Here is a 71,900-nt window from a genome sequence, read left to right as displayed (position 1 = left end):
GCCTCAGATCTCTCCGTCCCTTCGACACACTGCGCTGTACTTGCATGCTGAGAGCACATGTACAGTACAGGAGAGGTTATCTGAGCGTCTGGGAGAGCTGGACCTTTTTATTAAAACTGCACTGGATTCCAGCACTGTTGATGAGCGTGCTACAGGGAGGTACTGGTGCTGCACAGCTCAGCGTGCTCCTCTCCCTCCCCATTACCGCTGCACAGATGTGTGTCCTGCCATGCGTGGCAGTGAATTATCTGATTAATTAATTACATCTTTTTTGATTAGGGTGAAATCTAGAATTAGATCCGTGCTCGCTAAATTGGCCAGATATCTGTGGGTTGGTTTCTGTTTGTATGGATTCATTAGCTCATTCTATGAATTATATACCACATTATACATGCTACTTGTCATTAGAGCTCAGTGTTTGTTGCCCCTATGTGAGAAGAAATGAAAGTGAAACATTCATGCAGAATAAATCTCACAGTATTTTCTAAAAACTATTGGATGGTTTGTAAGTGTAACAGGAATTCTGCACCTGTTTGACAGACACTCGAGTCAAATGTTTCCTCAATGGGGGGAAAGAAAATCTCCTGCACGGCAGAAGTGCTGATGTTAGGTATTTCAGCCGCGCTGAGAAGTCTCCTTTTTTTTTTTTTGACTCAGCATGAAAAGGACTCTTTTGTTCAAATGAAACGTCTTTTGTCACCACCAGTGTACTGCCTTATTGTTCTTTTCTTCTTTTTTAATATTAGGTGTTTATATGTATTCTTTCTTTTTTTTTTAATTAATGATGGTAGTCTGAATATCTTTTGGTTCAGGACTGTCAGTCAGGACAAAACAAAACACTTTAGGTTGCATCTTTGGTTTTTGGAAACAGTGATTGACATTTTTCATAATTTTCTTTTATAAACCAGATGAATAATTGATTTAATCTAGAAAATAACCATCAACAGATTAATCAATAATGAAAATAATTAGTTGCAACCTTTCTCCAAAGCATCTGAATAGGAAATTTATATTTTGCCCATTTTTCTTTTTAAATATTCCTCTTTATAATATTCAGTAATGCTTACAAGTGATTCATTAATTGTTTTGTCTGTAAAACGGCAGAAAATAGAGAAAGCAAACGGATTACAATTTCCCAGAAACTGAAGGTGAAATGGCTTTAAAATACTTTTTTTTGTGCCTCCAACAGCTCAAAACCCAAAATATTAAATAAGCAGTCATATAAAACCAACAAAAACCACAAATTCTCAAATTTTAGAAGCTTGGACCAGAGATCTCTTAATAATTGTCTTTTGATAGTTGATTAGTAATTCACACGTTGACTTATTAGGTTGACATTGTTTAAGACCACTTGTAGAGTCTTCTGGATAAATTCACAAACCTTCAGACTTGAGATTAAACGCTCATCTTTAAACTATTTGACTCGCGTTTATTTTGCATTTTTCACGCTGAAATTGTGCCTGAATGTGGTAAAAGCTGCCACAGATTTCTCAAGTTGTTTAGAGGCGCCCTCTTTCTCTCTCTCTCTCCCTCGGGTCGTTGTAAATCTTTCCTGCCACCAACAGTGACCCTGCAGCTCGGACGAGGCAGGATTCAAGAGGGGACGGCGTTAAATCAGCACGGTCAGGATTTATCACATGTATGTGATTGTACATTACAGGACAGGTTCACATCGCTGTCACCGAGCCAAGCTTGTAGTGAGGAGGCAAGGACGAGAAAGGTCGGGAGGAAGAATCATCGTCTAAAATGATGAGCTGTGGTGAATGTTTTTGTTTTTGTGGTGAAATATCTGTTTTTTAATAAACACTTTTCCTTATGAGTCATCTTGTGGAGAGAATATACTACGTAAAGTAATCAGTTACAGCTGTCTAATTAACTAATTGCACCTGTTTATCAGAAATCTCACCATCAACTGAAGCTTCTTGTGTTTGGGTTGTTGAAAATATGACTTCAGCATGAGTAACAGACATCTTTGTAGCTGCTAAATCATTTTTTTAAGACTTTATTCCATCCAGCAGGGAAGTGAAATGGACAAGGAACCTTCATGGACTAATGTTGAGTTTTTTCCAGCAGTGTCTCAAATCTGCAGTTTGTCTCCAACTGAGCTCCAGCACTTGTTATTCTGCTCTTTGTACAGCAAAATGGAGCAAAGCCAGTTTACTTCTCCAAAGTAAAAACATGCTGCACTAACACGAGTGTTGTAAGTTTAGGAAATATTTAGGTGCTGACTAGAATGCAATTGAAGATTATTTTCTTAACTGATCAATCAGCTGCTTATTTTTTTCAATTAATCTGTGTTACAATTGTCAAGTCTTTAAAATGTCAGAAAACAGTGAAAAAAAATACCTTTGCTGAGCCCACCGTGATATCTTCAAATGTTTTATGCTCAACCAACAATCTAAACCTGAAAGATATTCCACCTGTAATCATTTATGAGAACAAAAACAGCAAATCCTCTCTTTTTTCCCCCCTCTCTTTTGTCACTATTTATGCTTGAAAAATGACATTAAATGAAACAATCAATTATTAACATAGTTGCTTATTACTATCTATGAACTTATTGACTAATTATATTTTCAAAAATTAATAAAATTAGTTATTACGGTTTTTGTTTCACATGTGTGAAAAGTTTTTCTGATTTAAAGCAGAACATAGATCGTTGTTGGACATCAAGTGGATCATTTAATATACATTTTACATATGCTAATAAATATTTATATTAGAAAAACACTCTTATTGATTTTAGCTGTCGCTGATAGAAACCACCTGTAACTGGAAAAGACGTGAAGTAGCATGTTTACAGTAACGTCTGGTTAAATGATCTGTTCTCAGCCTGTTTTCTACTAAACATCAGAGTTATTATATGATTTCCACTCCTTCACACATGTTTTACTGATAAATTAAAGTCTATGTGCAACAAGTTAGCTACAGGTTAGAGTTGAACTGTGACAAACAAAAGGAAACACGCTGTGATTGAAACATCTCTCAGGTTACGTATCCAACAGCAGGCAACACATTGCCAATTGTTTCCTCTTCCTCCTCCTCCTCCTCCTCCTCCTGCAGGCCGCCACTCGGGTCCACTTATGGCCCCCAGACTCCCTCCGACATGTGGTCTCTGCTTCAGGACGTTACCATAGCGACTGACCCCCTCAGGCTGGAGGAATGGTCTCTACTCTGCAGTGCTGGAGCAGGGGCTCGGCTCTGGTCAGATGGGGGGGGGGGGGGGGACGAGGCCGTGATACAATCAGCCTCATTAACATCCTGTATGGCCCTCCAGGGTTATGGAGACGGCCGGGTCTGCAGAATGAATGAAGTCAATCTAGTTGATTTGTTCCTTCGCACCGTTCCACAAGAGACACTGCCGACAATTACCCCCATCCACAGGAACAATTATTTATGATCTATTTACAGACGCCTGTTTAATCATTTCACTTCCAGCTAATTCTGACAAAGAGGAAGAACAGAATATGTGATTTTCAGCGAGATTATGATGCATTAAACCTGAAACTTAAGTATCTTTTACCAGGCACTGCTTACATAAAGTCACTCTAAGCTTGTTGGGGTAGGTGAAGAGAAGCTAAGAGTCCATTAGGCACAGCCATCTATAATTCACCTCACTCTTGCTTACTGGGTCACTTCAATGAGGCTTTTTAAAAAAAAATTTTTAGCTGCTACAGTAGGAGACTGTTGTGCTGTTTCAAAGAGCTGACCACGATTACAACGTTTGGAAATGGAATTCATTTTAGATGCAACAAGTATTTATTTCAGTAGAAAAATCGTATTTATTTTTTCATTTTAAGGCCTTTTGTGGCAGCCATCATACACGCATTTGGCTCTTTTTACACATGGCTCAGAGAAGAAGGTGGTTTTTACTGTGGATTCCCCGTTCAACATGATGTCTGAATGGACCTTAACTGCCTCACCAGCCATACTGTATCTAATGCTGTTTGGCAGATAGTTCAGTGTATCACTCATGCCCTATTTGGCTTGTGTCTGCCTGTTGTCCTGTATGCATCTCGGAGCGTGTGTGCATTTGTTGTCCATGGGCAACTGTTCAGTAAATAGGGCAATTAAGTGTGAAAAGCAGAAAGGAGCTAGCATGTTCCTATCTCTTTGGTGGGGGAGATAATTTATGCTAATAACATCTCTACTGCTCAAGCTGCCCAAAAATGATAGCGGACCCTTTTGGCTTCAGAAGAATCTTTTCATCCTCTTGGAGGAAAAAAAAAAAAAAAAGTGGTTTCTCAACACCTTGCAAATAAGACAGCTGTGTGGTAGTGAATGAATCTCTCTCTCCCTCTCTCCCTCTCTGCCTTTCATCTCCAGATGATAATCTTTTCTCCTTCACTGTCTTGTATGGCGCATGTTTGTTCTTCATTTAGCCTGTGGAATACTTGAAACCTAGTTTTTTCGCCTCCGTCTCTCCCCCGTGCTCTCTCTCAGCCTCACACCCTGCGCACAATCTATCATCATTTTTTCCTTCAAGAGCCTTCACGTCACAGCATGTGTGAATGTATTACTGTAAATAGTATCCTATGCATGAGTGATGCTTCTTAATAACACTTAAACTCGAGCTCAGTATGCTGTTCATGTGGCATAAATTCCTCTATCATACTGAGGGGCACAGAGGCATTGGGTGGCTGTGGGGAGCAGGGGGCCAAGATGGCAGTCCAATAAATAACCCCGGTGAAAGTAGGAGCAATAAACCATATGAAATCTCTACCAGCTACCCACTATCATGCTCGGTGAGGAGCTCTCATGTCAGCTACTAAGAACAAATGTGTCAGCCACCAAGGGCAGGATAATTTCTTTTGTGCACTGGCAAAAAAAGAATCGAAACGCCTGATCAAAATGTGGGTTGCACTTTTAAACCTAAGTTGGAATAGGCTTTTCTGTAGAAGTGGATTTTCTTCTCCGTGGTTTTATTGTCTCCCAAATGTTATTTTCTAATTTAACAGGAAGTAATTATTTCACACACAATGCAAGACGTTTCACAAAAGATGTTGCAATGTGTTGCTAGTAGAGCACTTTCATTTTCTAATGCTGTAATTAAACCTTAACTACAATAGTCATCATCACACCTTGCTCTGATTTATCGAGAAATAATTGTTCAGATAATCTTAGTCTAAATTAATTGGGTTAATTAATCACCACTGTGTCGTCGCCCTCCCTCCCTCTCTCTCTCTCTCTTTCTCTCAAATAAAGGCATTGTAGGTCTTTTCACATTATGTTCCATCACGAAGGTCAGAGCAGTGGGGTAATAGACTGTCGTTTCCAATTTGTACTTCCACGCAAAGGAAGAGCAAATGCATTAGTGAGATGGTATCAGCCTGTTTAAAATTAAACAACAAATGGACAGATTTGCATGCATGCTGCATGGATTGAGCAGCCCAGCAGAGAGATTATACTCAGGTAGCATGTTGAGTGCAAGCTGCAGTAGCAGTAGCAGCAAATCTGGAAAATAATTACACCCCAGTTACTTTTTTTCTTTTTTTTTGAGGATTCACTTCACCTGTTTGCAGCCAAGGGAACAAACAAATTAATCAAACAGTTTCTGACTCAACAGGACGCTGCGTTTTTTGGGTGTTTTTTTTATGAATAAAAATAAAGAAATCTGCAACCAAACACATTTTCCATCAGGCAACACTGAGACATGCATTTTCCTCTTTATGTGTTTTTCCTACTAGTGCATGTCAGCGAGAGAGGTGAGATCAATTTCCACAGGATTAGGCTGCCTGTGGAAAATGATTGCTTTTTCTAATACTTAGTAACAATTTTTCAATTTCCTGTGGTCTTTGTTACTCTCAACATTTTTTGCAAATGAGCAAAACAGAGGCAAGCGGCATTGCTGCTCCGCGAACTTCACCTTGGGACCAAGCATCATTTGCATATATATTGAGAGCATACGTTTTTGGTTTATAATAGTCACCATTCTGGGGTGGGGGCGGGGAACTGGGGGCGGCTGGCAGGCATTCTGTCACCTGTTATGAGGCCCTTGTCCATGAACATCCCTGGGAGACGAAAGCAGGCGATAATTACGGTGCTGGGACTAAACTGGTGTTGCTCTCTCCCTTCACACATTGTTTTAAATCTGAAGAGAAAGAGTAAAACAAAGACGGCTGCGGGGCACTGCTTTGTTTCCTGAGCTCCCTGAGATTTTCACGAGGCTACAAAATTCACAGAAAATGAAATTAATCTATTGGCACAGCACTGATCCTGCGGTGATTACAGTTTGAGCCTGACACTAATAAATGCACACGTTCCACTCTTTGCACTTTCACAGTGTGCAAGGGCTAACTATATTCAGGCAGAATCAGTGGAGATGCACTGCAGATGGTCACATGACAAATGGCTTTATTGCCCCGTTATGGAGATTTGAATCATAATTGAGTGTCTCTACAGTGATGTGTGCACTTGGTATGACTCACAGTGAGTCTTTTGCTAGAGGACAGATGAGCTCTGTTGCTTCTACTTCAATCTGCTGCTGCTGCATATTCAGATTTCACCTCAAATCTTTTTAAACCAGCCTCAGTATTTCACTTCCCTCTTAATGTTTGCACAAGATTTGTGTCTAAAGAAAGAGATGATCTATCAGGAAAAAACGTGTAATGAATCCTACTCAAAAGAAACCACATTTAATTTCCAGAATTGTGAGATATATCAGTTTTATTATTGCAGCAGGCAGATGTATTGGGTATCTAAAGTTGAATAAAGAGTAATGTGAGCATGCACGTTTGCACACTGATGCATGTGCTGCACGCATCACTGCTTTTGTGTGTGTTGAGCGCTTTTCAAAGGGCATGCTTTTGTGCAGGCACAGATGATGCAGCTGGCAGAAGCATGACTATTGCTGGAAGCATGTCCACGTTGGCACACTTACAGAAAGCCCTGGCTCCTGGGTCACACTTTATATAGGCTACATAAAGGCAGCCTGCCCGTCTGCTGTCTGGCCCATCGATAACGGCTGTGATGCACAGACTGAAAAGTGCAGACACAATCTGAGTCAATATCAATTATTTGTCATAAATACTGAAGTAGTTTTATCAGTTGTGCTGCTCCTCCCTGCATGACGTTTTCATTTACAGTAAGATGATGCAGATGCAGTGTTACACAACATGTCATAAGATGCAGCTTATAAGGATAACATAGAAAATAAGATGAAAGAAGACTAACAGTGTAAAGCCATGCTAGCAGCTGTGTTAGGGTGTACTTAAAGGCTCAATGTTGCTGTGAGCTAAATGCTAACTCATCTTAGTTTAACATATTAGCAGGCTAACAATAAATTAGCACAAAACAAAAACTCAAGATGATGGGAATATTAATTGTTTTGCAGGTGTTTGGTCATAATCCAAAGTACTGGACACATCAGACCTGATAATGGAGCTATATGAAAGATATGTTAAAAGAATGTTCACTTATATAGCCCAATAGGGGGCTTTACAGTCTATACTGCATACTAACATCTTCTATCTTTAGACTTTCAATTAAGAGATCACCAAAGTCATTACAAATTATCCTGAGGGGACATGAATCTGTACAACATTTTCTGACAATCTATCCAGTGGTTGTAAAGATATTTCAGTCAAAAACCATGAATGTGATCCTCATTATGGTGCTATAGGAAAATTCGGGGAATTACCAAAATTATTAGCATTCATCCTCTGGGTACCATGAATGTCTGCACCCAATTTCGTAACAGTCCATGCAATACTTGTTGAAATATTTGAGTCTGAACCAAAAGTGGTCGCCCGGCTGACTGCCACGGCACGGCACAGCTATAAAATATGGCAATTTATAAAAAAACTTTAACACGCATTTGTTGTTTGCATGCTTCAAAAGTTCAGTCATGTTAGCTTATTTTGTTCTTCTGACCTTCTTTCCATTGCTCAAGCCAATACTGAGTATCTTACTCTGGGAAGAAATGGTGTAATTGTGTAAGTTTTAACAGGATCAATCATGTATCCCATGTAAAGATAGCTCCATTTATTCTGTAATTTCCTGATAAATTAACCAGCACAGACACCTGTCAAAACAGCAGACAATCTCTGTGAATCCACCTCCCAACAGGCTCATCTTGATGGGCTAAGTTGGTAATGACAACTCCCCAAGTCTGTCCCCTTAGGCTGAAGGATGAGAGCACCACAGAGTTCTTTTCCCATCCGTCCCTATTAGGATAATGCATCAAATAGACATTTTAATTTGAAGTTCATTTTCTCCTCAAGGCTCTGTAAATGTCTGCAAGCACGCATGCTGGAAGAGATAACCTTTCTTTGCGGTGTTGGCTTGTGTGATCTTTTTATTTTTGTGTCCTAATAAAAATGTTCACTTATCATTTACTACAATTTTGACTTTGTGAAAGAGTGTAAATTCATTGGTGCAAGGTGGATATTCCAGTGGCTCTTCTGAATTTAAGTGGCTTCCCTAAAACAAAACAAAAAGTAAATCCTCATGTTCTGTTTATAGAGCTCCTCCTCCCGCTTGACTAAAAGCAAAACTGCAGATGACTCATTGATTTCCACAAACAAACCAAATTGCCAGGGGTGGTACACACCAGTGTGACTCTGAGGAAACCTCATCACTCAGCAGTTATATTGTTGTGCACCCAGCGACCTCCTTTTTCAACCTAGCTAGTGTGACGATAACGTGCGTGAAATGAGCACCGAGGCCTGCCAGCGGTGCCTGAGCCCTCGCAGGGCCCGACACCTGCCTGCGCTCAGCTGTTCCTGCCACGCTTGACCGCATGTGGCTAATAAACAGACCTGTCCTTATCACTGGAACTCCATTAACGTGGGTCGCAGTCACCTGAATCCCTCGCTGGGGCGACAGCAAATTACAAGGCAAATGTAATGGGTTTTGCTATATTGCCACACACTGAGATAGTGAATTACACCAAAGGCCTGATGTTATTACATGTCCCCAGGACGCCAGCTCTGTGTTTTATGATGACTACAGTGAAAACCAGGTCAGTGCTCAAATTGTCATGGTCTTCGCCTCCGTTGCTCCAGTTCTATCTATCATGTCCATTCAAAGAGGGGACAAAGGCATACGGCAGGTCGTGCACTTCACATGTCAGCCAACCTTTGAGCTCTTCAGACAAGTGGCCTCAGATGTGAAACCGCTCTCCTCATTTTTATCTGTATGAGGTGACAACAAGTTACATCATGAAAGAGATGCAAAAGCAAAGTGATTAATCAGGTCGCCGTGCGGTGAGATCTGATGACGAAAAAGATCAGGCGCCTGATGCATAAAAACTCAGTGGATTCATGACTAAGAGTGTGTTTACACAGAAAGACAAATATGCATACGCTTTCTTTTCTTCCGATTTTAAAGCGGTGTGCATGTATGGATCTGTTTTATAAATGTCAGTTATTGAGGAACTGGATGCACATGTATGAGTCTCATTTCCACTCCTACAGTTAGCCATAAATGGATGAAAACGCCCTTATCCACCTATTTATATATCAGTTTGCCACCTGCTCCACTGGTCTGTACACCTGTCAATGAAACAAACAGGAAATACAAAGTGCTGTTTCACTGATTGTGTTGCACCAGCGAGGTTCTCCAACAGCAGAACAGCTGTCATTACACGTGACCATTATGCACAGCTGTTCGGTTCTTTATAATGTCGGTATCATTAAGTCATCACGTGGACCTGTAAACCATCGTCGGCAGTGATACCTCAGAAATTAGTTTGTACTGCTCATATCTAAACCAACTTTACTGTTTGTGTCACAACTAAGAATAAAATAAGAACAAATAAGAATATTAGGAGCAAAATACAATGTCCTATGTAGATTTTAAAAAATGACAACCAATCTATCAGACAAAAGTAAATAATCAATGTTACTTTATGAATGTGCCTTTGATTGGAATATAAAATATATTGGCATATTTCATCTCCAGCTAATCACATCGCCTCAGATCACTTAGAAAAACATGTATGCCCGGTCTGAAGATTGCTCGCCTTCTCTTTACTGTTTGTAAATACCAGTTTACGTGCAGGAAATGGCGTATGCAGGGTTTATGCGTCTGGCCCCTGATGGCTGGAAGGCAGAGAAACATAATTTATTTCTTTAGGCTTTATTATGGTCAAATAAACCAATAGCATTTTTTGACCTTTTTTGAACCTCTTTGACATGGTCATGTCAGAATTTAAAATGGCAAAATGTTCCATCAGTTACTCAACAATGATTTTAAAATCAATTATTTCTAATGGAATTGGTCTCTTGGTTTTTCTCACTGGGGAGTCACGTCAATCCACACAAAAATTTCATGTCAAGCTCTAGTTTGATGAACATGGTGCATGTTGCACCATAAACTTTTACTCTTCTGTTTGATTAAAAACTACTTAACAAACAACGCATTCTCATAATGAAACGACCACATAGGCTGATTGTGCCTGAATTTATTGTACTTGAATAGGATCGTTTTCTTATATGCCACCTCTATCATCGGTTATCGTAAAAAAAAATTTAAAAAAAGATTTTATAGTGTGACAACGCTGTGATTGATCTAGACACAACACCCCACTTGGTTAGGGTTAGGGAAAGATCACATCTTTGGCTTACAGTTACTTCCTTAAAGGTACACAACCGTTCGTCATGGCAACAGTAAAAACCACGGCAATCACAGTTAGGTTTTCTGAACAACTGTCCCGACTTATATTGATGTCATCTGAACTGCGACATTTCCCTGAATCTAAATACTACAGCTGATAGATGGCATAAACTTAAAAAGTTATATGTCCTTTTTCTGAATGTACTGTCGTTTTGTGAGGACCGGCTGCCGCAAAAGACGAGCGGTTTGAGTGAGGAGTTGAAGACACAATAACATCTCTTGAATGAACTGTGAAAACGTATTGTCCCATTAGCCACCAAGCTAACAAACTTGATGACTGACAGTTAGTAAACTAGTTAGCTCAGAGTACTTAGTGTCACTTCTTAGATAACTTTCTTTTGAATTAAATGATGTACTATCCAGAGAACAAAATGGCTTGGGGAGCTATTATAACTAGGATGTGCCTGGATCCTATGGTAGCAGGTTACTCACCAGCGACAGTAGTAGGACACATGTATGAATTTCACATGCGCGTTTCTAGTGTTTACTGGGTCTTAATCCGGGAAATATTAATGATTGAAGATGTATTAATTACATCTGATCATTTATATACACAGTCTACCAGACCACAAATACATTTCACATGTTCTTAATTTCTTAAATTACATATACATATACAGTGCTAGTTTCAGCTATGACAGACGTTAATACATACAATCTCACTACAGTACATTAAGGCATCAAATTTTCAACGATCACCACCTCCCGATGCACTCTATATCAAGTGACTGTCATTGCTCGTGTGTTCCTCAGCGGATACCTATATTTAGATCCAGTGGCATTTTATACTGTATGTTGACTGTGTTCTGTACTTCAAAAACGCATCTAAGTGCGTCTGATATGTCGAACAGTGACAAGGATCAGTAAGGCGATACAACAAAGAGAGTTTGTGGAATTATATTAATAATTTGTCTGTCTTTAGATCAATAAAATCATTGTTTTGAATTATATTAGGGCATTGTGCAACTGTGGGTCTTTTTAACCATTAGTTTACTCAGTAAGGTGGAAAGAATTTGTGGACTAACTTGTCCCTGAAAGACACGCTAAGGATATTAAGGACTGGTGTTGGACTGCTGCAACTAACGATGGTTTCATGGTTAATCATTTTCTTGTTAATTGATTATTTGGTCTACAAAATGTCAGAAATTGACATTTGTTCTTTAAAAATGACTCAAAACAACTAATTAATTACCAAAATATTTGGTTATTTAATTTCTTGTTGATGGATTAATTGATTAAGAGACTAATTGTTGCAGTCAAGTTGGATCTGAGTTTTTTTTAATCTTGTTCTCAGCACCAGACATTTTACTGTATATTGTTTTTAATTTATGACATTGACATAAAATTTCAAATGAAACCAACAATGTAAAAATAGAAATGAAATGAAAGTATCTTTTATCACTGTCATTTTTTCACTGTGCAGCCGGCAGTTATTAAATGCAGCATCTCTGAGGTTTACGGGAGAAAAGGGGCCATGTAATGGGACCAGTCATAGACAAGGGGTTTGTTTTTGATTATTGAACCCTGTATCCTCTCTCTGGCCATACATCTTCCTCTGCCAAGGCTCCCAGGGGCCTCAGGCCATCCAACGCCACAGGCCAGCTCTGGAGAAGGAGGCAGGGACAATGTTACCTGCAGGTCCCTATCCGGGCTCAGGAGATACCACTGGGGCCTCATTGACAAATTGTCCTTGTCTGGCCGCATGAGAGAGTAGGGATTGTGGTAATTGCATATTTCCCTCTAATTGCATTTGTCACATGTGGGGTCTGCTGCTGTGGAGCTAGGTCTGAGGCCCTTCTCAGTGATGTGTTAAACCAAACAGCTGAACTCTCACCTGCACCACGAGAAAGGGATGTGCAAGAAGAGGCCTGCAACGAGGGCAATAAATTATGCAGTGGCACAAAACATCAGCAGAGCAACCCAGGAGTCGGGCACAGCGGCTGCTGCCAGACGGAAACATGCTGCAGGTCCATTAAAGCCTCCGACGTGGTCATGAAGTGCTTTACTCAGTGCTAAAGGACAATCAAGGGCTTTTACCTGCAGGATTGCATGACATGAAGCTCATAATGCAGCTGCAACAAACAACAAACACAGATTTTTGTGCCATAAAATGTTCATGCTTTTATTAGAATATACTCTCCACTATTGCCTACTAAAATAATTCAAACTTGGCAGAGTGCTGAGTCTTAAAATGAATATAAAGGTTTCATTATGCTTACTGCCAAAATCTATACGAATGTGACTGATAATATTGCAAAGGAAACTGCTTTCTCGTGAGAAAATAATGTTATGATGATCTGGATCTGCTGCTTCACATGTCCCATCCCTGTTTCCCTGCCACAACAAAGTTTGGGGTGATGTGGGAGGGGGGCAACAATAACGAGCGGCTCTCATCTTGGCTCCTGGCGCTTCGTGATATGCGTCCAGGCTGCTGCATTATACAGAGGGGTTGTACAACTACATTTTAATCCACTCGTGTTTCTGGCCTGATAAAAGGATTCTCTCCATCTCTTTCTGTTTAATTCACACCATCATCAATCAAATGTGTCCCTGCCTCAACCCCCCACCTCCCCTCCTGGGTTTTGGGGTCTGCTGCAGATAGGTTGGGGGTCCCCCGAGGGGGTTAGGGACATGACGGACTGGTCACAGATGCCATAGAAATTAAAATGCAAGAGTCTGTGCAAGGTGTTACATTTCTCAGACATGCTCATTTGTAGTAATATCTGAGCAGCATAAGGAGGCTTATCTGTGATTCCAAAGACGACTCTCACCAGATTATGTGAATATGATTAAAAAAGAAACACGCTACTCGGGAGAGTATAGTGGGGCTACAAGTGTGGAAGATTCCCTGCGTGGTAGATGCACTGTTTTTGTCTTCCGCCATTGTCTGCACATGACAGTCGCCACAGGCTACTTAGTAATGAATATGTGCCTGTAGCATGTGTTCAGTGTGGAGCCTATGAATAGAGTAAATATGCACATCTCTGCACAACAGGTCAGCTTCTGAACACAGATAGAAGAGAATATGATCAACCACAGAATGAGATCCTGAAACTACAAAGGAATTATGTATAAACAAGCGCTCGGTCTGTGACTAAAGTGTCACGCGATGATGTCTGATATCCTGGCGAAGCTTTTTGTGTCTAAATAAGGCTACAGTTCTGTGTTCTTCATTGTCTTTCACAGATCCGTAAACCTCTGATGGTAGCTCTTATTATGTGACATGTGAATATACGCTCCTCTGACAGGTAATACAGGCTTAACAAAAATAGCACATTTGTATAAAGAAATTAAATAATCAAATAAATAAACCATTTCATGACATATTTATGAAGGAAAAACATTTCTAGCAAATGTGTTACTTGTTATTGTAACACGGATACCATTAGGTGGTAATGTTATTTTCTGCTCATAGGTCAGTATAGTGTATATACAAAAAAAAACTGAGCAATAATAATACATTTATATAACATGTATCAAAACTAGAGGTTACAAAGTGTTCTACAGGGAATAAAGAAATGAAGAAAAATATATCATATACACATACATGAGAAAAATTAGTTCATATATATATATATAAAAATACATGTATAAGTATTAAATACATACATACAACAAAACACGCATTAATACACATGTGTGGCCCCAGACTCAGAGGCCCGAGGGCTCAGGGGGCCCCAAAGCCAGAGCCTGTGCGTGAAGTCGCTGTTATTAACTTTATACGTCTTGTCAGATCGTCAAAGAGCTTTGTCATTCATGTCAATAACAGAGCCCCAAAAGTACTGTGAAGCCGTGCTTCATGAGGACCCCATAATGTTGTTATCCGCCTGTAATCTGTCTGAATGGGGCCCCTATAACATGCTAATCATATAACACACAGGCTTCAGACCAGTCTATTACTGCGTGGCTATACAGTAGAGTTTTTACGAGGCAGGGTGGGATATTTGAAGTGCTGAGAGTGCTGTTCCTGTTGAAGAATGCTCTTTAAAAGATTATGCATGCCAGATAACCTACATTCATTGATTTATTATTTATTTATATATTCATTTATTTATTTGGTGTATCACTTCACTGTATGCTACTACTGTATGTTTTAGTCTCTTTCGTTTTAACTGGGACAAGTGATCTTCATAATGTGAACATAAAATAATAGTATTAATAATAACATTTATTTGTATACCACCTTTCATACAGGACAGGCAGCTCAAAGTGCTTTACAACAAAGAAATGAGATGCACCAAGCGCTTCACATGAAATTAAGACTTAAAAAACATGTTTAAAAAAGCATTAATGTAGCATAGGATGGAAAATAAAACCAATTGCATAATAATAATAGAAAATTAGATAAAAATGAAGTGAGAATAGCTTGCATAGCATAAGATAAGATGAAGATATAACCCAATGAAGAAGAATAACACCAGTAATAATAATAATAATAATAATAATAATAATAATAATAATAAAGAAAGGTAAAGTTAAACAGTAGAATGGCTAAAATCAAGTAAAATACAACATTTTAAAAGAAAGAGTAGTGCATAAATGCATAAAACTATCTTTATAAGTATAGTTGCTAAAGAAATGAACGTTGGATATTGGCTTCTAGCTGGTCAGTGCATTACGATCAAGGTTGGGTTTCTTAAGTAAAGGTTTTATAACAGCTGTTTTGAAGGTGATTTCTTCATAATCTTCAGGACTTAACTTGAAACACTGTAAAACGCCTGTTTAAAAAAAAATGCTGTACAGGGTCAGTACATGAGGTGGAGGAGCTACATACAGTGGGAGTCTAGTGAAGCTCAGTTAATCTAATACAAGTGAATTTTCTCTTGGTTACATCATTTTTACAGGATTTGCTGAGATCATCTGTGCTCACATCAGCAGCAGTTCTGTCTCTAACTGAGGTAATTTTGTGAAAAAAAGACTATATTGAATAGTTTATAAGGGGCCAACTCAGGATATAGCAAAAATCAGGGATATAATATTTTTAAGCCTATTATCATAATTTTTCAAGAAAGACAAGCTTGCGTAGGCAACAAATGTCCGTTCTATTAGATTAATGGGCATAGAAACTGATCAATAGAGGGCGCTATTAAAGTTTGTGAACTGGAGACAGGTCACAGGTGAGGTCATGATCAGGTCAATCTTTGCATGATCTTGGGTGCTTTTCATTGAGCTAATTTCTGCTTCCTCCCATCCTCCGGCCGTGACCCAGAAACCAATCTCTCTCCGCCATCATCGAGGAACTCTGAATCCCTTAAATGCTCCTTAGAGGATAAGATGAGGTGCCTGGAGGAGCTTAGAGCAAAGAACCAAAGGTGTATCATCTGCAGAAGCTTATTACCTAACGGCAAAACCATTTTTTCACCACCACTTCGATTGAATGTGATTATTATTGATTGGTCAGCTGATCTGACGGGACAGTGCACAGTCTGGCTGTTGGTGTAATACGGCAGATCTGGAAAAATACCCGTGGAAGTACATAGGTCACTGATTTCCTAAAATATTTTCTCCGTCATAGATTATAATATATCACGAATGGGTCCAGAATTTTAAAGTGACTGTTTTTCTTCTCCCATCTGTAAGATTCCTGATAAGCAATTGATATTCGTCTTGTACTGTAGTTCAAGACTGAAGCCGTGCTGTAAGAGCCCACTTGGCCTTTCATGTCACGTAGGGGTTGCCGAGGTTGCTGTCATTATTTTATCTGTATGAAAGTGATACAGCTGCGCTATGTGGCACTTCTGAAAGGACAGAGGATAAAAACAAGCATGATATGATTATTTCATTTTACAGCCTGTTTCTCAGCACAGTAATAAGACAGCAGGTGGCAGGTGTCGGATGGGGAGAAAGTTATCGTCTTGTCCTCCCCGCTGCGGTTCTTTGAACAGTCCAATTTGAACAAAGGATTAAGTGTCCATCATTAATCATAGGCTAATCTTGTAGATTTAAGCAAGTGGTTTCCCAAAAGTCAATACAGCTATAATTTAATCAGAGAGTGTTATCACAGTTTATGGAGCAAAATGGAGAACTCACAGACAAGGTCTTGTACAATTTGCTTTCAGCAGATCACCTCGATGCACAGTCGGCTGAGAGTTGTGCTTTAAAAGTGTCGATGTTGTATTTTTGCGGTGAAATACATCAGCACAAATATGACATTTGATCAAAGGAAACACGTGAATGTTGCAGTGTGAGAGCTGAGGCTCAAACAGGCGTCAGACAGTTTAAAATGATGCATAAAATAAAATAACACTGAACTGGGTGGTGCAACATATTTAAAGACTACTAGCGTTGTGGTGCTTAGGTGGTTTGTATTGTGAAGCCTGAATTGAAGTCATGTTACATAAATGTTGTATTATTAATAAATGTCAGTGAAGCATTCATTGCGTTCACTTCATGCACTGTTACACAAATTGAAGACTTGCTCTGTTTATAGTACAAGTTTCAGTTATTTCTGGTATCATGATCTCAAACTGCACCTTTCCGTTGTATTAGTAAACACATGTAAAACAAAAAATGTGTATAGTTCACTAACATGGCGTCTGCTTTCCCTCTCTCTGTGTGCAACTGCAGCCTTACTTCGTAGTTGTAGTTAGTAGTTTGTGGGACAAAAGTATAAATATTTTATAGAGAGTAAATAATTCAACACCTGTGTATTCCTCTGTGGTTCACTACCAGCTCTGATCCAGTCACTTCAAGACATCTTTTGTGGATGGAGAGCTCTTCAGCCTAAATGACACTTGGCCAAATAGCACTTAAGTACATGCTCAATATTTTAACAGGGCCGTGCAAGGAAGCTGTGGAGTGGTTGAGCGGTTCCTGTGAAGTAGAACAGGTGGATTGTTTTTGGTGGAGAAGCACAGCGTAAAGCTCTTATTAGTGTCTGTAGAGCTTCTCTACTCAGGCTTAATGAAACAAATAGACTCAGACATTTTCTACTCAAAGTGCTGTGATTTAGTTACACCGGGGATTATATCCAAGTCAATCAATCAATTAAAGTCTAATTGCTTATGGCTGCTGGAGGTTATCCGTGCATTGTTAAAGGCTCAGGCATGCATTATTTCTATATTTTTCCACAAATGTTAGTTTGTTTCTCTGTAATCCTCTCTCCTAGAAATGATGTTAATACACGACTAAATTGCAGCAGCAGATTTGTTTTGCTCGAGACATAATGCTGGTTGAATTACATTTTCTCTCACATAATGAGAAAATATTGTTAATGAATATATTTGGCACCAATGTGGATACTGAATGTATGAGTGCAATGTTCAGAGACAATGTTGTTCTTTTTTTATTCTCCAGCAGAATGCAGTAAAATATCCACTAAAACTACAGCATTATTAAACTTTTTCTGGTTATGCTTAGTCACCAGCAGCACTTAGTTAAAGGATTTGGGAAAGATGACTTGAAGCAGGAGACTCAAGGTGTTTATTAACATTTTTAAACTAAACAACAATGTTTCATTTTTGCTTTTGTTACCAAACCTAACCACACCCTGGACAGTGTCTTGGTTGCTCGCCATCCACCCCAACCTCCTCCCTGTGACTTCACACTGATGTAGCGCTTCACTCAATCGAGCGAAATACAGGCAGCGATTACAGCTGGGGAAACAATTTAGTTGTTTATTAATGTAATTTGTATGAGAGGGGGTTGCTCTCAGTGCTGTATGATTTCAGTGACACTCAGCTCATTTGTTGCCAGTGAAGATGTAAATCAGGTCACAAATATATGTTTTTTAATCTTAAAAAAGGGCTAAATATGTTTCCCAAAGCAGCTGGATTGTGTAGGTTTAAGCCAATGTTCCTTAAAAAGGAGTACAGAGTGTATTTGTTAGGAACTATCAGCACAGGATGGTGAATGTCACATTGATTTAAACTAAACTACAGCACCTGTGTTCATTGTAGTGAAGTAAAAGGTGAGTCTAATTTTTCTATTACTTTTTGAACAACAGTGCTCTACGGCCCACAAGATATTATATCAGGCTTTGGATACACAGACAACACTTGTTAGTAGAATCAATTTATTGTTGGTGTTGATATTTTGTGGGATTTGTTAGCAATAATAAAAATATAGACTTTCACCACTCTCATCCCTATAGAAGTAAAATAAGCCTGATGGGTGAGAATATTTTTATAAAAAGGTTTAGTTTACGTCAGCAGTTCTTTTTCTACTCCTTTAAAACAGTTTGGTAAATTTGATTACCAGAATGTTGGTAATCAAATTTACCAAACTGTTTTCTGAACTAACCCCGACTAAGCGTTGAAATGGCCGTTAAAGAAGCTCTGATTAACGCTCTGTTGATGAGAAAATTAACTTATATACACTTCATTATAAACCCGGCAGACCTCAAGGACCCAGACTTTTATGAAGCTGGGACCAGATGTCATCCAGCCACAGCCCCAATTAATCTCCGGGCCTTGTAACACGCCCCTAGAAACAAAAAAAAGAAAAAAAGAAAAACCTGATTGGGTGTGGAGGGCAGAGACAGTGAGTAGAAAGCGAGGGTGAGAGATGCTATCCGGGGAGCAGCCGGCCCTGGCGAGCCTGCAGAGGGTGAGATAAGAGGGGGGCGGCTGCGGCAGAGCCTGGGTCTCAGAGAGGAGGCTGAGGTTATTCATTGCTCCGCTGTGAAAGCTTGAGAAGATTACCCGGAGCCTGGCTGGCAGTGATACAAGGGGGACAGGCAGAGGGGGCCCCCCTCTCACCCCTTTGTTCCCCATCCATCTGCTTGAATCTCACAATGGCTCATCAGGACCAAGTAGGGTGGAGGGGTGGAGCAGCGGAGGCTTGCAGAATGGGAGGAAGTGAGCGGGCGGGGTGGGGCTGAAGGGGGAGGGAGACAACCTGCAAGACATTGGGAGGTAATGCGAGGCAGCGTAGGGAGAGTGAACTAAAAAGAGGGAGAGATAGTGCAGTACAGGGAATGAATCCTGGAGCACGGTGCTTGTTGAGATTGAATGAATGGTGCCGCAGCTGACAAGCTCTGACAGACTACATTGGGAAAGGCCAGGGAGGCGGGTGTTCACATTGTTATTTTCTGGGAGGTAATGGGCTGGCAGCTCCTCTTCACTCTGAATAATCAGTACTTTGGTTAGACTCAGACACCACTTCAAACCATGATAAATACACCACTCCAAACCCTTGCGACCAAGAGGATAGCATTTGTCTCTAAATGCCTTGACCACCATATTTATCTTGTTGAGGAATGATCAGATGATGAAGGGTGCTTTCTTCCATTACGCAGGTAATTATAGGTGTTTTTACACAGAGAAAACATCAGCGGCAGCTTACCTTCAGAGCAGGGGGCCTTACTGTAGTCACATCGCGCGGGTGGTGAGCGATAGCATTAATAGTGAAATAGATCCAGTTTATTTTCCGACAGCCAAGGAAATGTTTATGTAAAAATGTTTTATACATGTTATTGCACTCACAACTCTTTGGTCCTTTAACATATTTATGTATTCAGAGTGATAATAATTTACTATAAGCTGTGAGTGTAATTGATGATTCACTGCATACATTTCAGAGTACAGGACTGCTGGAGGCCTTTCTCTGGGAAAGGAGGGCAGATACTTCTTATTCAATGTGCAGCAGGTTCTATTAATGGCAGTTCATCATAATGCAAGTTTCTGTAGTCTCTTTCACACGTAGCTCCTGGTAAATTACTGGGATCTTCACTATTCACACATGCAGCTACATTGAGGAACATTTCCGTCTAGCGCTTTTTCACACATGCCATGCAATGGATGGAATATACAGGGCAGGGGGCAGTTCAACAGATGGTGGTCATGCAACACTTATGGATGCCAACCGCCATAAAATTTAACAGAAGAAGATGAAGTATGGATGTATATGTATGAGGCAGGAACATGGCAGGCGAGGGGCTGTTTTTGTGTAGTGCAAATGTTGTTTGCAGACACAAGATCTTGTATTGCTTGTTAGTTACAAAAGAATTGGCAAGGTAACTGTAAACAAGTCGCACATTCAAATACCACCACGTCATCAGGTGAGTTTTGTGATTGGTTCTCTCGCTCCATGTGAAAGCGTCTTTCGTCAGATATACATAACCCTTTACATGCTTGTCCCTGCAATGTTACTGCTTTCATTCACACAGCCTTACCAGCATTTACCTGAAATGTTACAAGGTCTTGAGGTAGGAAATTGGTGGTATAGATTTCCCTAAATATGGATCCCTGCAGCCATTCACACATGACCCCATGCCAGAAATGTTCAGGAACATTTCAGGGATAGACTGCGAGTGTGAAAGGGCCATTTGACTCCACCTCATCTCTTACTCCTTTGTCACCTTCATATCCATAGTATAATGTGTTTCTGCTGAATGCTGCAGAGTAGAAGCCTGTGGATAATGTTTGGCAGATCCTAACAGAAAAGGATCTTTGTTGTGTACCAGGTTAGATTTTCTCAGCGCGTTGTCTCCATAACCTCTTCTTGCAAAAACTGTGACACTTGGGTCAACCCATCTTCTGACTGTCCTCAGTGTAAGTAGTTCACATGTGACTGTATGAATAGCTAGAGGCTATTACACTGCTGAATATGAATAGCAGACCAATTACTCTGGCCCAGATGGAGCAGTGTGCTCCTCAGAGAACACCCTATCCTTGCACATGCACACACTCACACGCACATACACACACATACACACACACACAGGAGTCTGGAGACCCTGCACTCTCTTGGTGATGAACGTCGAAGGGACATGAAGAGGGCTAATGAGCATCCCACATATGAAATTTTCAAATTGATATCATTCTTTGACATTTTGGATCAATTGATGCTTATTCACTATATTTGACATTTGTGTCCTAGCAACGATAATCTGCTGCTTCCAATAATGTTTTGATTGTCAGCTAATTGCTCGGCGGTGACAGATAACACACAGCAAAATTGTCACTTTAATACATCCAAACCTCAGAGGAGACAGATGCACTGTTAAAGCATTTCAGCTGACCAAAACTGAGTGGATAGATGTTGCAGTCAAATCCCACTAGGTCCCAGAGGAGCTTTTACTGGGACGTTCCCAAAAGAATCCTATCTCAAACCAAGCCGGTGTAGCTGGCGCTCACACACACAGTGGACATATGGCCAATCTCCCATCGTCTGCTGTGCTATTTACGGCTCAGTAGCCTGTCATTTGTTTTGCCTCTCAGAAACCAGTATGACACCTGTTTGAATTCTCAATAAAAGGCTTTTTTATGTCTGGGAGAAGGCTGTTGTCACTTAATCTTTCTCCCTACATCACTAATGATCGCTGCTGTGGTTTTCTCATGAAATAGACAGGAGTGTTTCTGTTTATGCTGATGAGTATTTGGGCTCACAATGATTGTCAAGTCAGCCATCAAAGGACACAAAATCAAAGAGTTGCTGGGGTGTTCATGTGTATCTGGAAATTAATTAAATCACTACTCAATTTTCTCCTTACACAGTGATACCACAGCAAAAGTCAGATTATTTTTAGTGCCTCTAAAGCCTTTCAGCACATATTGCATTTTTACTGTTTTTATTTGATATGTAAACTTTTCAATTGTGGAAATGCATTGATTTCTAGTCAAGAAATGTATCATTAGGTTAGAAATGTGTAATATACGACTCTTTATTGAATGTGCTATATCCACCCTGACTGTAAAAGGCTGTTGACCCCACCTCTCGCCCAGTATTTGATGGGATAAGCTCCAGCCCCCCTGCGACTCTGCATATGATAAGCAGGTACTGTATATATAATGGATGGATGGGTAGATGCAAATTTGATGCGGTCTGATTAGCACAGGCATGGATTTCTCATAAAAAAGGCTTTATAAAAAAAGGCTGTATAATAAGTTTCATTTATAACAAGAAAAATAGAAATGATGCCAACAATGATATATTATCACCTTTTAAGTTGATATGGTGAAATTGTTGCAACATTTGCTTCTTTACACATCCAGCAGAGATTTATTATCATTAGCTTTTATTCAGTACCAAATGTTTGGACATAAAAACATTCACTTAAATGAGAAAGTTAGACCTGCGAACCTCGACGAACATCCTTATGCCAAAACATTTGTAGCTCCAGTACATGTGTGCAGCCAAAAACAGCCATAACACAGAGTATATTTTGAATAGCCAACTAATTTGAAATTAGGATTTGAACTGAGTGTCTACCTGAAATTAAAAAACTGAACCATTTACCGTTTAATATATACTATAATATAAATTCTGGCAGGAAAAGTTTTAATGAATAAAATCCTGACCGTAAGCATAACCTTGACGGAAAAAATGTATTTCTTACTCAGCATGCAGCTGAAAATAAATTGACCCATTTACAGTATCTTAATATAAAGTTTGGCAGTAAAAGGTTTAATGAATGAATAAATCAAACAATTAAATAAAATAGGCAAACTAATAGCAACACAATCAGTGAAACAGGTTTTTCTCAGCTTGGAAAAAATAACAATAATCTGTTGCACCATTTTGACGCCCTCCACCCTCTCCTAATGTAAACCTGACACTATATTGGGGTATTAGTTTGTCAGTTTTACTTAGTTAACACTAACACAGAGTTCAGGTGTTAGTTGCAGATTTGACTTTTCTAAGCAAGTCGTCACTATATCTCACCACGTGACACACACCGTCTCTGGCAGCCATCATGGCCTTTCTGTTCACAAGAGAAATCACTCATTTTATGGTTCGTTCTATTTGTACTCACAAGATGGAATTTCCAAGTTCCCAGTTTGAAATTTCAACTGGAACGCTCTCTATGGCCGTATTTCCTACTCGGAAGATTGGAAGAACCTCACCAGCCCTGACCTCAAAATCCAAGGTGGTATCCCCATGCATGAAAAGTTTGAAAGTTGTAATAATATCCTGTTTATTAACACGTTTGTCTTATTTGTGTCTTGTTAAATCAGTAGTAGCACTGTCCAACTCCTATCTGTGGACATGTTGCTGTGGTGTTTGTATGCGCAAAATACAGCAAAATGTGCTTTTATCAACTGGTGTCGCTATCAGTGGCTATAACCTGGCTAGAAATGTTTTTCTGACTTCTTGAACTGGAACGCTTCAAGCTCTGGTGTCATTCCCAGCTTCGACTTCCAACTTCCGAAGGTATATGGATTTAGGATATGGATAATGGATAAAGCATTAGTGCTGAGGCTGGCGTGATACTGGGTTTTGTTTTTGGTCAACAAGCTGAATATAGTGATTTCACAGTGTGCATTACCGTAAAAAAACAAAACAAGGACACCCAGCATGACTATAGAAAGGTTTGCAAAAAAGCTTTCCTCCTCCTGTCTCCGTCAGATCCATTTCTCTCTGAGCCTCGTCAGCCCTCTTGGGAATGGTACCGTCATCCCAGCTCGCTGATTGAAACAGCTGGAACTCTTCTTCAACATCATCCACTGTTGCCTCCTAAGGCAAGAGAAAAGTGAACCTGTCCATGAAATACCTCAGAGAGCAGAGTGTGGAATCTATTTCACCTATTCATGTTTGCGGCATGTTGCAGCGGTTCATAGGGTATCTTGGAGACCATGTCATCTGCTGCTGCTGTGAAGTAGTTCCTCACATCACTGAAGAAAACCTCCTAGCTGAAGGTTACTCTGGCTCTCAATGAATACATGTGTTGTAGCCGATGGATAACTCCTCCTCAGTAAGCTTGTATTGTCTCTTTCTGTAAGGAGCAGCCTTACATCCTCCCATAACCTCATCCATCATTTTGACAATGTGTTCAGCTTTGCAGAAGGCGGGCAGAATTTTTTTTAAGCTGCAGCTCTAATGTCAGAAGTAAAGTTTGGATGCAAGGTTCCTTCGTTTGAAGAGTTTGGCTTGCGGTTTGAAACGGGAATGGCCCATTTCAAAAAGAGAGCATAAAGCTTTGATTGTGCAACTTGTAAACCTTCTCTGGTTTTGTCATCTCTTTCTTGTCTTCCTTCCTTTTTGCTCTGCCTTCTCTTGAGAGAGTTTCTCCTTCTGTTTTTAAGGAACCCCTTTGGCTGAAAGATAAATGAATTCAGGTCAAACACTTTTGGGTTGGAGGACGAGGGCCTGGTTTGTTCAGCTGATTTTAATTGTGTAGGAGCCTGTTTCCATCTGCTAACTTGCTGCTGCATTGTGTTGTGGGATTGGGGTTTATGGTCTTAAAAAAGCTGGAGGATAACTTCTTGGTCTTCAGGTCAGCTAGTTTGCTGGAGCAGGTGTGAGGGCTTGGGGGGCAGCTGAGAGCTTGGTCTTCAAAGTGAGACCAGCTGAGGATGTAGGCTGGAGTTCAGCTACTTTAGCAGAGCTAAGGGGCACCAGCTTTGTTTTCTTCTCTGCTGCCTCTTCCAGAAAAAACAGAGGCAGAGATTCCCACTACTGCTGCAGCCGAATGGCTCATAAGATCACTGATGCGCTCAATCGTCCCTGCTCGTGAATATTTTTTATATAGGTGGGTGACGGCCAAGGTAACGGTGCTATGGTTGGTCAAACTCTTCTTTTTCCTTTGCTTCTCATCAGCGTATCACCGCTGCCTCTTGCTGTTAGACTTGAGTCACACAACTGGTCAAACTCACAAGGTGTCACCAGATTTTTGCGTACTTTAGAGTGACAAATCATAACAGTGTACTTTGTATCAAATGCATACCTGCTACCCATGTTGGCAGGTCTGGGAATTGTGTCCAGTGAGAATGAATCAAAGCAGTAAAATTGTGGGCCTGAAAAACCAAAACAATGAGTTGAGAGATGCTGAAACTGTAGAGATGATGCGAAATGCAGAGTAACATGATGATTCTCTGTGGGTTTGTCATTAGCGACCCATTTCACATAGTTATTTGATCCTTTGTTAATATGAAAATATTGATTTTAGCAGCTTTAAAGCCAGAGTGAGGGACTTCTGGCAGGGAGAGTAAAGGGGGGTCGACTGTGATTGCCTGAAACAGGCATGCCACATCCTGAATGACCCATAAACACAGAAGTGTTTTGATGGTCTACCGTCCCAAAAATGAATTTCTCTGACAGCCCATTGGAATTTGTCCTGGTATGCCAGTATACCACTGGCTGTAACCTACTGTTGTGGCTGTAAAACTGTGGATAAATTGTTTTGAGCATCACACAACCCCTGAGAAATGACTTGTTCCAGTATCTGAATTTGATCCATTCAGTCCAATAACATCTGGAAAGTCAGGAAGAGCCACATGAATACGAGCCAAACAGCCAGCTTGGGGATGTCACACCTGATTTTAAAACTCTATACACTATGACATACAGAGAAGTATCTGATAGGCTTAATCTGCTTTGTGTGAACTCATTTGGAAAGGGCTCAAATGCAACAAATGTTTAGAAATTATGTTTTTATGTTACTGCTGCCTCCCAAAAAAAATGTAATTGCAGCTATATGGCAGTAAACCAGTATCACTCCTGCAGATTTGGCTTGCAGAAACGGCCTTACAGAGAACAGAATTACACCACATTTTAATCAGTAAAATACAATTCAACAACTGGGGCCCGAAACTCTCCTTAAAACTACTATAAACCAGTGAGAGCTGTCCTGACAATTAAATGTTTTGAAATAAATTTTTTGATCACCCAAAGTATGTGACAAACTTACATTAACTTGCTTTCTATAAAATAATCAATGTACTTCTTTCTGTGCTTATGGTGCTGGTGTAGTACTGATATAATGCAGCACAGGAAACATAAACAGGATATTTGAATTGTAATTTAGGAAAAAAAAGTTTTTTGTCTTTTTTGTCAATGAAAATAAGGAGAGATTTTGGTAAAGGTTTAATTTTTTTAACTACATTTTAGCCTCATAATCATCTCGTGGAAATCTCATGGAAAACAAGGTTTTTAATTAACATATTTCTTTATAGTTTTTGCTAATAAAATTGACATTAGCGGTTAGGGTTGTGTAATATTTCAACCGTGACACTTGCTGAGTTTGGGTCTCTTCAAACCTGAAATGTATCGATCTAGTGTGATGAGCTCACGGGCAGAGGCCAAAGAAATGAATCATCCTTAACCTTACACTAACGCGCTTGATCAATAACAGAAACACATTCTTCACAGTTTCATTTCTGTGTTTGTAATGATCCCGTTCTTCATTAATTTGATGGCAAGTCTTCGTTCTGAGATCAAAGGTTGTTTCCAGAGCAAAACAGATGTTTGCTCAGAGCTCGGAGGACCATAGGAGGCAAATGCACAGGGCCCAGGGGGTTTGTGTGCCCTGGATGTGGGATCATCTTTTGTAAGTGAAATGCCTTCCTCCTCCACTGGCTATGAATGCAGGAAACAGCCACAGGCATGATGCACCACAATGGAAAGACAGAAAGCACAAATCATACTCAGGAATAAAGATTGATGTTATTAATGAGGGTAAACGAAAGATTAGTTTATAATAAACACAAACAGGTGCATTGGAAATAATATATTTTGGTCATTATTTGTTCTTTCATGTGCAGATCATAAAAATGACAAAACAAGACAAAGAGTGTACGACCACGCGTGGTCACACATGTGTCTCTGAGAGGCTGTAACCGAGTTAAATGAAGTAAGTCAGCATGCTAACATGCTCACAAATAATTAACCTACTTTATTGCACCTTTTGTGCAGGTTTGTGAGATTCAATGTGCTTCACAGATGACTGACAAGCTCACAGTAAAACAGAAGAAAATTTAAACAAACATGAATAACAATTTGACAGTAATGCACACAAAACATTTAAGAAATAACAATAAAATAGATGCAAATAAATCAGGAAATAGACCAAACAGATAAAGGTAAACATAAAATAGATGGAGGGAGAGGGAGAAAAACATTTTAAAGCATGTAAACAATAAATAATTTATAACATACATAAATAATGACAAACAAAATTCTAATTAAAAGCGAGGCTTCAGTGCTGATGTTTTGCAAGTATAATTTTTAACATGTTCAGCATCTGATTTTAACGTGTTATCACACTAATTAGTCCAACTGAGGCTGATGAGAATGTCATTACTTGGACATGAACCAAAGTATTGGACAAATTAAAATTTTAACCTGTTGACAGCACTGGGGGAAAGTTAATTGACCAACGTTATAATAGTTAATCCTGATGAGGGACAGATTTTGTGTTAATCCATTTAGTAGATTTCACCAGATTAACACAAACTTTGACCTGCTGGTGCAAGAGGTCAGGTGATCACCAAAGTCTGCAGGATTCATCTTTTGGGGATCATAAATGTCTTTCATGGAAATCCATCGAGTAGCTTTTGAGATATTTCAATCAGGATCAAAGTGGCAGACCAACCAATATTGCTTTCCCTTGCAAGGCTAAAAAAAATGCTTTAACAGCCAACAAACTATCTTGACCTGATCTTCCTGATTGAGTAGATCCATATTCTACAAAGCCTCCTTTCCTCCTCTCTGCTTCCTCTGCACTTGGACGATCATTTGGCCGCCAACACAGGAGACACACTGGAGCACCACAACCTGTTATGGAGGGTACAGGATGCAGCGTTCAGGTTTAGAGTGTCACCCTCAGGCCACAGAGTGCTGAGTCAGTCGCCAGTGACAAGGTCTCCTCGCCCTGCTTTCACCCTGACAGCTGAATTATTCATTAAAGGAGAGGAAAGCACAGGGGACCCTGCTAATTTCTCAATGGGATTGTTGGCTGTCCTCACAGTCGACTGTCCAATGAAAAGACAAGCTCGGAGGGTCTGTTTGAAATGATCTGTGAGTATTTTATTCAATATATTTATGAAATGGACACCACTCGCTATCCACACATTTAAAAATGGTCTCAGTGACTCATTGACTCATTGGCAGAAGCAGATAGATCTTGTGTTTCCTGAACTGCTGCTGCTGCTTTCAAGGACACTGAATGGCGATGTGTGGGAGTCTGAATCAGACCCTCGCAGATTTATTGAGTGCACTCACACCATCGGATACGTCCGGCAGCAGCGGCTCGAGTTGTTTTAGAGGTTGGGGACTTTGCCAGTTGTCGTCATCAAAGAGAGTGTGTCTATGTTCTTGTCCTTTCGTAATGGTGGCACAAGGCCAGCGAGGCATGCAGAGGTTAACTTAGCATATGACATTCTCCGCGGCCCCGAATCCCCATAATGAACTAAATCATGTTAAAGTGAGAGCGTACAGGGGAGAGAGGGCACATTACTGTTTTTCATCTCAGACTATTCTACTTAAAGAGCGGCAGCGCAGGCATGAGAGAGATCAATAATCTGTGTGAGATAATGAAATAAATCATTAAAGCTTAAAAATCCACAGTGGCTACTACTTAACACCTGATGAGTCCTTTGAAACCAATTAAGAGAAAAAATGTCAAACAGATTTAATACAAGTCGAGCCTAACTTAACCTTTTTTTTTTTTTTAATCACAATGCAGAGAATATGGTAAACAGTAAAGAGTGCAACAAAGCAACAGTACAACACATGCTTCTTTCCATTATCTATGAATTATTTATATGTTTCTTATATATTATGTACATCAAATATGATCAGACTCAATGCAGAAAAGCCCCAAATCTGCTTATGTATCACACATCTATCAGAAAAACTCAATATTTACAAGGTCACTGGTATCTAAAGTCATATTCCCATGAGCTCTTTGGAGGCCGTTACTCTTCACTGTAATGTAAAGCACAGATACATTATGGCTGCTCACCCACTAAAGGAAAGTTTCATCTCAACGTGAAGGTGTAAAAAGTGAAAGAGGTATAAAAACTGGTACCTTGTATTATAACCTTTTTATTTGCAAAGCTGATAAACGCTGTTCTTGCACCCTTGTTGCCCGTTAGTCTCCTTCTTTTATGTCTTTGGCTTGTTTGTTCTTGCTCTTGCATTTTTATGTGTTTACACTATATATTTATTACGCACTGCATGTCTTGTATTTCAATAAATGCTGCAAAACAAGTTTCCCTCAAAGAGACATTAAAGTAAAGAGATGTGAAAGTGAAGTAATAGTATTATTGTCCTCTGAGGTGTGCTCATGGTCGCCATGTTTCACGCTGAGCGATCGACGTGCTAGTTTAAAATCTCACGTTTCGCATATAAGGACATTACATATTTCTGTCATGATCATTCACTTTGTTCTTTTAAACAGCTTTACTCGTTGAATTTGACTGAAATAAGACACTTTTGGTAAAATGTCTGAGCATTTTCAGGAGTATTTCATGCTGAAAGCGTTCCACATGACCATCAAAAGCCTTTTTTTAATGTTCTCGGAGAAGATAAGGTGGTCGTGAACAGCAGCATAGTGCAGACTCAGCAGGAAATATAAATTATCATTACAATATGTTAGCAAAGCTGCATCTTTTTGTCCTTTTTACCTCCGATTCTCTTCACTTCACGTATATCTTTACATCTGGTTATGGGTGAGAGAATAGGACGTAATAGGCTCATTTCATTAGAACATATAGATCTTAGTGTTTCCCCTCAGCTCTCTAATGCTACCTCTGTACTAATTACACACCCACCATCTTTCCACATTTGTTTGTCACCTCTTTGTGCTTTAAATATCAGTTTCATGATTGCAGAGAGAGTGAGAGAGCTGCACCTCTGGGAGTAGAGGTGTCAAACTGAAAAAAACCCCAACCACAAATAACATATTTCCTGCAACCTCCCACTCCTGACACACATGTGCGCACGGATAGATGTCGAACTGTGCACGGGCACAGTCACCCATAGCCACACATCCTCGCAGCAACAGATGGACGGCCTTGAGGCAGAGCCTGAGAGACTTCTGTGAGGGGTAAGAACTGCCAATTGATTGCTAAGATCAGGTGTGCATCTACACAAAGGCACCTCCTGCTCTTTTCAAGTATCAGGGTTATAGTAGCCTCAGGACAAATGGAGACACAAAACAACAGTGGCATCTGTGGCAGGTAATGATCCCTTCACCAAAAATCTGGATAATGACATACCTCGACCATTTGTTGCAGTTAAAATCACTGTTGCTCATTCTGGAGCGCCACGTGTGTCCTCCAGCAACATGTGCCGGAGCTGCGAGAGCGGCTTGGTCGAGTTACAGCCGTAGATCAGCAGTCAGCCAGCGCTGGCATCAGGCCAGTGAGAGTGGGGCCGGATGACACTGTTTCAGCTTTTCTGCTGCTGATCCAACCCGCATCCATAAAAGTGGGCAGCGTTGCCGAAGGTCAAAGGTGAATTAGAGCGCACTGCATCAGCAAATGAGCATAATAAGTGCAGGGGTTGCAGTATTCGAGCAAAACAGGTGAACGCTCGGATGATAATCGCACAAGACGAGAAAGCACGAGGCAAACAACAACACCCCTGTTTGCTAAAAGCACAGCTGACGTGTTAAATACGATCTCCACCTGGCTGTGAGTGATCCCATGTCATGTTTCCCCACAATGCCAGTGTGGCGTGGCTCAGACAAGCACCCCGCTACCCCTGGATTCAAACATCAACCAACAGGGTCCCTCCTTGATCCCCTCTCCTCTCCTCTTGCTTTAGTAAACACGATAATAGCAGTGCTGTGTTCGTGTGGGCTCCATGTTAACACTGTGACTGTCAAAGGCCATCATGCCCCTTCAAAGGATGATGGCTCTCTAAAGTGGGCTCTCTCGGCAGCAGCCATTTTCCACTTGACTGGCCCCACACACGAGAGGGACTGGTAGCCCCTAGCAGCTGGGCTGGACTGGTCACTGGGGGTGGGGAGAAGGAGATGAATGGGCTGGATGTACAGGGAGGGGGGGGGGGGGTGCTAAGCAAGAAGGAAAGGGTTATATGCATCAAGAGGTGTGTCCAGTGTTTTGTTCTAAAATTCACACTGTACTCTCCAAAACACCTCTGATCACGCAGCCCAGGTGTGTTTAACCGTTTACTTTGACCTGTTTGTTGTTTTGAACACTTCATCAAACACCTGACTTCGATCTGCGCTCGCTGGCATTAAGACAAAGACTCATTTTGAGCTGAAACATCTTTCCCTGCTCTGCGAAAAAACCTGGCCAATCTCTCGTACTCCTTGATGAGAAACAGACTGCCAATATCTCATCAGGAAGCAGGAACAAAAGCCCTTTGAGATGTTATGATATGAATGATAATTCAGCCGGTGTCTGTTTGCTCGGCCATATGGGCTGTGTGTCAACACTTCCAGGTCCAGTCAGGTCTCGCTCGGGACAGAGGGAGAGCAAGATGCATTTTCATAAATCATTTCTTGACACCACATCAAGGTTATGTGGTTGGCAGTCTGTAGCCTGTAAATTGCCTTTGCATTGACAATGCAAAGGAGCTCCTCTGGGATTTAAGTAGTTCAGTAGCTATTTATGGCTAGAAAATTAGGATGACCTTTTCCCATACTGTGATAATGGCGCCTTCAATATAAACTATTCCATCGGAGTGAAATGTCTCACCGTATGCTGAGAATGTAAAACATTTGTTTTGAGCATATATGTTTCCAGAGGTGCTAGCTTTTTTTAGCCACCCATGATAAACTGGCTTTATATTACTCACAGTGTAGAGGTAATAATTAGCTCACTACAGCAGGGTAACAAGTTTGCACCCCCGTCCTGCTGTGCAGCTCTGTAATTGGTCCCCTCATGTGGCACAGTCGGGCCCCAGAACAAAGGGTTCCCAGAGGGGGAATCTATGCTGACCCATGCTGAACCCTCCACAACAATGACAGGCAGGAAGCATTTACATATGCTGACAGACTTGTCTCTTCCTAGGGTGGAGTGCTAGGCACTTCATTAAAGAAACATCAATACCTGCTGATAGAAAACGAGGAGTGGGCCTGTGTGCATCACTGTCTGCTCCGAGACACTATAGTGAAATGACATAGGCCTGTCACATCCAATTTCAAATAAATGGACAGCGTTTATTAAATGGGGTGTGCGTGGAAATTGATGGGAGAGAGGCTGTGAGATGCTGTCTGAGTCGTGATTGTCTGCATGCATCAGCAATTGGTTTACCCACAAGCTGTTCACCTGAACGTCAGCTGCCAAAATCAGTCGGCCTGCGGGCTCATCCAAGCAAATTTCCACACTTTCTGAGCGCTGTTTTGTTATTTTTGAACCCCCCCAAAAAAAACAGCTTACCTATAATTTTTTGTGGCTGTGTTTTTGCATTTTGTTCTGTTTAATGTTAACATGCTACTCAGTGAACTACACGCTCGTGCCTCACAGCGAGAAAACCGTGCAAAGTCAGACACAGGTGACATATCTGTCGATTCAGCAGCAGAGCAGCAGCAGGGCAGGTGGGTTCACTCATTCATTGCATCATGGTGCTGTGAATTCATTCTCTTATCCAGTTAAAGGAAGGGTAAACCCTCCTTCCATTTGACACACTGCTCATTTAGCTGAGAGGCACAGTGGCCTGCTGGAGGGAGGGGAGTTGAGGGGGAGTTGTTGTGATGTGGAGAGAGTAGGAGGAGGAGGAGGAGGAGGAGGGGGGATGTATTCTTTGGGAGGTGTTGTCCTGAGCAGATGGACCTCTCAGTGGCGTAGTAAGTGGAGTCTTCACATGGCAGAGGAGACTGCAGGATCTCACAGGACCGGGACTCAGCATCCAGGTGGCCACAGCCCCTCCTGACCAGCTGGAGGAGCGATGGGACCATCTGACACTCGCAGGAAAATGATACACTTTTCTTTGCTGCTTTGTTTTGTCCTGACACAAAAGCCCTGAGCCAATCAAGGAATTTAGCTAATGAAGCTTACCGAGAAAATCCTCTTGATTACAAATAAATATTCAAGGTCATGTTAACAACAGGAGAACAGCATTTACACACAATCTCCAGGTGAACACAGCAGCTTTGCATAGTGAAAGAATCTTTATTTCATCCAAAGAATAATAAATGTGACGCATTGTTTGAGGTGATTAAGATTTCATACAAACACATCCATCAACCCTGCATCAACATCCGACTGCAGTGATTTCTGCACAGCTTACGCACACTACGATGTAGATCCAACAAATCCAAGTGAGAAAGTCCCATCTGTGTTTCTCCTCCACTGATCCTGAACCCTGGAGGGCTACACAGGGCTAATTGTGGCCCCATTTTCCTTCCTTATCTTTTTGTTTTTACTCAGTGTCGGGGTCAGGGAATCCCCCAAGTGACCAGCGGCAGGAGCAACAGCCATCACCCCCCCGCTGAGCATCAGTAATTAGAGCCCTCCTCCTCCCCCTCCTCCCTATGCTCCCCCCTCCGCAGACCCAGGCCGGGGAACCTCTCGCTCTCCCTCTGAAGGGCGCAGGGAGCAGAGAGGAGGAGCAGCTGCTGATGGGAAACCACTCTTAGGTTCCCAGGGATGACCAGCGTCCCTCCGTCCGCCTCGGAGGATGTGCAGCAGCATCTTTAATCTGGATGATGGGGGCTCGGACCAGACACATTACAGGATCACTTTGCTGTGCTGTCTGGTTTCTCATGGCTGTTTATCTTCTCTTATCTTTTCTTTTTGTTTCTTGATAATCAATATTTATCAAGATTAGTTGGTGATTTATTCATCTTTAGGTGGTTTATTGGTTTTGGTTTATTACTTAAAGCTTTTCAGCTGTACTTGAAGGCAGTATTGCAACACTCACACATGCATCACATCGGTAATAAATTACTGTAGGAGGAGGCAAAAATGCTGCCTTTTTGGTCATTTTAATTAAAAATGAAACTGACACAGTTTAAAAGCCAGTTTTCAGGGATGGTTGTAAAATATAAGACGTAATAAATGCACCCATAAATAACAACATTTCTCTGACAGTCTCAACAAGAATTGAACAATTTAAGCTCTAAAAAGTTCATATTTAATGCATGATTTATGCAGTGTTACAGTGTATTCTCCTTCTATATCATATGCAGCTATTTATGTACATAACAGCCCACCGATGCTGCTGAGCTGCAGCTGGTAGCATTTTTATGTAGCTGTCCATGTCTTGTCTGTGTCTCTGTGTCACATTCACAGTGGTAAAACGCATCAACAACCTGTTTTTATTACAGTTTTTTCCATTTTACACATGCATGAATTTAAAGAGAAACATCCCATTTAACAGGTGTATCAACACCAGCATTATATCTTCATCCTGCAGGAGTGAAATCAGTGTTTACTCATTTATTATTTTTATGTACACACTGTAAATGTATTTCATGTGCAAAGGGTTTTGAAAGGATTTGTGGTCACAGGTTGGCTACAGAATGTGGGGCGATAGGTTTTAAAAGTGTTAGTGCGCCATCTAGTGGTCAAACAAGCGGACAGTTTCATGATGGGTGAAATACACTATAACAGGAAACAAAGAGATTAAATATAAAGACCAGTATTGAGTTTCTGATATTACATATTTTATGAGATTATAGGCTTTTTTGGTTATTTTAACATAAATTCCTTTCATCATGTATCGATGATAATGTCCTAATAAAGTGATGTGCAAACAAACAAATCACAAACCTGCAAAGCAATGGGGGGGGAAAAAGATAAGTGTTTATTAATTTAGATATAAACAACTGTAACTCCTCCTGTGGACACTTATAAGTAAAGGCTGGACATAATACATACATGAGTGACATAGTAAAACACTTGTTAATCAAAATAAAATAAAATATGCCTTCATAAAAGTTATTATTGCTAATACTGTACATTAACACTTAAAAATGTTCTTTATCTGCTTATATGTACATTATAGTGTGTTATAAACCATGTATTAAATGTTTACACACTGTTATAAATGCTAAATAGGGAGACTTTAAGTACAGTGTTAACAAGTATGTTTATTTCCTTCCACCTCAAGAGTTTGATGAGAAGATTGAATCCACCAATCTCTTGGTTATGAGCTCATTTAAAGTTAGAGCGACCAGATGGTTAGCTTAGCATTATGGCTGAAATTAAATTTCTTTTTTTTTTCTTTTCTTTTTTTTTTGTAGTCAGACAAAAAGTGAAATATGAAAAAATACTATTTGTGGTTTCATTCTTCTGGCACTATAAGGGGTCATCAAGAAACAAGTTTAAAAAGCAGCTTGGCTAACATATTGTAATGACAGATTTTTATTTCATGCTGAGTCTTCAGCACCTAACGCCCTAAATCAGCAACAAACAACTTTGTGTACGGATTAAACAAACGAAATAAAATGTGTTGATTAGTGAGTGTCACAGGTGCGGCTGGCGCATATTTAAACTTTGGGAAGTTTCCACCTGCTTCTAGTTTTTATACTAAGCTAAACATCTCCTGATTCCAGTTTTGTATTTAACGGACAGGCATGAGAGTGGTGTCGAGTTTCTTATTTAAACCTGCATTAACTGTTTTTTTTTGTCCAATGGTTTTCAGCTGAAACTAACTGTGAACACAATACTGACTTATCACTGTTTAATCTGATATGTTAAACTTATTAAACATGCAAATTCAAACATCCAGCAGTTAGGGAGCAACATTATCATTCATTTAGAGTCGCGTGTCTGTCCACCTGATGAATGTAAGTCCAATATCACTCTCCTTTAGCTCTGTTTTTGGTCTCTACCAACTCCAGAGGGGAATATCTCAGGAGGAAATATATTCAGCCATGACTTTGAAAATCCTTCAGATAACACTAAGCTAGGCTTTCTGTACTCCAACACAACAAACTCCTGCCGGCAATCCTCTGTCGAACGCTGTCACAGCTGAATATTTAACTGATTTAGACAACTGAGCTCTCACAAGATGTCAGAACGAGACTTCTCCTTGAGTGAGACACAATAACAAACAGACCGGATCAAGCAAAAGGTAAAGAAAAGTTTTATTTCTCTGTATAGTTCTTTCCATAATGTTGTCAGACAGGTATAACAATCTGAGCCTGTCAGTGGCAAAAACAACTACTTGTAGTGGACGTACATTAACGGGACATTATCCTATCGGATTAACATTGCAGTTAATTTTGTGGCCTTTACTCAATAATGGACCAATTTCAAAAACTGTTGTCCCCATTAGTCACTTAGACACAATAAAATGCTTGAAAAATATTTAAGTTTCCCTTTAAGAAAAAGATGCATTACAATCATTACAGCCTTCCCACAACATATCTGTTCACATCAGTGTCACGACTCTGTTTGAAAACCACTGTGCAGGAAGATGAAAGGAAATGCACACCTGACAAAACTATCTAATTAGTTTTTTTCCCCACAGGATTTTTTTGGCCCTAATGGCCCATTTCACTGGTTCTAATGTGTTTATTTGGTGGCGGTTTTGTATAGTTCTTAATTGATAGACTTTATTCACAGATGTGTTATAACAGGGCAAACACAGCTATGCAAATGAGCATTGACAATAATAAGTGCAAGTTCTTTCCCACATAAATCAGTCTGTACAGTACAGTAATATTGGGTTTTGGTTTTAGTTAATCCACCAATAGACATGCATAGCCGTAAATAACCATTGAATGCAAAATAAGTTCTGCAAATCATACATCCATCCATCCATCCATCCATCCATCTATCCATCCATCTATCCATGCATTTTCTATCCTGCTTATCCTCTAGAGGGTGGAGGGGGGCTGGAGCCAATCTCAGCCGACACTGGGCGAGAGGCGAGGTACACCCTGGACATTTTGCCAGTCAATCACAGGGCTAAAATACAGTATACAGACAGACGATCATTCAAACCTACTCACATTCACCTGTTAACCAAACCTGCATGTTTTGGGTCTGTGGGAGGAAGCTGAAGTACCCACACTCAAACCAGTAAACTAAATTAAACTAAACTAAAACATGCTTATGAAGTTCATGAGTCCTGCGACCTAAACATCATCAACGATTATTCTTATCAACATCATCGAAGCCAAACATCGTTTCCACACTTGTGAATTATATAATAAATTCACCAGTCGCATAACAGTGGACAGCTTTAAGCAGCACTCTATTTCCATGACTGTGTGTCCAAAAGCAGGTCAAACAAGTGCTGCTACAGATGAACAGGGAAGCAAAAAACAAAGTAACTGTACAAAGATTTTTTTTAAAAACAAAAAAACTGCATCTACTGTATATGTGCGTGTAGGCATACCGCTGTTTTATAAATGTGTGTACTGATAAAAAATCCTTCATTGAATATGATGTGCACATTTTATTTTATTTTCAATAACATTAGCAGCCTTGACAGAAAATGGGTGGCAGGTGCGTACGTAAGTCGGTTTGTCATGTTGTTACTGCGAGTCTGCAGATGGATTAGGAAATGCTTTTCCTCTCCGATTCTGCAGGTCGATGATTTTGGCAAATTCAGTCACCAACACGGCTCCCATATGGTGCTTCAAATGTAGCTACTGCCATGTTGTGACACTTATACATTACTACAAACTACAGATGGCTGAGACATTAACATATATAATAATAATTATAATAAACTTTATTTAGATTGCGCCTTTCAAAACTAGAGTTTCAAGATGCTTCACAAAATGTGAATTGGAGGCTATTCTACAGTGGAGGTTAGCCGTTAGCTCCATTAACCATGTTGAGGTATCTATACAGCAGCTGTCAGCAGCTCAAAGTGCCAAAATCAGGCCCAGCAAGTCCAAACAGTAAAGCTGAACTGTAGATCAGTTAAAAAGACTTAAATGTAATTGAAAACCAGCGTTCATCTCCTATATTCAGGGAATAAACTTTTAAAATATCAAAACTTATAAACAGGGTTTTGCATGTTTGGATCGTGAATCATCAACAAGGATCATGAGGAATGTAGCACACAGTGACTGAAATATGGCAACAATACTTTAGATGAGTAATCCAGAACAACAAAGTGTTGAAAATAACATGATTATATCGTTGAATGTATTAAATTAAAGCAGTAAAAATGTAAATTATGATTAATTGGTGTGCACATTATAAAACAGGCACCAGGAGTGACCTGTTTTTTGGGGCCTTTATTGATTTGTGTTGAACACGACCCCGACCATTATACATTTTTATATTATACATTATATTTTATACATTATACATTGTTGTTATAAAAAAATCTTGGCAACAAAGCAAATAAGGACTATTCCTTTTAAATAAAAAACCTATCCAGCCTCCCTCTCAGTGCTGTCATAAGGGACATTTAGTGTTGCAGAAGTCTCCTGATGTAAAGAGCCGGTAGACGTTAACCAGAGGAAACATGGTGACCGAACCGACCAGTGAGCCTATCTGTGCTGCAGCTCCGCACCAGACCAGGGCACTGTGGCTCCGGTCTCTCAGGATGACACCCACCATCACTTTAACATAAGACAGCGTCCCAGTGAAGAAGAGCCACGAGAGCACCTGAAGAGGGCAAAAGAACAATGTGAATGATAATGTGGAAAATGCTTGAATCTGAAAAACAAACTAATCATTTTCAACTGTTGATACCTCAACACAACACAGATATGTTGCATCATATCTGTTACGAGAACCATCAGCAGAGTTGCTCAATACTCAAGTATTTTGTAAAAGGAGGGGTTGAACTTTGCCACAGGCATTTCTCTGATAAAGCCACAGAGAAATATTTTCTTCGCCACAGTATCTCCCTCGTAAAATGTTTGTGTTTCACTCACAATGATCGCCTCCCCCGCTGCAGTCCCTTGAAGTAAAGGACACGGACTCATAGCTGCCATTGCCATGTTATAGCTGGCAAATCCTGTCCCCAATGCCGTCAGCATGCCAAGAAACACCAGTGACCTGAGAGCAGAAGGGATTTGTTATCAGCAGCAGTTTCCTTATTTCTAGGAATAACATTTGTCCTACAGAAGAGATTGATTGACATTTATAATGTGTCCAAACCCTTTGAACTCTTTCGTCCCCTCATATACCCTCAAAATTAGCATGTTAAAAAGTTCTATACAGTAATAAAAGTACCTGTTTTGGAAGAACATTGCAATGGTGCAAGCTATTGGGTTTGCCACTGATGCCAGAGCAGCAGAGAGGTGATAGGCCAGATTCCCGTAAGGCATGCAGGAGTATGTCTGCACAGAGGGCAGCAGGCCGTTGGTTGCACCATTAACCCACACCACCAGAAAGTAGATGAAAGTCATCTGGTACACTGAGTGTTTTGGGCCTGCCTGCAGAGGTTTGCGCTCGGCAGCCGCCTCACGATGGCATTTCATGTCCTCTCCATCCATCTCTGCTCCGGGGTTGTCCAGGCCGGGGGAGACAGATGCCACAGAGTCTGGCACAAGGTTTTCAGTGGACAGCTCGTATGTCCGAGGAAGTCTGTTCAGTGCAATAAAAGCAGCCAGACTTATGCACATCATGGCCGCTAGGAAGAAGAAAAACACCTCAGTGGAGAAGTTTGGAGGAAGATACTCAGTATGTATTGACCACTTGTTTCCATCCGTGTGGTTTCCTACAGTTTGGGAAGTGTTGACGCATTTGGCAATGCCGACACCTTGAGCCAGGGCGACTATGCCAGGAATGAAACCGCTGAGCCCTTCCCCAATAAAGTAAGTGGTGATGTATACTGCGGGAAGCTGCATCATGAAAGGCAAGAAAGTAACTGAGGAAGTGCAGTCCACCAGCGAGAGGAAGAAGGTGATGATGAAGAAGGCAGTGCTGTGAGGAGCTCCAGCCAAAATTGTAGTCTTGTCCCAGAAGAAGGCGAGCAGGATGCAGGACAGGATGCCGATGGAGAGGATGGTGTATATGACAACATGCTCTTTTAGGCGCCCCGGACATAGTTTGTGCATGAGTGTGACTAGCAGAGGTCCCAGGTTAGCCAGCTGGATGATAACTGTCAGGTAGGAGGGGAGCTCCCAGCCCTCAGGGAGTGTGTTGACGATGAGCGGTAGTTCCACCCACAGGCCGTTCACTGCCACCCAGGAGCCCAGTCCGAAGGCACAGGCCAGCATGTGGATGAGCAGAGCCATACTGAGTCCTGATCAGTCTGAGGCCACCTGAAGAAACTTTGTGTAAGAAGAAGAAGAAGAAGCCGTCTCCCCAAATGGTTTCACCTCCGCTGTGCGTCATACCTTCAGGAACAAAGAGTCATAAGCTTTATTTAGCTGTTACACTGTTACAAAATAAGAAGTTAGATTAAGATTTTAAATGTTATGCTTTGTAAAATATCTCGCAAATAGTTTCACTAAAGGATTCATTCGCCAAATCTACAAAGAATGAGGATAGTTTCTCACTAAGGAGCAGCATGTAGACATGCAAGAGTCACTTTTCAGACTATAAACAAACTTGCATGCAAAAATGTCAGATTAATGTCTTAAAACTGTGACAGATAAAACCAAAACTGTACCTCCATGCTTTGATAACAAAAGAAGGTGCGAAGATATCATTTTTTTTAAATAATTTTGGTAAACGTACAGTTTGAAAGGTTGTTTTTGTAGATTTAGAAGCCAAACCAGTGCACTTCTATTTACAGAGCTTCACTAGCTTGTTGTGCCAAACATCACAACTTCTTGACTTTGAGAAATTTACAATGTAGGTCAAAGTCAAGAGGCTGTGATATGTTAACCTGACACGCCAGATGGTTTGTTGCACAGAACCATCTGAGAAGTCGTCCTTGGAAACAGTTTGGAAAAGGGCAGACACTTTCAAAAAGTACTTGACAGGTGATTGGATGAACCATCTGTCTGTCACCGTCTTACCTTGTGAGGCAGCTGGCAAGCTCGCAAGGTAAATGATATATAGAGTTACATAAAAAATGTATAATGCAGATTTCTCACCAAAGTCCTGGGAAACTCAATTTTATGACAGCGCCATGCATAATATTGAACTGAAAAGTATGAATGCGACTGTGGTAAGATGATGATAAAGGGTTTTGTATCCTTGTAAAGCTTATATTACTAAAGTTACAGTTACGGAGTGGTCTAATAGGGCAGCAGACAGGAAGAGTCTGGATAGAAAGATAGAGAAGGCCAGCTCTGTCCTGAGATGCCCCCTCGACCTGGTGGAGGTGGTGGGAGAAAGGAGAATGATTGCCAAACTGTCGTCTCTGATGAACAAATCCCCCCATCCCATGAGGGACACTCTGACCACACTGGAGAGTTCCTTCAGCGACACCCAAAGTGTGTAAAGGAGTGATATCGCAGGTCCTTCCTTCCTGCAACTGCACAATCAGTACTGCTTCCAGTAAACCTTACACACCCCCGACCTGGACAACTGACAAACTGCACTCACTTTTTAATATAAACTACTGTTGATACCAGAACTTCAGGTGTAATATGTCTTTCAGTTCAACTGTGCAATATATTTTTTCCCTTTAAAATGTGTGCAATAACTAAATCACTCTCAGGTGTATTATCGTTGCACCAATATTCCTCTCAACATACTGTTACCATTTTTTCCTGTTTCTTATTTTTCATGTTGCTTGTTTTACTTATTTATTGTCCTTTACATTTTTTTTTTTGATTTATTACCCTTTCTATTCTTTCTATCCACTTTGCTGCTGTAACGTTTACCATCGTGGGAATAATAAAGGATTATCTTATCTTGTATTATCTTATCTTAGTTACAATACCTGAATAATCAGTCCACAAAAAAAAAAAACACCCTCCAACCAAGACACGAAAATTACTTCATACCAAAGTATCAGTATTTTGATTCAACATTCCTGTTATTTCTCTTGCACCTTCAATCAGCTAATCAATAGCATTGATTGGTCCATCTGTGTGGTTCATCTCTGTTTAATCATGAACCTGAGCAGTTGAATTGAGGTCAGTTGACTCAATGGTGTTTCTATCTTTAAATCACATGAATCAGAGAGTTTGTCATTAAAACTTAATTAACTTAGTTAAGTTACTTTGTCTTACTCTGTGAACTCTCATAACCTTGTGTGTATTAATGTAACAAAGCGAGTCAAGGACAGGTGTCTTACTTCAGAGAAAAAGCCGATGGGAAATCAATCCTCTCCCTGCAGAAACTAACACAGTCGAAACCAATGTTGTTTTTAGTTCACACCCGCCGTACGCTATTCATGTTTCAGGCAGCTGATACAATTTTCACATCCCCTTCACACGTTGTTGAGGAATCCGACAAACCATATGGGCCTCCTCGCTCTGTCTCCTGGCATGCTTGTAGCTTTCACACTGATCTCACGGTGATGGGCAAAACAAGTCAGAAAATGTGTCTCATGCAAATGCTCACATGACTAAAATCAATGTTTGTTCAAGGCGGCGTAACAAAGGCTGGCTAGAAAAGCAGCAGCATGCTTTTTAAACTGTGTAATCAAATGAGGGAAAAAACACTGCAAGGACGTGTAAGTTTTACTACACACATCTCATGTTTCAGGAGAACAGAAAATACAGTGTTTATCAGACACGCTCGGCTGATAACAAGAAAACATGCTTCCTTTCAGGCATGCAAATGTACTTACAAGTTTCTTCAGTCTCTTGAGGCTTTCAATATGACTTGCTGTCATCTTACATAGTAACAGACCTCCTTCGGCTGCTCTTGCATACACACACGGATGGGAGTCACATGGCCTCTGGGCAGGGCAGAGTCCACCCCAGCTGTGGATCAGATCCTCTGGATAACAGAGGGCAGTGTCTAAATCCACAGAGCTCTCCCTTTTAACAGCGGCCACCCTTTTAAGTAGGTCAAGTTGACATTAAGTCACTTGGAGGTGCCCTTGACATTTCGGCATGTACATAAAAGCATTTGTCAAAGTAATAAATGTGCTGTACTGGTTGTTTTTTAACCAAGCCTGAACAAAGATCCCTCTACTGGCCCCGAGGTGCAAGTTACAGCATGCAGTTTATCTATTCAGTGGAAACCTGAAGAATTTCACTGACAACACATTGAACAACAGTGAGTAGGATTGTTTTAGTCTTGTGCAACGAACATTTGCAAGCTGATTCCAGTGCAGTAGTCACTTCTTCTTTTCTGCTCTGTCATAAGACGCTGCCCTCCTTAATGTGGAGCAAAGGCCACAAACACAGCCTCTTCTTCAGTGGGTGAACTGAGTTGAACTCCATGTTACAGTTCCATAATATCAGCATTCATACAACATGAATCACACTGACGAAACAGCTGGTATCACATGTTGTGCTGCTTGTTTTAATAAACCTTTTTCAATAAAGTTCAGGGGTAAATAATAAAATTAATGGTGGCTGAATTCCATTTAGCTGCTTTCAGTTTCAGGGTCCTGTTTTTGTGCATGCAGGCTCAGTGTCACACATGTTCCAGCTTCATGCTACATGCTGCATTGAGCAGGTTTGTAGTATATTCATATTGGACCAAGTGCAACAAACTAAAATACACTCTGTAGTGCTAGAAACTACATCTGCTGCAACTTTGAAGACTCTGGTCCATTATGAACGAACAATAATCAATATTTACAGGATAACTGATGAGGCAGGTTAAGAACGACAATTAAATCATGTAACATATTGCACGACAGCTGTATGAGCATTTCTATGTTTTACATCTGCATGTATGTTTGCAGATGCTCTGGTACAAAAAACAAAAAACAACAATAAAATTAGGTATGCACACACACAAAAACTGTTTTGTGAGTTTTAAGCATGATTCTGGATGGATACTGTTCTCCCACAAAGCAATGAACTATAAAATGGGTAAACTGTGTTATTGTTTGACAGCTTTGTGAACACCACCACAGAAAAAAAAGAAAACTATTCAATCTTAAGGAAAAGATTTCAGCGTCAGTTTGTGAAGATTTAATCATCACAGTGTCTTTTTTCATTTACTATGACAACATTTTTTTAAAGACTCACCACAAATCCAGTGTAGAGAGACAGCCGACCCTTTTCACAGCAGACATTTTGACTTGTCAAAGCAGGAAAAATCACAGGTGTCAATAATGACACTGATCATGTTCACTTAAAATGTTTTGTTTTGTCCTGAGCAGCTGTCCACAACCCAAAGATCTTCACATCACTATCAAAGAAGATTTTAAAAAGAAAAACCAGACAAATTCATGTATAAGAAGAAGAATCTAGAGAATTGTGGCATTTTTCAAATACATAATTCTACCTGTGCTTTTTCTGCTTTGATAAATAACAAAATATCTGCCGTTGAAAGTGTGTGTTAGTATATACTGTATACAATGTGCAGCACTGTATCATTTCTGGGACACTTTTTTGGGGACACGCTATCAAAACTGTGTCATCGTTAATATTATTAGTAACACCTGAGCTTCTCCTGCTATGTATAGTCAAAATGTCTGCTGTGAAAAATGTACATTTAAATGAGCTGAGGTGATTGTCCTCCAGCAAACATCCATGCCGACATTTCTAACACATTTTTTTAATGTCACAGCAGGAGAAGCACAGGTGTAATTAATAACATTAACGAAGACTCTTCTCTGTTGAAAATGTCTGCTGTGAAAAGTCTGTTATAGAAAGAGTAGTAAGGAAAACACAAATAAAAAAGCTCAACATTTAGTGCATGATTTTTGTGTTCGTTATCAGACTTTAAAGTCTCTGTTCTCGCTGTTAGTAGCAGTCTGACAGCGTGTACATGTCAATTTACCTTTAGACTTTATTTTGCCCTTAGGTTTTAATGTTTAAACCCATTTTTCCTCCCATCAGTATTTTCCCTACTCGGCTGGTTCACTTGGTTTTGTTGCCTGTGGATTTATAAAACTTTTGGGTAAACGAAGTTAGAACTTAGGTGTCTTGCTAGGAAAGTTCCTCGTGTTGCGTCACACAAAGTTAGTTTTATGTAAGCACAGTGACATTTAACACTGCAATAAAAATGAAAACATTACCTCTTAATCACAAACTGGGTCACAGACAAGGACGCAATATAGTGCCAATAAAAACAACGTTTTATCTTTCTACAACACTGAGTAAAAGATTTAATTAGGGTTATTTGTATAGTGATCAAAGGAAAAAAGTTCGACTAAATCCTTACACATTGAACGCCAACGAATCAGGTGCCCAAGTAGACACCGCATAAAGATAATGTTTATTAAAGGCACCTTTTGCAGCATGTACAGCTTTGAGAATGAGTCTGGATTGGTTTGGACATTAACAAGTGTGTCTTTAAAGTATTCCTCTGTAGCTTTGGATGTACAGTATGTTCAGAGTCGTTGTCTTACTGGATAATAAATCTTCTGCCAAATCACAGTTCACCTGCCGACTACAGCAGGTGTCTGAGGTAGTGTCATCAGCTAAATAACTAGATTTTTATGCAAATATTTGTGTGGTAATTATAAAAGTAGCCCTCCCAACTTTATTTGACTCATTACACATTAAAACAAGTCAGTATTATGACCTCAGTGTGGACATGAGCTGTTTTTTGTCATTAAAATGTCAAATATTTCATAAGAAAACATATATTTCTGAATAATAGCAATAATTTTGTGTAACAGAATTTATCTCTCCTGTATTTTTTTAATCATCTTGTGACTCCACAGATTTGAAAAGCAGTGATCGCCAACCTTTTATTCAACTGTTGGCAGCACCAGTGACAATATAGCTGTTATACCAAATATAGGAGGAATACTTGTGTAATCTATGTAGATGTGAGATACAAAAATGTGCATATCTAGATCGATGCTTTCACTTTGACATTTAAGAATCTTTCTGTTGATCACACTTGTAAAAGGAAATGGAAAAAATGCCAACAGATAGCTAGAAGCCTGCAGAGATGGGGGGCTTGAATATTTAGGTCTCCCTCCACAATATGTTCTTGTTCCTAGAATTCTGACACTAGATAAACTGTTTTCACATTCATCTGCTGAGAGTGGAAAGTTTCTCTGCGCTCATTGAAAATCTGTTATCGCCTACGAGCATCATTTGTGACATCAAAGCTAGTTTGGAGCCAATCGTGCTCCTGTATGCAACTAACATGAGTGTGGTGTGGAAACTTGAAGCCTCCAGGTGCACAAACACTGAGGATGGATTTTACAGTGAAGGCAGAGACATCTAGTGTCCAGCAGGTTAACTTTTGAAATGAAATATACTTGCAAATTCAGATTATTATTGCCTTTATTATTATTATTTTCATTTTAAGGATTTATATAATATGTTATATAATTGTGTTTTTTTTGTGTGGATCAACTATACCAGACTCATTATAGTTCCAATCACAGTAGTTTTATGTCTTGACACGTCTGGAAGGGACCTTTAACTGTAACTGGTTGTTAAAATTAATTTGAGATGTTTTCTCCACACAAATCTAACAAAGATTTGACAAATAAAGATCCAAGAAGCATAAAACTGTGCTGTTGAGTCAGTAAAAGCCAAACTGGAAGTAAATTATTTTGAATATTTGGGGAAATAACGCTTGTCCACTTGCGTGGTTAAATGGAGAACTGACTCTGTATCAGCAGAGAAACTATTCCTGCTTTTGTTTTTTTTTAGTAACAATTTCTTGGTCACGTCAGTCACTGTGTGCGGCCTAAACAATGGATTCAATAAATCAGTCAGCTGGTTTTTGTTACCCTCAAGCAGGGTGAGACTAGGCGAGCTGCTTCCCCTAGTTTCCAGTGTTTATGCTAAGCTAACAGTCTGCTGGCGCCATTTCCATATTTAACACACAAACATGAACAGGGTATCAACCTTCTTATCCAACTCTCAGCAAGACAGTGAATAAGCATATTTTACAAATTGCTTAACTTTTCCTTTAGGCGTCATCTCTCGGTTAGGGCTGCTTACATCACACTTCTGCTAAATCTGCTGAGGTCCTGAAGTTGTGTACACAAAGTTGTGTGACTGATATCATTGTGTAAAAACGCTACTTTTATAAACTTGCATGACCTTTCGACCCATGAGCACTAACACGCAGGGATCTCAGGGACACAAATGTACGTAAGCATTAAGATTTATGAAAGATGTGGAATAAATAGAAAACCTAATTGTCACATGAAGCTGCAGGGACAGTTTCACAAGCCAGTTCTCCTCTGATGTTACATGGGACCAAAAAAGAGGTAGCTGATCTATTTTCAAGCATGATTTAACTGGAACTTCTGCAGGCCTAAGCTACGTGACAGCTGACTACAGTCACCACATCCAGGCGTCATGCTAGGCTGCAGTCATGCACGTACTAGAAGAAAATAAAATATGTCATCAGATATCTGATCACAAGATAAGAGACTTTTTTTCCCCAAGTTTTGGGTGCGAGGTTTCACATCTATATCACGAAAGATTATCTCCGAACTAACCGACCGCAGGTTTACTGAGCTACGTAAAATTATGTTTCCAGTGTCACAAAAAAGGTCACACACACACACAGAGAGGTACACTCAATAAGATTATTTATGTTATTGTACAATCTGCAATTTTTTAACAAATAATAAAAAAAAGATTAGTAAGATGTACAGTATTCGAATGATCACATCTGGTGTAGACTGAGGACACCGCCTGCCTCGTCGCATCGAGTCCACCCAGAGCTCCAGTGATGGGAGAGGGAGGGGAAGAGGGCCAGGAATGACTTCTATAAATGCTCAATAACTGTGTGTGTAGATATGTGTATGTGTGTATGTGTGTGTGTGTTTATGTGTGTCTGTAATTGTTGTTGTATACTACTTGTGTGTGTTCGCTCAGCCAATGGAATGTCGCATGGCGGTGGATGAGGATGACGGGATGAAGGTAAACAGAAATTCAGGGAGAGGGGAAGAGTGAGGAAGGGTGAGGTGGGGTGGAGGTGGTAGGGGGGAGAGAAGGAAAAGATGGAGGCAAAAGTAGCAGGGGCTCAGTTGCTGTAGATCTGGCCCTCCGGTGGCTGAGGAAGCTTCATGTTCTCCTTGCACGTCATGAGCCGTCGCAGCTCCAGCAGCACCATCCGGATACTGTAGGAGTTCTGCCACTTGGCCAGCGCAGTCACCGCATGCATGTCAACCTGCGGGACACAACGAGAGCGGGGACGGATGCGATGTTACACCTTGAATCCCGCTAAGCTCATTAACACGGCCATGTGGGTTTTCACAGGGAATTAAAAAATTGGAAACGCTCGTGACGTTTGAGCTTGAGGACAATTTGTGTTCTACATCACAGAAAACTTGTCTCCTAACTTCACTTTTAACTTTCAAAATGACTGAAAAAAATGTTAGAAATCAGACATAATGATGACTACAGTTGTGTTCAGGTCAGTTTTCACACTAGCTTTGTTTATGCGAGTCCAAATTTTATCTGTGGTGTGTTTAAGTGACGTGGAAATGTTAAGATAAATTCACAAGGGACTAAGTTGTCTTTCAGAGATTTAATGCAATAACCAGTTCACATTTGCAAATTTGAATCCCCCAGCTTGCGAGGGTGAAGAGTTGCTGTGTGGAGGTCAGTATCAGTATTTATAAATGCATCCAAATCATCTCATATTCATCACCCTGATAGGTTTCTTTTTATTCATTTATCATATCTCTGGGGAGTTTCTCTCGGCCTTCTGAGAATTAAGAGTTGAAAGCCAAATGGTTATCTGCCTTTCCTCCCTAACAACTTTCCCTCTCTGCCTCCGTTTAACGAGTTGTAATATTACATAGTGACTGAGTCCCACAGCTCACCGTTTCTTAAAGCTTTCCTTATTAAAGTGAAATTTGTTGGTGCCTGTTTTGACTTGCACTTAGCAAGAGGGAGGACAAACGATGGTCGGGCGTTGCCACATTTTCACAAGTGATAACAGAGCAATCACTCAAAGATTTTAAAAGAGATCTTTGCTCCCCTCCTTAGAAAAATAGTTATCATGTTGGCATCGCAGGTTATTTTCTGAGCAGCTAAATCAGTGATGCATAATGCTATACTTGAGTCAGAGTTGACTGACTCGCCAATTTAGGATGAATATTCAACTTTTGACAGTGTGTGGGTGAGTACACACTCTAGATAAACTCCCATAGCAGTTTCACATGTCTCACATTGTCTTGCTATGAATGCAAGACTGTTTTTTGTGACTCAGCACCTGGGTGTGAAAGATGTGTGTGTGTGTGTGTGTGTGTGTGTGTGTGTGTGTGTGTGACACACTTCTGCAGACTAATTGTTGAGAATGCAAAACTGCCACTAATGACGTTAGTATGACATGCATACATCACTGTAACACAGCACTGACTGCATGAATCACTGTTTGAATAGTTGGAATTTTCTTTCTCTGGAAAGTTAAGCAGAGGCGTTTATATTACGACACTATTTTTTAGATAAACAACAGTCAGATTTGGATTAAACTGGCCAGTGTGAAAGCACCTTGAAATATCTTACACCACATATATCCATTAACCATTTCTCTTGTACCAGAATTACTTGATGGTTATCTGTCAGGAATTCCAGGCATGCACTTTGAATGGGAAACTTTCTTATCTGGACTGACCAGTGTGCAGAGCAGGTATGTCATGCCTCTCTTAAAAGTTTTAACATACTGTAAACTGCAAACACATAAGATAAAATAACACCAGTGCTCTTCAACACAAGCAATTCATTCTCAGACTGAATATTTAAGCTGACAGCTGAGGCATCCAACTAGAATAAGAACTGGTATAGAAGATTTACATACCACACCGTTGGAGGTGTGCACGCCATTCAAGTTTATCTTTGTCACAAATCTGACAAACGGTGGTGACTCTGGGTATCCTGGCCCACATTCAACCTTCAGATTGTACATCCTGTTTTCATAGCTTGTCTGCAGACAGAGAAACAGGTGGAGAGAGAGAGAGTGAGAGGACAGACAACTAAACAACAGCAGCACACAATGTCTAATGTATTATCGTGAAATCATGTGAAATCTTTATGATAAAATACCTATTCAAAATTAAACCAGTTTCATGGGAGCAGTAATTATGTAGGTTTAAACTCTGAGGGAACAAATCAGCTGAGCCACACATTAGTCAATGTCTACAGAGTTCTGAACAAGGTTATTATACAGATTATTGATGCATACTGAAAAATTAGACACATTTCAAGGAGAATATTATCAGCACTCAGAATAATATTTCCTACATTTAGCATCAAATCATCAAATAATGCTAAAAGGTTAACTTAATTGAAAAAGGAACAAATGCTGTGATTTTGTTCCCTCTGAGGACTGACTGTGCTATATGTTGCTTCATGTCATTGTATAATATTTTATTCATGCGATATTTTTTCTTAATATAATGGTGCTGCTGCCTTAAACACCCTTTGGCAACTAATAAAGCATCAATCATGACACATCATCCCTCTACAGCTGCCTTTACATTTACTTTTTATTGACACTTTTCTATTTTTACTGTCCACTTTGCTGCTGTAATAATGCAAATTTCCCCATCGTGGGACTAATAAAGGAATATCTTATCTTAGTTTAATTCACATAAAACTAGTGTCTTCCTTTTTAATTACACATAACGGGATCAAACCTGCCACCTTTTGTTTACATGACTATCTACATAAAATGCTCTTTGCAAAGTCCTCACCGGAGAGTTTTTTAAAAATGGCAGCACTCACCCGAGGAGGGCCGAGGATCACTCCTCTCCATCGTGTAAGAGTCATGTCCTCATCATCCTCCAAACCCCAGCTCACCGTGCCGTCTCCCACACCTTTCTGGCCTTCCTCCAGCTCTTCAAGTAGCCGGAAATTGCGAGGAACTTTAACGCCTGTTTTGAGGACAAGACAAAAATCAACACGTTTAATCTCTCCTGAGACTGAAGCAACAGTCACACCTGCACAGGATGAGTGGATTTAGGCAGCACAGAGCTTTAACCACATTTGCCAGTTTGCAGGAGCCTCTGCCAAAGCAGTGACTTGCAGATATATATACACAGGTATGAGCCGATAATACATGGCTCACTCTAGACGAACACAACGTGACAGTAAAAAAACAGGAACGCCTTATTTAACCAGCCTCCATCATCCTCCTTGATAACAGTGGCTGGTATTCGTTTTATTTATACCCACTTAAATTCAGCATCTGGTTACGACGATGCTGCATCATTTGGCCTCTGCAGTGAGATGTGCTGCTGCTGCTGCTGCTGCTGCTGCTGCACTGAAGAAGTGAACCGTGCAAACACTTACACAATCAGCTGGTGCAGCAGTTTTTTTTAGGGGGGGGGGGTTGTATTTTTTTAAGCCAACATCTCAACAATCCTCATTAAATACATATTTTCATGATTAGCAGGAAGTGAACACCTCAGAAAACGTCCTGTCATTGTTGACGTCAAACCAAAAAAAGGTTGAGCATGCATGAAGGATAAAGGTTGATGCATTAAAGTCGTGCGGGTGAGGTTTAATTACCCGATATGTGACACATCCGTTTTTACAGAGTCAGTAAACAATATAATGTCGCCAAGGAGCTTTTTACCACCCAGCAGACAGAGTGACGGAGCCGCTAGCCACACACACACACACACAATCACCATGCTACACAAAAAAAAATATATTAATTACGTTTCTGAATGAAAAGCCAACAAGTTAAACCCCATCACACATGCAGATAGTTCGTGTTAAATTATTCCAGCTCCTACTGTGGCTTTATATTCAGCTCGCCCCTTCATCGGAAGTCAAACTGCGTCTCGTCGCCTTTAATCTAACTTAGCTCATGTTAGCTTAGCTGTTAGCTTCCTATTCATTCTCTCCGGCTGCACGTTAGCCTGCACGTTCTCACAAAAAGCGGACGGCACGAGCCACACAATCATCCTAAATATGTTGCGTATTAGCTACATCATTAAAATAAACCCGTCTATCTGATTACTTAACCGCAGCTTATCTTGGTGATTTATTTCTCTCAAACATTTACCTGATCCGGCGGCGACCGCCATCTTGTCGCTACTTAGCGGGAGCGCGCACGCAAGCTTTGCCATTGTCACCAGTGGTGCGTGCGCGTGAGCGAGAGAGAGAAACGCATACCCATCGCTCCCTTTGTTTGTTAGATGGGAGAGACACAAAACTGTCTGGGACTGTGTCAGTGGTTAAAGGAAGAGTTCACAAATGGTCAAATCTGTCTTAAAACAACATTCAGGAGCCAAAATGAACTTTAAACATGTTTTTCTTGCTGTAATCTGTTAATTTTGACCATTAAAAGACCCCCTTCTAATGCATTTTTAGTGTGGGGTGATGAGGGCCAAAATCCACAAGCCTCCCTCTGTACCGAAATGTATTTAAAAGTTTATCCAAAGCTAATTTACAAGTGAAAGAAACTGCAAAATTTAATATTATTTATTTATTCATGTTTTTTATTGTTTCTTTTATCTTGTTTTTACTAATGGCTCATATTTTATCTTTTAACTTGGTTATTCTTGTATCTTGTTGTCTTGGGGCCGTTCTTCTTCTTTTGTCCTTTTAGTCTGAGCACTGTTGTTTCTTTGTCTAGCATGTTCTTGTCCTGTACCGTCTGTCTGTGTGGGTGTAACAACATGAGATGACTCACTCACTGTAAACCAAATTTACCTAAGGTTACAATAAAATGATCTGAATCTGAATCTGAATTTGTAGCTTCAGCCTTTCAAATGAGTCAAATCAAATAGATACCTTTCAACCTTTCAACCTTACCTTTCTACCGTTAGTCTTTTTAGTGCCAAAGTCCCTGTTTTTGTTACTATACTTCCACTGCAGCTCAACAGGGAAGCACTGTCCGAGGAAACACAAAGAGGGGATTTGATGCAAAAAAGACTGTTATCGGGCAGATATCCACTTGATATGACTAACTCTGTTAAAGCTTCATATAACTTTCACATCAACTTTTTAAAATGACTGTGTGGACACACTGTGGATTTTGTCATCCATCACTTCCACGTGTGATGACGTGTTGCTGTTACCAGGAGACTCAGCAACACATCTGTGGTTTCCTTGTGCTGACTATGTGGTTAGAGATAAACCGACAACTTTGACAAATTTGATGTTATGTCTTGTGTCAGGCTCATAACTGCATCATAACAACATCTCCAATATTCTTTCAGATGGTGAAAACATGTACATGTACGTCTGTGTCCCTTCTGTTGCACAAACACAAAGAGGGAATTTGATGCTGAAAAGACTGTAAATGTGGCAGATATCCACTTGATGTGACTAACTCAGACTGCTGAAGCCTCATGTAAACTACAGATTGGATTGGATTTACTTTATTTACATTGAAAGAGCATTTAAAGGGGATCTTCTTCAATAGTCAGTGTGAACAGGAGGAATGATCACAGCAAGGAAAAGCTCTTTCAGCGTTCATATAGGCACCTGACTGTGGTTTTAAGACAGACTTCAAAATGTGTCAACCTGTCCTTTAAAAGCTGAATTGAAACTGTTCCACATGATCACAAATCACATCTCATAGAGTGTGTGAAGGCAGTGAAGATCAGTCGAGTTCAACTGAGATTTATTTGTAATACACAAACACAACTATTTACAAAATCGTAATGGGGCGTGAAGGTCAGACGTCTGCATTAACAGCGTAAAGACGGAGTGAGAGAAGAAGAAGAAATGCTGAAGGCTGCAAAAAGTGACAGACTGAAACCAGGGGAAGCAGAGTTTGTTTAAGTAGCACCAATTTGTGCCAGCACATGAATTAATTAGTAACAGGCCGTTTTCGCAGCTTACATTTTGACTTCTCATAGAGGGGAAAAGCACAGGTGTTATCGACAACATTAACAATGGCTCAAATCTGCTCCCGGTGTCGCAGTAAGTCATGTTAGTGTGTCTCATCGTCACCATGATGTGAGCACACTTTAACTGGGCCAGCGTACATCCAGGGGTTTTATTAATTTATTGTGCACATCTTTTATCTTGGTGTGTTTGCAATCAGTATCTCTGCATGCTCTCATGGTCTAAAACAAATTTGCCTTCAGGGACAATAAAGATTATCTGGATTCAACACTGCATACTATCACTGACCCTTATACAGCCTAATACTAATTGTCTTAGTGTGCTATTTTCTATTGCTTTTTCTGCATCAGTGAACCAGCATGCACAATACTAAGAAACTGACGCAGCTAAATGTAATTCAGCCATCATTACTTTTATTATTTATTATTTACACAACAGCCTGTTTTATATTAAAGATGCTGATGTTTGTGTAGTCTAATTATACAGCTATAGCGTTTCAAAACTGAAGCTATGTCGTTTTATGGGTGATGACTTTTTGTCTGTTGCGGGATGTGCTGAACGCTTCTGAGTACAACTTTATCCTTAAAGAAAGAAAAACACCATCACAGGAATCAGATTGTGGTAATTATTAACCTTTTATTTAGTTTATTTATAAATACAGTTTAATATACACATTGTAAGTCTCCCAAATGGAAGACAACAAAAAGGCATCAAGGCATTATTCTGATATCTAAAACTCCATCACCACCAGCTTACATAACCAACTACAACATCCACATGAGTCCCGCCTCAGACCAAGTGAGAGGCAGGAGAAGGGCAATTTAAAGTCAGTCAATACATTGTTTTTCCCATATCGCTGGCAAGATTTACAGTGAATCAATAAGGGAAGAGGATAAGGCAATTCAATAAAAATTCCGAGGATCTTTAGGAAAGTGATTTCGACACAGCATGTCAAACATACCAACGACAAACTGCCCACCCCCCCACTTTGTTTAACATATCCGTTTGTTTTCACAAAATTGTTTCCAGTGGGAGAAAATATTAATTTAAATCACACATCGTCACAAAAATACCATTCAAAATCCACCGATGAAAGCCCGAATATCTGTAAGCAGAAAAAAACCAAACACAGCTTTAATCACAAACTCTACCTCAATAACAAGAGGTCAACTGATATATGGCTACAATATAATGTGTTTAAAATCATCCGGCTACGCGTTGGCCAACTAATTCTGATGGTAATGAATAATATAAATCATTTTATCGTCTAAATATCTGCCTCAACTTCACTAATTGAGTGCATTTTTTTATTTCCCTTCACCAATTCATATTAAACTATTTCAGTCTCTCTAACCCACAATCCTGAGTTCACTGGAGAAAAAGAATAAAGAACAAGTTAACGGAGAAAAACTCACAAACAGACTCATCGCTACGACAACCATAAATAGCAACTTGAGTCTTTATTACTTGAGAACTTGATTATTATGGTATGGATCAGCTCTGAGCTCACCATTTATTTATTTTTAAAAAGCAGAGCTGTGAGTTTTGTCTCCAAACTAATTATGGCATATCATCTCTAGTATTTAACCTTAGTCGTTAACCTACTTTTTCAGTTTTACTTACACACAAAATTTCCCTTAAAAAGTGTTGTTACTTTTATATTTATCACAAAAAAGCAATTTACTGAAGTGCAGAAGCATCCAGAAGAGCAGACGCTAAACTTTTAAAACCTTCCAAATATGTCTACCGACTGCGCATTTAGCAGTGCCCAAACAATACCTCATACTGATGAAACAAAAACGACTACAGGAGTAGAATAAGCGGGCCTCAAACTTTGCTGCAGTGACACAAAACGGCATCCATTTACCAGCAAATATTACACTATCTAGCGCACACAAAACTGCTTCTCACAATACTCTACAAGCACTATGCAGTCTGCAGTGTACTTCTGCTGTTGACCTATGGTGAGTATATCAAGTATGAAGGATTCAATAACTGGAATATTACATCATATAAAACATAATTTTGGCTTTAAAAGGAACTATAGCTATTAGATTTTTCCTACTTTGTCTATATAGCTTAATACATTTAAGCCTTTTAACCAGGTCGACCCAACCGAGCAGCAAGATTAGCTTCGGTTGTTTTGAAACTTCAAAACTCTGCCAGGATTTCCTTGGAATGAAGGTAAGGTATGAGACCGTTTGGTCAAAGTTTGTGGACATCTTTTGAATGAAGCATGATAAATGTCATCCTCCCTGGTTAGTTTCTGCTTCACAAACTCAAAGGAAAGCTGGTGACCCTGGTGTATTGCTTGCACAAGCCCACATGCTGTATGCACGCATGCATTCTTACTTATCTGTGTAAGTGAACTGTTCATTAATTAGTTAATTTAAAAAAGTAATTTTTGTCATGCACTTTATATAAGTAGCTAAATCTTCAAGCTCCAGTTTCTCCGACTTTTCAAATATCCGAAAACTATTAGAAAAAGAAAGGCATTTTAATCTAATCAGATGAGTTAAGACGTATAGTTAAGGGCCTCTTATTACACTGCATAGTTATTTGCTGTACAATACATTTACAAATTACTGACTAAAAGCATTAAAAAAAAACCTTCAACCAGTTACTTAATTCTATAATCTCATCTATAGAGTGAAGAAACTCCTGGATCGTCAGCCTCCACTGAAGCCCTTGTAACATCATGGCGTCTGCTTGCCACTGTTTCCGAGACAGTACGCAGTGGCAACATTACACAAGGGGAATGTTACGCTCTGAAACCGACATTTCCTTCCCACAATACAAAAGAAGAGCAAGATGTGAGGAGTGAGAACAATGTAACATTGAGTTGGCACGTAACTTTGGAGTATCTGCGTCTGTTAAACTCCGAGAGACGGATCCCAGAAAGACAGAATAATCATTGCAGCAACACAAAGAAGAAGAAGAAAAAGTAAAAAAATACACAAGTACTGCATCTGCGGCGTGTAAGGCAGCTTGACAAAACTACATGTGCCTCCTTCCTGACTGCTAACGAGTCAAAATCTAAAATGCTTGTAACTTAAGACACATGATCATCTGAGAAGATGACCTAGCAAGGCCTGGAGCGACACAGACACATTTCCTTAATGGCATAGCATCAACACTGACTAAAGTTACACACGTTAATGTCAGTTTTTCCTATCAAATTACTTCCTTGTTAACACTTCTTCTGAAAATTGATTAATCTTCTGTCTTTCCTTCATTAAAGACAGAAATCCACATGTTTACAATACAGATATCATTTAGTAAGTTTCAATCATAATGCCAGCTGATTATCTAACAGCCAATTTGTTTGACATTTATTCTTTTTGGTTTGTTTTCTGAGCTGTCAGACTTGTCGTTTAGCATCCTGGTGGGATGATTTTGGCATTAAAGTGTAACTGTAATCATTGTTTCAGACTGACAAAGACTGAACTATTAAATATGGCTGCGTCTTGGTTTGAAGCGAGTAGCTAGAAGCAACGACGGGTACTGGTTCAACATAATTGTTGTAGAAAATCACATATTATTATCACCTCTTGTTTAAAAAAAAAGTTCCTACAGTGTGCAGCTGAACCCAAAATGGTCAAAAAAATGTAACAGTAATTAACCAATTTGTTCTTTAGCTATTAACATTGGTAAAGCATCTGAAAACCCTGTTTCACCCCGACTGTACTACTTACCCCTAAATCCAATTATATCACTTGCACATTAAACAGACTCAAAGACCGATCCAGAGAAAACAAAGCAGCGCTAAATATAATTCGATCTATCACCTCTCCAAATGAACAGCGGTGGCTCTGAAGGAGGTAAAAAAAAAAAAAGTGTTGTTTTTTTCTCCTCTTTCAAGTATTCTTGATCGGGATTGTTTGAATTTTCTGAAGTGAGTTGAAATCTTTTCATCTCTTTGGAAAGCGATTGCAAATTATGTGTCTGACCAATCATTCTTTCCAAAAAGCCTTCTGTGAAACACCTCAAAAAAAACAAAAACAGATGAGTTGTGTTAGACAAACACAGAGTATATAAGGATATATTGCAATTTGAGTTGATGATCTCCATCGTGAGTTATGAAAAAAAAAATCCATCAACAAAACCCTCCTCTTGAAAAACAGACAAAATGTGCAAGACTTAAAGCTATGGCATCAGAAATTGTTAGTTTTTCTTCCAATGGATTACAGTTTAAAGTGAGGCAAAGAGGGGATGAGAAGCCTGGACGGAGCCAGCGTCTTCTGAGGTAGGGTGCAGTTAGCCTGCGGCGTTACTTGACTTTATGAGCCCATTTCAGGTCGTCCGATCTGGGCTTCTCTCCCGTCACACTCTGGATAACATCCTCTAGGTTCCTCCAGAAACCCAGCTTCTCCAGCGGGTGGTTCAGCCAACCTGGAGAGACACAAAAGCTCAGTGATAAAAATAAATCTGCCTGACGCTCGTCTTCCAAAAAACGACGAGTCCGACCGTAGTCGTGACAAACCTGTGGTGATGCAGAAGTGCGTCTCGTGTGGGGAAACGTGATGGATGCGGTGGTGCTTGCGGGGAAGGATGATGTGGCAGTCCTGCAGGAGCACGACCCAGCGGGGGAGACCGAAGTACGTGTGAGACCACTTGTGAATCTGGTTAGTGAGCGTCACAAAGATGGCCAGTGCATACAAGTAGCAGTACAAGGGGTAGAAATGGTAAATCTCCGCTGAAATGAAAAGAAGACAGAGACAAGGTGAGACAGGGGATGAATTTGTTTCTCCCAGATTAGATTAGATCAGAGTTTTATGTGGAATAAAATAACAAGCCAGGTTTGTTGATACTAAACTCACCGGGGGAGAGGGTGAGGAAGTTGAAGGCCATGTTTGCGAGCGGGACTATGGTCAGCATGCAGTTGTCACCATTGGTTTCAATGAAGTCGTGACGGGTGATGGCTGTGGGGTCGATGTGGTGCTCTCTAAATGGTCGTATAAAGGCCTGCGGGACAGATCGGACAGTAGAGAACAGGGTGAAAAAAAACCTAAAAAATACAGAAACATGCTTCCTTTCAAACACAGATTATTTAAAGTAATGAATCATGGATATTTTACCTTTCCAACGATGGGTAGATCCACTGACCCCCACGTATCAGCACCCCAGTGAACGAGTCCTGACGCAAAGTCTGCGGTGAGTATTCCTGCCACTGAAGGACGAGGATGACAGAATCAATCAAACGAGTGTCATCTACATTATTAATCTTAAGATTGATTCGTACACTAAATATTTTAATATCGTGCTTACCAATGCCTAACATGATGGACCAGAAATGTCCCAGGTGGAAATTGGCAAGGAGGTGAATGAAATTGAAGGCCATGAGAGAGAAGCAGAGGACGACACTTATCCATTCTTGACATCTTTTGCCTTAAAGACAGAAAAAAGCACAGATAACACATCAATCGTATCGTAAAAACGTCTCCGAGTCCATTGTGAAGCTGAACACTAACGAGTAATCCGAACCAAAAAATGTCCAAAGGTTGGTGAATTACTCAGCAGAACTTTTTACATAGTGAGGTAATCTTTCTGCTGCACTTTGCTTGTCAGATGACTCTCAGGTGAGCAGCTGAGCTTGAAATACTTGTCCACAAAGTAGGTTAAAGGTTTAATGACGAGGCAGGTAAAAAGTCTGATCTCCAATGCAGCCAAAGTTATCAGATAAAGCTCCTTATCTGATAGGGGGACCTCAAAGGGCATCATGTATTTGTTAAATGGGCGTTTACATTGTGTGGCCAAGTTCAAATCTCATGAATAAAAAGGTTGGAGGACTGGCACAACAAGACGTGGAGCTACTCAGAGCATTAGTTGCAGGATTGTTTGGTTTTTTGCATGGCTCCCTTTAAGTGAGCTCAACACAATAACAGTATTATGAAAGGTCAGGGCGGCTCTGTAGCTTCTGCTGTGAGCCTAAAGCAGAGGCAGAGCATTTTCCTAACCTCTGCTTGATGCTTGAAATGTCAAAGGACAAACAAGCAGCGACCCAAAATCACAAATTCAACACACATGATTCTCATTGTGTAACGACAAGCGGCGTGGCTGCAACAAGCTGCTTCTTTTTTCATGTTTCAGTTCATTTCATTACAGCAATTAAAGATCATCTGATTTTTTTAAGTCGCTCCTCCAAGCATGTCACTTTGTAACTAAATACAGCCTGACGTTATGTCACGCCACTTACAGACACTTGAACCAGGAGGGAGCGAGCCTCGGTGAGGACGGAGCTGCAGCAGACATCCACTCACCTGGAGAGTATAAATTAGCCAGCTCTCGGGCACCGGCGTGTTGTGGGCCCCATCTGGCCGAGCCCCGACCCGGCCCCTGCGGTTCGGGGCTCTGTGTTTCCACTTCACAGCCTTTCTCGTTCACCATTCTCGCCATTTCTCCTCCACTGTGTGGGCCCGCCCAGCCCCTTCAGCGTCTCTACTCACAGCCGGGAACCAACGGAGTCATCGGCTTTTCTCGGCCCACAGACAGCGAGGACTTCTCCACCAATCACGCGAGAGCCGATGAGCGCAGCAGCCAATCAGCGAGGAGGAAAGTGTAACATAAGCGGCAGATTGACCAATGGGGATAGCGAGCGGGGAAAGACCGCATTTCCTGACCCCACCCGTCCTGCCTGGTGCCCGCTGTGCTGTCAGCCCTCTGCTGGATGTACAGCAGATGGAGCTCTCTCTCCTCTAAAAGCATTACAAAACTACAACAGGTGTTACAGATTTTTGTGATACATCTGCTTCACTTATGAAAAAGAACAGCAGTGGTGGAAGAATTGAGTAAACGTACCAAAAACAGCAGTGGAAAAATACTACATTACATTTAAAAGTCCTGCATGAAAATCCTACCTAAGTAAAAGTAGATCAGTTTTAGCAGCAAGATGTAGTAAAAGTATTACAGTAATAGTACCGCAGTATTATGAGTGATGTAGTTAAAGTAATACAGTAAAAGTACATAAGTATTTATGAGTGATGTAGTTCAAGTATTACAGTAAAAGTAGTAGTTTAGTCCCTCTGACTGATATATTATTATATATATGACATCATTAGATTATTAATAGTGAAGCATCAGTGTTAGAGCAGCATGTTACTGTTGTAGCTGCTGGAGGTGGAGCTAGTTTACACTACTTTATATACAGTTAGCTAGTTTAGTCCAGTGGTTCCCAACCTAGGGATGGGGCCCCTCCAAAGGGTCAGCAGATAAATGTTAGGGGTCATGAGATGATTAATGGGAGAGAAAAGAAGAAAAAACAAAGTTCTGATACACAAATCTGTTTTCAGTTTTTTAAAAACTTTTTCTCTAATCTTTGATTTTTGGGGGGGAAAAAACACTATTTGGTGGAGCTGTTAACACTCATAGACATCTGAAATGTGACCCTGACTACACACTGCTTTTTGTAAGATGTCAAAAGACAAAAAGGTTGGAAACTGGCCACAACTAACAAAATGTGTGACCCTGCTGTAAATATCATAGGTTCACTGTTTGCAGTGATGGAATATGTAACATAATTCACTCAAGTACTGTACTCTACAATATCGAGGTCACTTGAGTATTTCCATTTTATGCCACATTATACATCTGCTCCTGTACTCCACTACATTTTTTATTGGGAACTATTGCACTTTTTATTCTACCACATTAATTTGACAGTTATAGTGGCCACTTTGCAGATTCAGGTACATTTACATGCAAAACACATGACCAACTTATAAAACATTGTGTCTTTTTATAGATTTGACAGCACAATTGTTTACAAATGAATTCAAATTAACTCCACCCTGGCCGACTGCAAGTGTTTCTTACATATCAGATATAATAAAAAAGTAATAAAACATACAGTATATGATACTATGATAACGTGAAAGCATGATTATGTGTTACGCTGATCATAGTACACATGCCCTTTTTAGTAACTAACTATGATGGACTATATTTTTGCAAAGTGGTATTTTTACTTTTTATTCCAGTAACAGATTTGTGTACTTCCAAATGTGTGTACAAGACTGGATTGTGTAATGTCACTGTGATTCCATTTATTTGATTTAATAGAGTAGAAACAAGTGTGAACTGCCACCCTGCTGTACCAGCACCTCTAAACCTCTGAAGCTATTAGGTGGATTTTATCACTTTAACACAAAGCCGACTAGTTGTTTCCACTGTTTCCGGCCTCTGTGCTAAACTAAGCTTCATATTTCCCAAAACACTTAGCTTTACTATTTGGAAAACCCGAGGGGGCAAGTGATGTTATCCTCAGCACAGAATTACTCATCAGTTGCTAGATCTGTGGGTCTTAAAAGGAAACTGATGTGTGTCGGTTTCTGTATGAGCTTGCTGGTTCACAACAGACTCGTCGTGATTGATCAGTGTGTGCCGAGCAGCACGTTTTTGCCTCGGGGCATTACAAATTAATTTGGCTGTGTATGTGTGTGTGTGTGTGTGTGTGTGTGTGTGTGTGTGTGTGTGTGTGTGTGTGTGTGTGTGTGTGTGTGTGTGTGTGTGTGTGCGTGTGTGTGCGTGTGCGTGTGCGTGTGTGCATGTGTGCGTGCGTGTGTCCCTTCTAGGTCAGTATATTTGGAGAATAACATGAAGCTTTAGATAATGAGCATTAAATATGAGAGAACCAAGATAGTTACAGAAGCTATTTATTAGTTTGTGTGTTGATTTATTAATAATTATATTATGTTTTAAGTGCTTGATGATTCTAGATAGCCTATTTGCTTTATTCATATTACATTTACATTTCTTATGATAGTTATTTGTTTAGTTTAATTGTTTGCTTGTTTAGAATATTTAGTTTTATTCTACTAGTATTTTGTTAATTTTGGTTTAATTTTGTGAATTGGAGCACCTCATGTTACACAGGTAAAGGACTGACATGCACCTGAGAAGGTCTTTGTGTTTTTAGCAGAGCAAGAGAGACAACCGGAGCCACCATTTGTTTGTTCTTTTGTTAGTTTGTTTACATTCGATAAATAAACTTTAAAAATAAAAAAAAAGCTCAAGGACTTTGTATGGACACTGGACTGAACCACTTGCTGCATCAGTGACCTTTTTATTCTGTTTGCCACTAAAATAGTAACGGGGAAAACAGGATTTGCAAAACATTACCTTAAAAAAAAAAGAAAGCGAGTGAATATAAGTGAGTTATGAGAAGTTTTATTCCCTTTCAAGTTTCAGTACACTGGATAATCTGATACTAAGAGATCAACTAATTCAAAGTTTAGTAGCAAAGAGAGCAAATTATTGTTTCATCTTAACTCGAGCATTACATCCAGTGCATGCTGATCAGCTGATCTGAGAGACTTAAAATATCTAAGTGGACACAGATGAATCAAAACTATGACATGTAGAACTTTATAGATAATAATACAATATCTTTATTTATATTGGACATTTCAAAAAACAGTTACAAAGTGCTTTAAAATAAAAATATAACACGTTTAAAAGGCAAAAATAACTTAAAAGTCATAAAAACTAAGCACATTATAAAAGCACAAATAAAGTAAAATAAAATGAAAATGATAACTAAACATTTTGGGGAGAGGCCACAATGTGCTGCCTGCGTTTCGTCTTGGAGTTGTTGTGCTCTCTTTTGGGATTAATGTTGGAAAAGGGGGGAGGATGTGTTTCTGGGAACAGCAACAGATGGGTTTTTTAAACATATTCAAACAGAAAGTGTTTCTGGCTCCACAAAATCGAAACTGGAACATGTTTAAGAGGCATGTTTGGCTCTGATGCTGATTATAGTTTGATATGCCGTCCCAACATCAACCATAAGATGGCGGTAAGTCTTCATATTACTATACTTACAGGCTTTGATCTCAGCCCGATAACAAGAGTGGTGAGTCAAGTCAAGAGCAGCCAGCGTAACCAAACATTACGACTTATTAGACTTAAGCAACACTATGATCTGTTTTGGCACCTGAGCCACCTGAGTCACTATATCCGGCAATTGTTGCATATTTGTGGTCTACTGAAATTTATTTTAATTGTTCCAGCTAATCTCAACTGCACAAAACCATGATGCAACGCCACAAAACCTTGGATTGTATAGGGAAAAAATTGAAAACATGAGCCAGCTGAAGATATTTCTCATAAGGCCCAACCCTGACCCTTCCACAGCACTTGAGTGGATGCATCATCATCTTGTATAGTTTCCGCACACAACAACAACAGACGCACACTCACAGAGAAACTGGTTCAAATTCGTTTGTGGCTATTTTAGGGGGAAAACAGCTATCATGAGACGCGTCCGGCGCTGCTTCCAAGTGCATCGTTGTTATTGGATGATTACGCATGAACTCTGTGAAGCGTAAACAGGCGAGAAAAGGGTGAACATGTCAAAACTTAGTGGGATTTTTCCATTATTGTGTCTTCAGAGGGCGTGTCAACAAATGCTAGTTTGAAGTCCTCGTTGCATTTTTGGTTGTGGCACATGTCGCTCGCGTCTCGTGGTTAAGTGGCTGATGTTGGTTCCCTTTTCGTTCTGCCCAAACTACAACTAACAGACACACATAGGAAAGCCAGATAAATTTCACCGAGTCCGTTTTTATGATCTCAAAACAGATATTGCGATATCAATGCTGGAAAAGTCATCTACAAGCAGCACAGGTTGTCCGGGTTGGTTGTGCGCTGTGCGTCACGCACCTGCCCAGCTAACTCCGCCCCTCGCATGTAATAAAACCTCCGGAGTCAGGAAGACCTGTCAATTCCTCCCAATCCATGAGCCTCTTCAAAGTAGTTTGACTGCGTAACCAAAGACAGACAGTGACACACAGGGATTTAAACGACTCACATTCCGACTCTTGAGCCATTTCACAACCAAAGGCAACTTAACCAAGACCACTGTGGGCGCCTCATCTCAGCCCTCCATGCTCCTGCAATCCGGCGGGTGTTAAGATCCATGGAAGTAGCCGGCTTCTACGACGAGGGCAGCTTTGCTATCCACAGTAGAGACAGCATTATCAGTCCCATCAACGGCGGCAACTCTTACTGGAGGCTCGGCGACTCAATGACGGAGCTGGGCATTGAAGAGCGGGAGAGAGCGATAGACTTCAGTGTTTACCTGGACTCAGCTTTGCACTATCCGCAGCTGGCGGCGCAGACGCAACAGCAGCAGCAACAGCAGCAGGGGGACGTTTTCTCAGATTTCCTGGCGGAGAACAAGATCAAGAGAGTTGCAGCGAACTACAAGAACTACACACTGCTGAGCGAGCTGGAGACGAGTCAGAGAGACAACTTGAGGGACCCCAGGGAGCCCTACGCGCTGGGTTACACCGAGCTGCAGGAGACCCGGGTGGATAGTGTGCTCAGCCCTGATCTAGTCGGGACCCGCTACAGATCTGCTGTTGCTGCTGCTGCGGCTGCTGCTGCTGAGAGAGACGACAGCCAAGAAGACGTAAAAATGGAGAACGGGTCGTCTGGTTTTGACATGAGGTCCTACCTTCATTACCAGTCCACCAGTGGCAGTCTTGGCAACATCTCCACTGCGTCCTCGACTTGCTCCAGCCCGCCCGGCACACCTGCCCCGTCAGGTAAAGGCAGGTCACCATCGCACGGTGGCAAAATGTCCAGCGGAAAGTCAAAGAAGCGCTTGGACAAGGACAGTGACGAGTACAAGCAGAGGCGGGAGAGGAACAACCTCGCCGTGAGGAAGAGCAGGGACAAAGCCAAAATGCGCAACTTGGAGACTCAACATAAAGTGCTGGAACTGGCCGCGGAGAACGATCGTTTACAAAAGCGTGTGGAGCAGCTGTCCAGAGAGCTGGCCACCCTGCGCAACCTGCTCTCTGCCACCGGACAATGTTAGAAAACCTCCCAGAGACTCCATGCGGCTCCTCTGGGGCCGCTTGTCTAATCATTGATGGACTTTAGAGCCGGAGGTGATCCACTGAGCAAGGGTTGAAAACGGTACGCTACACGGGTGAAGAAAGCGGCCACCAGTTTACAAGGACACTTTGAATGGGACTGAAGATGTGGGTGCATGTATTGCGCAATCATTCTCAACATGTCACCTTAGCTTGTTTTTTTCCTCTCAGATGTAATTTGTGTATATGCAGTATTTCTGTGCAGGTTTTGAAAGTGAATTTATACATTTTTTGTGTATCTGGAGCAATGGTTGTCAAGGGGGAAGAGTTGTGCTGCAGTGAAATGATGCAACTCTTTGTAATACTATAGGCAATGAATGAAATAAGTCTAATTATTTAATATTAAAATGGTGAAATGCTTTAATTGTACTTGATATTTTATTGAATTAAACAGATTTCTACTTTGTTAAAACAATTTTATTTGTAATTTCTTCTTTTCTGTCCTTTTTGAAGGCGGTGTTGGCTCAGACAGAAATACAGACAGACAGAGAGACAGACAGGAGTTGCCTTAAATATTCACACTCATGACAGTCAGACTGTGTGTTATGTTTTTCACTAGAAAATATTGCCATTTTTTAAAAATTGGCTTGAGTATAAGGCACATTTGCATCCTTTTATCTCAACATCGAAAGCCACACAACATACAGTAGGAATGTGATGGTGCTTTTTCACCTTAACTGAATGTTGTACATGTACAGACATTTTAATGATACCTCAGATCACCAACATCATTATTTATTATCATTTTATAACACCAAGACAGAGCATTACATCCAGCGCAGTTGGACCTTCACAGTTACTGAATAGTGAACAGGCCTGCTAAATGGGGATTGTAAAATAACATTTTGCTGTTGTCTTTCAATAAAACAAAGGTAATGCAATCCCTCAAAATGTGTTTATCTGACCAAGAAAAAGCAAAAAAGAGACTCTCCACATGATTACTGGGTAACTCTTAACGCCAGTAACATTTTTATTCCTCTGTTTATTCAGTGATTTGACACAAAAGTCTTCAGATCCTGAATCAACAGTTTTATGCTGAAATGATACTGCTGATAGCAGCAAAAAAAAAGGAAAAAAAGGGACTCGGTCAAACAGCATGCAGCACAGAAATGTTAGCTTTATCTTTAGCGCACTGCTCTGTCAATAGTTTGCTGGGTCCACTGGCCAAGAGAGGGGTTCAAGGTTGCATGGAAATTAATCAGCAACTAACCTCCTCACATCACCTCAGGTCACGCTTACAACAGCCGAGACCTGGGAGTCAGTGCGGTAATGAGAGATATGAATAATCCTGAGCAAACCTCATTCAAGCCTCAAGTGGAAAACACTCAGTAGAAAATGTAGAAGTTAAAAATGGGAGTGACAGGGTTAGGTTTGTCCAGACATTATAAGATAAGATGACAATTGATTTTCAGTGGAATTTACCGAGCCCTCTGACTGCATTTCTACTGTGTGCACAAAATGAAACGTATCTGTCACGAATAAGCAAACCCCAGACAGAGAAGATAAAGAAAGGAGCAGGGAGCATGGTGGGATTTGCAGGTGATCTGTGACAACTCAGGGTGTGTGTGTGTGTGCGGGGATTGGGGTGGGGGGGGGGTGTTTTTCTCACTTGAAGCAGCACAGAAAGAAAAACCACCTCTGCTAGTTTACTATACTGGCACTGTGGAGTAAAAAGAAAGCCATGTTATATTCTCTAAATTAAAACTGTGTCCTGCTATTTTTCAGTGTGGTGAGAGAGATGACATTTTGAATACAGTGGATATTTCAACACACTCAGAGATGAACAGTTCAGCTGTTGCGCAATATCCTCCCTTTCCAACACATCACCACTCGAAGAATGTACACCCACAGTTAAATAAGACATTGTTATCCTGCATGTACATGACAATAGCTCTCTAAGTAGTTGTGGCTTGGCTTAAGGCTTTACTTGGTTACAAAACAACACAAGCAACAAGATGTTCTTAAGAAATATAACGACTAAAGTTCAAAACACATTTCACACAATCACTGCAACATGAGGGTAATAGTGTGTGACTGGTTCAACATCTAACAGCCCACTGTTTTTGAGAGCAGATCCTTTCTCCCGCTGCTCTCGTAGCCATCAGTGTTGTTGGCACAGTTTCATTCAAACATTCTAGGCATTCTTTCTTCGATGACCCCTTGTTTCCTATTGGAGCCCCACGCAGTCTTTCCCTGCTCCTGGATCGTATGCTGACAGGAGAGAGGGAAATTCCCACACAGGATGACCTCTTTTCTTGAAAGTTTAGCCCAGCCTCCTTTTCCTCATTTTACCGTCAATGGGCAGTGTCTGTCCGTAAACTCCTCGTTGCATCACAGCTCCTCCACAAGCCAAATGGACTCCTAAAAACTCCGCTGATAAAGCAATACAAACAGACAAAAGACACACACACACATACACACACCTGTCATTCGAGTGTTCACTCTGTACCAGTTGTGAAATGGTAGATTTTTTTTAACCTATGACTCACAGGAATATACTTTTATGGCACTTATTACATGTTGTTCGTTCCTCAAAACACGTTTTGTACATCTTGTCAGCTTGGGTTTCCCAAAAGTAATCAAAAATAGCTGGATGCTATTGCACAGCCTACAAGTTTTTCTTAAATCTTTGATAATTTAATTTGGCTTTGGTCCCAGTTTGTTAGTTGTTAGTTTAGGAACAGATTCAACACATTTGTACTGTTTTACATGATAAATTCTCCTGTATACCAAAGTTAACTGGCATTATGAACAAGCAGCAAACAGAAATGTAGTTTTATGGTAACTCCACAGATTAGAGTATACAGAAACAAGTAGGACACATGTTCATATAAATATTGCTCGACCAACATCCAGCTGTCACTGCACACGTCATACAAACACAGCGTGGCTATGACATTTCCTTCATAACATCTTTAGCATCAATGCAGTCATCAGACCAATAATAAGCTTTTACATTCGTGGAAAAAAACACTGTAATTTTTAGACATGAGTGAAGTTATTGAGGTCTATCTTTTAGCAAGTGTATTTAAAATAATGTGTGTTTATATTTGTGTGTATGGTCTCCTTGTCTCTCCTTCCTCTGTGCGTGTGTGAATGTGGTGATGTGATTTCCCCCCCTTGTGTTTATGTGTAGTCCCTCTAATTTCTAGGTCTCCATGGTGATATGGAGGTCATGTGGTTCAGGTAGTGTGTGTTTGGAGGCACCTGAAAGTTGCTCTATGTCTTTCTTCGTGTATGTTATCAATCTATCTATAATTTTGTTATTGCTGTTTTTCCATGCTTTAATTCTGTAATTTTACCTTTGTTGTCTATTCTGTGCACACAGCATCTATTACACATCTGTTCATCTTTTGGGAGGGATCCCTCCTCTATTGCTCATCCTGAGGTTTCTTGCAATTTTATTTATTTATTTATTTTGGTGAGGTCCTAAGAAGAGAGGGCTTTGTATTGCAGTATTGATTGAAGCAATGTGGTGACTTATGATATTGGGTTATACAAATACATTTGATTTGACTATTTTTAGCTGCATATTAACACACATTTGATGCTCTAGTGAGAATTAGGGTGGTGAATGCAGGATAAATTTGCCTGTTTTTTTCATGATGAAGAGATATGTCTCCCAGGGCAACAGTATGGCTCATTATTATGTTTTTGAGCTCTATGGCAGAGAGGAACAAGATATATCAAGCTTTCGCTATACAAATAATACTTGACAGTAGGATCAAATCTTTGTTGGTTCTGGTCTTTTCGTGGGATTTGATGACAATATGGAAATACAAAATATCAACAGGTTTATAGCGTCCTGTCTGGTTCAGTTAGACACTACTCTCAGGTGCTTTTGATCTTATTGTGTGTCCCAGATACAGAGTCTCTTTTTGCTAATTGTTATTCTATATCCACCAGATCACATTTAAGCTGTGGGGTACCTCAAGGTTCTGCTTTAGGTCCTCTTTTGTTTTCTAAATGCTGGTTCTACGCATGATTTCTTTTCATGCCTTTGTTGATTGAAGGGATGTTTCAAACTATCTGAAGCTAAATGCAGATCAAACAGAGATATTAATTTTAATGCAGTGATACTCCAACTACTCCAACTGAAAGCAGGAAAAGTACATTTTGATTCTGGTCCAAACTTTCAAAAAATAGACAAACAGAGGTGTTCAGTTGTGCTGTTGAGGATCTATCCTCTTTGAATTTTGATCATTTTGTTGAATCTCACAACCTGAATTTTAACCAAAGCAACCCCAATTTAGAGAACTTGCCCTGAGTTGCAGTTAATTAAAGAGTATTTGGGAATAGGGTTAGAGTTAGAGGGTTAGAGGGTTAGAGTTAAGACACTCAGATGTTGAAATTGATCTTGTGCAAACATTTGAACATGAAGCTATGGTTAATTTTTCAGAGAGGTGTGTTTATATCTTCATCAGTGTAGTGTAACGTGAGCCTAAAGAACCATTTACCACCCCATGACTCTCAAGTTTAGACTACAGATAAAATGCGGGTAAGTTGTTTGAAGTCGAAGTAACCAAACCTTTGTCACCCTTTTAGCCACAACTAAAAAAGATATTTATAAAAGTGATTTTTAAGTTTTGGTGATTTTTTAACACCGTGATTTTGCATGTTTAATTACAGTTCCTTCTTCTAAGTGAAAGGACCGGATATCCGGAACATGGGTTGTAACGGGAAGCCAAACCGCCTGAGATACGGTAAACGGACCAGAACATGATCTGTCTTGAAGTGAACCAAAATTTCAACATCTTTGTCCACTTCTGCTATTCTGTCGTAGATGACTGTGAAAACACAAAACTGACGTGCAGAAGTGACTTGCGGTCACTACACAGCAAGTATCACTGCCCAGATCTTGTGTAACATCAAACCATCCTTGCAAAATGAGTGTTGGCTTAATTATTAGAGCAACATTCCTGTGTGAGAAGAGTTTATTTCAAGACACTTGCACTATATGAATGTGTAATCTATAGCCTACTTTAAGCAGAGTGACCAACAGCAGTTTCCTAACCGTACAAAGTAAAGCACAAAGGAAAAGAACTAAAAAAACAAAGTACAAAGTAAGTTAATGATGTGCCATTTAAAAAAACACTAAAATCAATATGTGAATTAACCCTTCCAAAAAATGGGTGAGGCCTTCCTTTCCACAGGACATTACAACATGTTGCAATCTCACTGAAAAGTAGTTAATTGAGGCCTCCGCCCTGAACTACAGATGACATTGGGCTTTTAGCTATATCTAGTATTGTGCATTGTCTTAGTGTACTTCTCATGTTAAAATTATTTAGAAAATACATTGTTACATAAAGAAAATTCAACACAAGGTGCAAAGGATCCTCTACAACACTTACTTTCGTCACAGGACGCCTATGTTTATGAGCTGTGAGAAGATTTTTTTCTACTGAAGTCGTTTATTGCGCTGAACGGGTAAAACTACGACAAATTTCAAAAGAAATGCAAAGATGACCCCTCAGATTACTCAGGTGTCCTGACCTCCAGGTTGGGAACTGTAGAAAACACTTGAGTATTATTAAGGTCATCTGGAGCTGACCATTTAAAATTCTCACTAAATTGTGAGTCAAATTATGAGTCTTTGTGGCTGAACTGCAGCTGTGGGGCCCCTTGAGACACGAAAGTCTGTGACTAAGTTACACCATACCTTCATCACTCTAGGGTTCATACACAGTCCATCCATAGTAGTACAATTTTTTTTTGATAAAAGACAGTAGTGGTAGAGAACCAATGAAACTTATATTTACCTAAAAGTAGGAATAACACAATGCAAATCATCTCCATTACAATTAAAAGTGCTACATATAAGTTTTAACACTCCGACATTGGGAATTTGGAGAAAATGGTTACACCATGTGAGAAATCTGCCAGGTTGAAAGTAAGTAAAATCAGCACAATGTACCTGAGTAGGAATATTGTTTGTATATTGAACATTACGGATGCATTAACAGGCACATATCAGTTTAATGATGTATATGGTCGAGATTGAGTGAAAGAAATTACTTTACAAACAGCTTGGTAGTTTAAACATCAACATTACATAAAATTTCACGTGTATCATGATTTGTAGCTAAAATCTCAATCTGCAAAGTAATTATTAACTGTAGTTAATGTAGTGAATTAGA

General features: G+C 40.2%; 4 protein-coding genes across 7 annotated transcripts; 1 reads left to right on the top strand and 3 right to left on the bottom strand.

Annotated features, from left to right (window-relative positions):
• Positions 1–36,282: 36,282 nt before the first annotated feature.
• slc52a3 (solute carrier family 52 member 3) lies at positions 36,283–42,940 on the bottom strand. Of its 2 annotated transcripts, none has more exons than XM_062427818.1 (4): positions 42,811–42,940; positions 39,348–40,456; positions 39,047–39,170; positions 36,283–38,774 (listed from the first exon to the last, which is right to left on the bottom strand). In XM_062427818.1, exons 2-4 carry the CDS (start codon positions 40,352–40,354, stop codon positions 38,562–38,564), a joined length of 1,344 nt encoding a protein of 447 aa, XP_062283802.1. In that variant the 5' UTR covers positions 40,355–40,456; positions 42,811–42,940; the 3' UTR covers positions 36,283–38,561. The 2 variants fall into 2 exon arrangements, with proteins under 2 accessions (XP_062283802.1, XP_062283801.1); XM_062427817.1 differs by lacking the exon at positions 42,811–42,940 and adding an exon at positions 42,313–42,431.
• A 4,701-nt stretch (positions 42,941–47,641) lies between these two features.
• Positions 47,642–52,134, bottom strand: LOC133988289 (ubiquitin-conjugating enzyme E2 variant 1-like). 3 transcript variants are annotated; one of them, XM_062427894.1, is made up of 4 exons: positions 52,092–52,134; positions 50,804–50,952; positions 49,878–50,003; positions 47,642–48,242 (listed from the first exon to the last, which is right to left on the bottom strand). In XM_062427894.1, exons 1-4 carry the CDS (start codon positions 52,111–52,113, stop codon positions 48,096–48,098), a joined length of 444 nt encoding a protein of 147 aa, XP_062283878.1. In that variant the 5' UTR covers positions 52,114–52,134; the 3' UTR covers positions 47,642–48,095. The 3 variants fall into 3 exon arrangements, with proteins under 3 accessions (XP_062283878.1, XP_062283877.1, XP_062283876.1); XM_062427893.1 differs by having other exon boundaries at positions 52,086–52,114; XM_062427892.1 differs by lacking the exon at positions 52,092–52,134 and adding an exon at positions 51,254–51,332.
• Positions 52,135–54,501: 2,367 nt separating this feature from the next.
• peds1 (plasmanylethanolamine desaturase 1) lies at positions 54,502–60,280 on the bottom strand. The gene is made up of 6 exons (XM_062427890.1): positions 60,145–60,280; positions 59,153–59,272; positions 58,963–59,054; positions 58,705–58,849; positions 58,368–58,580; positions 54,502–58,276 (listed from the first exon to the last, which is right to left on the bottom strand). The coding sequence occupies exons 1-6, from the start codon at positions 60,278–60,280 to the stop codon at positions 58,155–58,157; spliced, it is 828 nt and encodes a 275-aa protein (XP_062283874.1). The 3' UTR covers positions 54,502–58,154.
• A 4,245-nt stretch (positions 60,281–64,525) lies between these two features.
• On the top strand, positions 64,526–66,175 carry cebpb (CCAAT enhancer binding protein beta). Its single transcript, XM_062427456.1, has one exon. It carries the CDS (start codon positions 64,797–64,799, stop codon positions 65,700–65,702), a length of 906 nt encoding a protein of 301 aa, XP_062283440.1. The 5' UTR covers positions 64,526–64,796; the 3' UTR covers positions 65,703–66,175.
• The last annotated feature ends 5,725 nt before the right edge of the window (positions 66,176–71,900 follow it).

Source organism: Scomber scombrus, chromosome 10 (genome assembly GCF_963691925.1).
Source record: "Scomber scombrus chromosome 10, fScoSco1.1, whole genome shotgun sequence".
NCBI classification, from domain to species: Eukaryota; Metazoa; Chordata; class Actinopteri; order Scombriformes; family Scombridae; genus Scomber; species Scomber scombrus.
The sequence above is the reverse complement of the archived record's forward strand: the minus strand, read 5'-3'. Positions and strand labels throughout refer to the sequence as shown.

What these genes read in the sequence shown, in the direction of transcription:
- slc52a3 (XM_062427818.1), bottom strand. Translation starts at nt 40,354, where the DNA reads ATGGCTCTGCTCATCCACATGCTGGCCTGTGCCTTCGGACTGGGCTCC. An exon ending in GCAATGTTCTTCCAAAACAG is followed by an intron (nt 39,171 to 39,347) that starts GTACTTTTATTA and finishes TTCTGCTCTCAG; the next exon opens with GTCACTGGTGTTTCTTGGCA. An exon ending in CAGCGGGGGAGGCGATCATT is followed by an intron (nt 38,775 to 39,046) that starts GTGAGTGAAACA and finishes TGCCCTCTTCAG; the next exon opens with GTGCTCTCGTGGCTCTTCTT.
- LOC133988289 (XM_062427892.1), bottom strand. Translation starts at nt 51,290, where the DNA reads ATGATGCAGCATCGTCGTAACCAGATGCTGAATTTAA. An exon ending in TAACCAGATGCTGAATTTAA is followed by an intron (nt 50,953 to 51,253) that starts GTGGGTATAAAT and finishes TCCTCAAAACAG; the next exon opens with GCGTTAAAGTTCCTCGCAAT. An exon ending in TGCACACCTCCAACGGTGTG is followed by an intron (nt 48,243 to 49,877) that starts GTATGTAAATCT and finishes TGTGTCCCGCAG; the next exon opens with GTTGACATGCATGCGGTGAC.
- peds1 (XM_062427890.1), bottom strand. Translation starts at nt 60,280, where the DNA reads ATGGCGAGAATGGTGAACGAGAAAGGCTGTGAAGTGGAAACACAGAGC. An exon ending in GGCTAATTTATACTCTCCAG is followed by an intron (nt 59,273 to 60,144) that starts GTGAGTGGATGT and finishes TCTGTCTTTAAG; the next exon opens with GCAAAAGATGTCAAGAATGG. An exon ending in CTTCCTCACCCTCTCCCCCG is followed by an intron (nt 58,581 to 58,704) that starts GTGAGTTTAGTA and finishes TTTTCATTTCAG; the next exon opens with CGGAGATTTACCATTTCTAC.
- cebpb (XM_062427456.1), top strand. Translation starts at nt 64,797, where the DNA reads ATGGAAGTAGCCGGCTTCTACGACGAGGGCAGCTTTGCTATCCACAGT.